The sequence below is a fragment of the Lepisma saccharinum genome, chromosome 25 (genome assembly GCF_977018435.1).
Source record: "Lepisma saccharinum chromosome 25, izLepSacc3.1, whole genome shotgun sequence".
Lineage (NCBI taxonomy): Eukaryota > Metazoa > Arthropoda > Insecta > Zygentoma > Lepismatidae > Lepisma > Lepisma saccharinum.
Window position 1 is genome coordinate 63588238 of NC_139253.1, and position 63085 is coordinate 63651322.

General features: G+C 45.9%; 2 non-coding genes and 1 pseudogene across 2 annotated transcripts; all 3 read right to left on the minus strand.

Moving 5' to 3' along the window:
* Positions 1-30832: 30832 nt before the first annotated feature.
* On the minus strand, positions 30833-40209 carry LOC145979048 (large subunit ribosomal RNA; annotated as a pseudogene).
* Positions 40210-41050: 841 nt separating this feature from the next.
* On the minus strand, positions 41051-41202 carry LOC145979043 (5.8S ribosomal RNA). The gene has a single exon (XR_014440764.1). It is a non-coding gene; the product is annotated as a 5.8S ribosomal RNA (ribosomal RNA).
* A 1313-nt stretch (positions 41203-42515) lies between these two features.
* On the minus strand, positions 42516-44346 carry LOC145979045 (small subunit ribosomal RNA). The gene has a single exon (XR_014440766.1). It is a non-coding gene; the product is annotated as a small subunit ribosomal RNA (ribosomal RNA).
* Between the last annotated feature and the right edge of the window lie 18739 nt (positions 44347-63085).

The following is a 63085-nucleotide window of genomic DNA, read 5'->3' on the forward strand; positions in this document are numbered from 1 at the left end:
GAATAAAGAAAAAGACAATGTCCTTCTCGTCCCCTAAGAAGAGCTTCTCGTCCCCCTAAGCCATTTTTTCGATTTCGAGCAATCGAGTTGAAATTTTACACAGACCTAGATCCAGTCAAGAGAACAAAAAAAGGTAAATGCCATTTCGAGATATTTCCAAAAACGCGGCCTCCATCTTGGAAAATGGCGGATTTCGTCCCCAGCGACCAGCACCTACGCCCCTAAACAAGCTTTGAAACTGGCTCCAGCCGGTGAATCGCGCTAACGCCTAACTCAGGGTGGTAGGTGAAGGAGGCTGGAAGACAACGTGACGGTAAAGTAAGCTGTGGGTGTAGGATTCGAGTGACGGGAAACGTTTGATTCTCCATTTGAAATGCATGAAAAATGCTAAATTTTAACGGTTTTTCAAGTTTCAACGGAAAATCCAGTTTTGGCGCGAAACTCATAATATCGGGTGGGAGGGAAGCTGCATCATTCCCCTACACGAAAACATGCAGGGCTAGCCTAAATCAAAGTCGAAAGTTTGACTTTTCTAATTAAATCCGCGAGCCTGCGTCCTTCTCGTCCCCTAAGATCAGCTTCTCGTCCCCTAAACCGCCATTTCGGGAAAAGGCCGTTAAAGTGTACTTCGGGCTAACCGGGGAAGACAAAGCTTGGGATTCGGGTAATTCAGTACCTCTCCTCACAGATTGTAAAATTTGATGAGGTTCGAACCAAGCAAAGTGTGAAAAAGTGAATAAAGAAAAAGACAATGTCCTTCTCGTCCCCTAAGAAGAGCTTCTCGTCCCCCTAAGCCAGTTTTTCGATTTCGAGCAATCGAGTTGAAATTTTACACAGACCTAGATCCAGTCAAGAGAACAAAAAAAGGTAAATGCCATTTCGAGATATTTCCAAAAACGCGGCCTCCATCTTGGAAAATGGCGGATTTCGTCCCCAGCGACCAGCACCTACGCCCCTAAACAAGCTTTGAAACTGGCTCCAGCCGGTGAATCGCGCTAACGCCTAACTCAGGGTGGTAGGTGAAGGAGGCTGGAAGACAACGTGACGGTAAAGTAAGCTGTGGGTGTAGGATTCGAGTCACGGGAAACGTTTGATTCTCCATTTGAAATGCATGAAAAATGCTAAATTTTAACGGTTTTTCAAGTTTCAACGGAAAATCCAGTTTTGGCGCGAAACTCATAATATCGGGTGGGAGGGAAGCTGCATCATTCCCCTACACGAAAACATGCAGGGCTAGCCTAAAGCAAAGTCGAAAGTTTGACTTTTCTAATTAAATCCGCGAGCCTGCGTCCTTCTCGTCCCCTAAACCGCCATTTCGGGAAAAGGCCGTTAAAGTGTACTTCGGGCTAACCGGGGAAGACAAAGCTTGGGATTCGGGTAATTCAGTACCTCTCCTCACAGATTGTAAAATTTGATGAGGTTCGAACCAAGCAAAGTGTGAAAAAGTGAATAAAGAAAAAGACAATGTCCTTCTCGTCCCCTAAGAAGAGCTTCTCGTCCCCCTAAGCCATTTTTTCGATTTCGAGCAATCGAGTTGAAATTTTACACAGACCTAGATCCAGTCAAGAGAACAAAAAAAGGTAAATGCCATTTCGAGATATTTCCAAAAACGCGGCCTCCATCTTGGAAAATGGCGGATTTCGTCCCCAGCGACCAGCACCTACGCCCCTAAACAAGCGTTGAAACTGGCTCCAGCCGGTGAATCGCGCTAACGCCTAACTCAGGGTGGTAGGTGAAGGAGGCTGGAAGACAACGTGACGGTAAAGTAAGCAGTGGGTGTAGGATTCGAGTCACGGGAAACGTTTGATTCTCCATTTGAAATGCATGAAAAATGCTAAATTTTAACGGTTTTTCAAGTTTCAACGGAAAATCCAGTTTTGGCGCGAAACTCATAATATCGGGTGGAAGGGAAGCTGCATCATTCCCCTACACGAAAACATGCAGGGCTAGCCTAAAGCAAAGTCGAAAGTTTGACTTTTCTAATTAAATCCGCGAGCCTGCGTCCTTCTCGTCCCCTAAACCGCCATTTCGGGAAAAGGCCGTTAAAGTGTACTTCGGGCTAACCGGGGAAGACAAAGCTTGGGATTCGGGTAATTCAGTACCTCTCCTCACAGATTGTAAAATTTGATGAGGTTCGAACCAAGCAAAGTGTGAAAAAGTGAATAAAGAAAAAGACAATGTCCTTCTCGTCCCCTAAGAAGAGCTTCTCGTCCCCCTAAGCCATTTTTTCGATTTCGAGCAATCGAGTTGAAATTTTACACAGACCTAGATCCAGTCAAGAGAACAAAAAAAGGTAAATGCCATTTCGAGATATTTCCAAAAACGCGGCCTCCATCTTGGAAAATGGCGGATTTCGTCCCCAGCGACCAGCACCTACGCCCCTAAACAAGCGTTGAAACTGGCTCCAGCCGGTGAATCGCGCTAACGCCTAACTCAGGGTGGTAGGTGAAGGAGGCTGGAAGACAACGTGACGGTAAAGTAAGCAGTGGGTGTAGGATTCGAGTCACGGGAAACGTTTGATTCTCCATTTGAAATGCATGAAAAATGCTAAATTTTAACGGTTTTTCAAGTTTCAACGGAAAATCCAGTTTTGGCGCGAAACTCATAATATCGGGTGGGAGGGAAGCTGCATCATTCCCCTACACGAAAACATGCAGGGCTAGCCTAAATCAAAGTCGAAAGTTTGACTTTTCTAATTAAATCCGCGAGCCTGCGTCCTTCTCGTCCCCTAAGATCAGCTTCTCGTCCCCTAAACCGCCATTTCGGGGAAAGGCCGTTAAAGTGTACTTCGGGCTAACCGGGGAAGACAAAGCTTGGGATTCGGGTAATTCAGTACCTCTCCTCACAGATTGTAAAATTTGATGAGGTTCGAACCAAGCAAAGTGTGAAAAAGTGAATAAAGAAAAAGACAATGTCCTTCTCGTCCCCTAAGAAGAGCTTCTCGTCCCCCTAAGCCATTTTTTCGATTTCGAGCAATCGAGTTGAAATTTTACACAGACCTAGATCCAGTCAAGAGAACAAAAAAAGGTAAATGCCATTTCGAGATATTTCCAAAAACGCGGCCTCCATCTTGGAAAATGGCGGATTTCGTCCCCAGCGACCAGCACCTACGCCCCTAAACAAGCTTTGAAACTGGCTCCAGCCGGTGAATCGCGCTAACGCCTAACTCAGGGTGGTAGGTGAAGGAGGCTGGAAGACAACGTGACGGTAAAGTAAGCAGTGGGTGTAGGATTCGAGTCACGGGAAACGTTTGATTCTCCATTTGAAATGCATGAAAAATGCTAAATTTTAACGGTTTTTCAAGTTTCAACGGAAAATCCAGTTTTGGCGCGAAACTCATAATATCGGGTGGGAGGGAAGCTGCATCATTCCCCTACACGAAAACATGCAGGGCTAGCCTAAATCAAAGTCGAAAGTTTGACTTTTCTAATTAAATCCGCGAGCCTGCGTCCTTCTCGTCCCCTAAGATCAGCTTCTCGTCCCCTAAACCGCCATTTCGGGAAAAGGCCGTTAAAGTGTACTTCGGGCTAACCGGGGAAGACAAAGCTTGGGATTCGGGTAATTCAGTACCTCTCCTCACAGATTGTAAAATTTGATGAGGTTCGAACCAAGCAAAGTGTGAAAAAGTGAATAAAGAAAAAGACAATGTCCTTCTCGTCCCCTAAGAAGAGCTTCTCGTCCCCCTAAGCCATTTTTTCGATTTCGAGCAATCGAGTTGAAATTTTACACAGACCTAGATCCAGTCAAGAGAACAAAAAAAGGTAAATGCCATTTTGAGATATTTCCAAAAACGCGGCATTTAAACATAAACGAAAATATATAACACAAAAATTTATCCACCTCTGATGAACCCCTACTAAATATACGTACCATTTTCTTCTATTTCATAAGTAAGGATCAACTTTAACCTACACTATATCACAGTACGGATTTACAAACACTGCAATCGGTAACTTCACAACCTTCGTCTCAGACAGCAAACAAGGAAGTGAAAGTTATCAACGTCCCAGGTGTCTCAAATTTCAGTCAGTGGAGTGGGAGGGAAACAAGTTACTTCCCACTCACCTGCATATTTGGTTACAGAATGACAACTTAAACAATATCCAATGAAAATGAAAAAGTGTGAAAAAGTGAATAAAGAAAAAAAAATGTCCTCGTCCCCTAAGAAGAGCTTCTCGTCCCCCTAAGCCATTTTTTCGATTTCGAGCAATCGAGTTGAAATTTTACACAACTGGAGTGACGGGAAATGTTTGCAATTAAACCAACTATGTAGCAATCACCCAATATAGGATTACTTAAAGCCACAAATGTAGCAAGGGGCCATGGGTTTTGCAGCAGAAAGACCAATTTGTATTAGGGATTAGGTTATCTTCTTCGATCGTGGTAACCGAAATTTAAGCTCCGTATGTAACGAAAGTCCATATTTTCTTTCCGAGACTGTTGCACAAATAAGAGGAACGATATACGAGACCAGTTGAGAAAAACAAATCGAAGAAGCCATTTTTTCGATTTCGAGCAATCGAGTTGAAATTTTACACAGACCTAGATCAAGTCAAGAGAACAAAAAAAGGTAAATGCCATTTTGAGATATTTCCAAAAACGCGGCATTTAAACATAAACGAAAATATATAACACAAAAATTTATCCACCTCTGATGAACCCCTACTAAATATACGTACCATTTTCTTCTATTTCATAAGTAAGGATCAACTTTAACCTACACTATATCACAGTACGGATTTACAAACACTGCAATCGGCAACTTCACAACCTTCGTCTCAGACAGCAAACAAGGAAGTGAAAGTTATCAACGTCCCAGGTGTCTCAAATTTCAGTCAGTGGAGTGGGAGGGAAACAAGTTACTTCCCACTCACCTGCATATTTGGTTACAGAATGACAACTTAAACAATATCCAATGAAAAAGTGTGAAAAAGTGAATAAAGAAAAAAAATGTCCTTCTCGTCCCCTAAGAAGAGCTTCTCGCCCCCTAAGCCATTTTTTCGATTTCGAGCAAGATCGAAACAACGCCCTTAAACAAGCGTTGAAACTAGCTCCAGCCGGTGAATCGCGCTAACGCCTAACTCAGGGTGGTAGGTGAAGGAGGCTGGAAGACAACGTGACGGTAAAGTAAGCAGTGGGTGTAGGATTCGAGTCACGGGAAACGTTTGATTCTCCATTTGAAATGCATGAAAAATGCTAAATTTTAACGGTTTTTCAAGTTTCAACGGAAAATCCAGTTTTGGCGCGAAACTCATAATATCGGGTGGGAGGGAAGCTGCATCATTCCCCTACACGAAAACATGCAGGGCTAGCCTAAAGCAAAGCCGAAAGTTTGACTTTTCTAATTAAATCCGCGAGCCTGCGTCCTTCTCGTCCCCTAAGATCAGCTTCTCGTCCCCTAAACCGCCATTTCGGGAAAAGGCCGTTAAAGTGTACTTCGGGCTAACCGGGGAAGACAAAGCTTGGGATTCGGGTAATTCAGTACCTCTCCTCACAGATTGTAAAATTTGATGAGGTTCGAACCAAGCAAAGTGTGAAAAAGTGAATAAAGAAAAAGACAATGTCCTTCTCGTCCCCTAAGAAGAGCTTCTCGTCCCCCTAAGCCAGTTTTTCGATTTCGAGCAATCGAGTTGAAATTTTACACAGACCTAGATCCAGTCAAGAGAACAAAAAAAGGTAAATGCCATTTCGAGATATTTCCAAAAACGCGGCCTCCATCTTGGAAAATGGCGGATTTCGTCCCCAGCGACCAGCACCTACGCCCCTAAACAAGCGTTGAAACTGGCTCCAGCCGGTGAATCGCGCTAACGCCTAACTCAGGGTGGTAGGTGAAGGAGGCTGGAAGACAACGTGACGGTAAAGTAAGCAGTGGGTGTAGGATTCGAGTCACGGGAAACGTTTGATTCTCCATTTGAAATGCATGAAAAATGCTAAATTTTAACGGTTTTTCAAGTTTCAACGGAAAATCCAGTTTTGGCGCGAAACTCATAATATCGGGTGGGAGGGAAGCTGCATCATTCCCCTACACGAAAACATGCAGGGCTAGCCTAAATCAAAGTCGAAAGTTTGACTTTTCTAATTAAATCCGCGAGCCTGCGTCCTTCTCGTCCCCTAAGATCAGCTTCTCGTCCCCTAAACCGCCATTTCGGGAAAAGGCCGTTAAAGTGTACTTCGGGCTAACCGGGGAAGACAAAGCTTGGGATTCGGGTAATTCAGTACCTCTCCTCACAGATTGTAAAATTTGATGAGGTTCGAACCAAGCAAAGTGTGAAAAAGTGAATAAAGAAAAAGACAATGTCCTTCTCGTCCCCTAAGAAGAGCTTCTCGTCCCCCTAAGCCATTTTTTCGATTTCGAGCAATCGAGTTGAAATTTTACACAGACCTAGATCCAGTCAAGAGAACAAAAAAAGGTAAATGCCATTTCGAGATATTTCCAAAAACGCGGCCTCCATCTTGGAAAATGGCGGATTTCGTCCCCAGCGACCAGCACCTACGCCCCTAAACAAGCGTTGAAACTGGCTCCAGCCGGTGAATCGCGCTAACGCCTAACTCAGGGTGGTAGGTGAAGGAGGCTGGAAGACAACGTGACGGTAAAGTAAGCAGTGGGTGTAGGATTCGAGTCACGGGAAACGTTTGATTCTCCATTTGAAATGCATGAAAAATGCTAAATTTTAACGGTTTTTCAAGTTTCAACGGAAAATCCAGTTTTGGCGCGAAACTCATAATATCGGGTGGGAGGGAAGCTGCATCATTCCCCTACACGAAAACATGCAGGGCTAGCCTAAATCAAAGTCGAAAGTTTGACTTTTCTAATTAAATCCGCGAGCCTGCGTCCTTCTCGTCCCCTAAGATCAGCTTCTCGTCCCCTAAACCGCCATTTCGGGAAAAGGCCGTTAAAGTGTACTTCGGGCTAACCGGGGAAGACAAAGCTTGGGATTCGGGTAATTCAGTACCTCTCCTCACAGATTGTAAAATTTGATGAGGTTCGAACCAAGCAAAGTGTGAAAAAGTGAATAAAGAAAAAGACAATGTCCTTCTCGTCCCCTAAGAAGAGCTTCTCGTCCCCCTAAGCCATTTTTTCGATTTCGAGCAATCGAGTTGAAATTTTACACAGACCTAGATCCAGTCAAGAGAACAAAAAAAGGTAAATGCCATTTCGAGATATTTCCAAAAACGCGGCCTCCATCTTGGAAAATGGCGGATTTCGTCCCCAGCGACCAGCACCTACGCCCCTAAACAAGCTTTGAAACTGGCTCCAGCCGGTGAATCGCGCTAACGCCTAACTCAGGGTGGTAGGTGAAGGAGGCTGGAAGACAACGTGACGGTAAAGTAAGCAGTGGGTGTAGGATTCGAGTCACGGGAAACGTTTGATTCTCCATTTGAAATGCATGAAAAATGCTAAATTTTAACGGTTTTTCAAGTTTCAACGGAAAATCCAGTTTTGGCGCGAAACTCATAATATCGGGTGGGAGGGAAGCTGCATCATTCCCCTACACGAAAACATGCAGGGCTAGCCTAAATCAAAGTCGAAAGTTTGACTTTTCTAATTAAATCCGCGAGCCTGCGTCCTTCTCGTCCCCTAAGATCAGCTTCTCGTCCCCTAAACCGCCATTTCGGGAAAAGGCCGTTAAAGTGTACTTCGGGCTAACCGGGGAAGACAAAGCTTGGGATTCGGGTAATTCAGTACCTCTCCTCACAGATTGTAAAATTTGATGAGGTTCGAACCAAGCAAAGTGTGAAAAAGTGAATAAAGAAAAAGACAATGTCCTTCTCGTCCCCTAAGAAGAGCTTCACGTCCCCCTAAGCCATTTTTTCGATTTCGAGCAATCGAGTTGAAATTTTACACAGACCTAGATCCAGTCAAGAGAACAAAAAAAGGTAAATGCCATTTCGAGATATTTCCAAAAACGCGGCCTCCATCTTGGAAAATGGCGGATTTCGTCCCCAGCGACCAGCACCTACGCCCCTAAACAAGCTTTGAAACTGGCTCCAGCCGGTGAATCGCGCTAACGCCTAACTCAGGGTGGTAGGTGAAGGAGGCTGGAAGACAACGTGACGGTAAAGTAAGCAGTGGGTGTAGGATTCGAGTCACGGGAAACGTTTGATTCTCCATTTGAAATGCATGAAAAATGCTAAATTTTAACGGTTTTTCAAGTTTCAACGGAAAATCCAGTTTTGGCGCGAAACTCATAATATCGGGTGGGAGGGAAGCTGCATCATTCCCCTACACGAAAACATGCAGGGCTAGCCTAAATCAAAGTCGAAAGTTTGACTTTTCTAATTAAATCCGCGAGCCTGCGTCCTTCTCGTCCCCTAAGATCAGCTTCTCGTCCCCTAAACCGCCATTTCGGGAAAAAGCCGTTAAAGTGTACTTCGGGCTAACCGGGGAAGACAAAGCTTGGGATTCGGGTAATTCAGTACCTCTCCTCACAGATTGTAAAATTTGATGAGGTTCGAACCAAGCAAAGTGTGAAAAAGTGAATAAAGAAAAAGACAATGTCCTTCTCGTCCCCTAAGAAGAGCTTCTCGTCCCCCTAAGCCATTTTTTCGATTTCGAGCAATCGAGTTGAAATTTTACACAGACCTAGATCCAGTCAAGAGAACAAAAAAAGGTAAATGCCATTTCGAGATATTTCCAAAAACGCGGCCTCCATCTTGGAAAATGGCGGATTTCGTCCCCAGCGACCAGCACCTACGCCCCTAAACAAGCGTTGAAACTGGCTCCAGCCGGTGAATCGCGCTAACGCCTAACTCAGGGTGGTAGGTGAAGGAGGCTGGAAGACAACGTGACGGTAAAGTAAGCAGTGGATGTAGGATTCGAGTCACGGGAAACGTTTGATTCTCCATTTGAAATGCATGAAAAATGCTAAATTTTAACGGTTTTTCAAGTTTCAACGGAAAATCCAGTTTTGGCGCGAAACTCATAATATCGGGTGGGAGGGAAGCTGCATCATTCCCCTACACGAAAACATGCAGGGCTAGCCTAAAGCAAAGCCGAAAGTTTGACTTTTCTAATTAAATCCGCGAGCCTGCGTCCTTCTCGTCCCCTAAGATCAGCTTCTCGTCCCCTAAACCGCCATTTCGGGAAAAGGCCGTTAAAGTGTACTTCGGGCTAACCGGGGAAGACAAAGCTTGGGATTCGGGTAACTCAGTACCTCTCCTCACAGATTGTAAAATTTGATGAGGTTCGAACCAAGCAAAGTGTGAAAAAGTGAATAAAGAAAAAGACAATGTCCTTCTCGTCCCCTAAGAAGAGCTTCTCGTCCCCCTAAGCCATTTTTTCGATTTCGAGCAATCGAGTTGAAATTTTACACAGACCTAGATCCAGTCAAGAGAACAAAAAAAGGTAAATGCCATTTCGAGATATTTCCAAAAACGCGGCCTCCATCTTGGAAAATGGCGGATTTCGTCCCCAGCGACCAGCACCTACGCCCCTAAACAAGCGTTGAAACTGGCTCCAGCCGGTGAATCGCGCTAACGCCTAACTCAGGGTGGTAGGTGAAGGAGGCTGGAAGACAACGTGACGGTAAAGTAAGCAGTGGGTGTAGGATTCGAGTCACGGGAAACGTTTGATTCTCCATTTGAAATGCATGAAAAATGCTAAATTTTAACGGTTTTTCAAGTTTCAACGGAAAATCCAGTTTTGGCGCGAAACTCATAATATCGGGTGGGAGGGAAGCTGCATCATTCCCCTACACGAAAACATGCAGGGCTAGCCTAAAGCAAAGCCGAAAGTTTGACTTTTCTAATTAAATCCGCGAGCCTGCGTCCTTCTCGTCCCCTAAGATCAGCTTCTCGTCCCCTAAACCGCCATTTCGGGAAAAGGCCGTTAAAGTGTACTTCGGGCTAACCGGGGAAGACAAAGCTTGGGATTCGGGTAATTCAGTACCTCTCCTCACAGATTGTAAAATTTGATGAGGTTCGAACCAAGCAAAGTGTGAAAAAGTGAATAAAGAAAAAGACAATGTCCTTCTCGTCCCCTAAGAAGAGCTTCTCGTCCCCCTAAGCCATTTTTTCGATTTCGAGCAATCGAGTTGAAATTTTACACAGACCTAGATCAAGTCAAGAGAACAAAAAAAGGTAAATGCCATTTTGAGATATTTCCAAAAACGCGGCATTTAAACATAAACGAAAATATATAACACAAAAATTTATCCACCTCTGATGAACCCCTACTAAATATACGTACCATTTTCTTCTATTTCATAAGTAAGGATCAACTTTAACCTACACTATATCACAGTACGGATTTACAAACACTGCAATCGGTAACTTCACAACCTTCGTCTCAGACAGCAAACAAGGAAGTGAAAGTTATCAACGTCCCAGGTGTCTCAAATTTCAGTCAGTGGAGTGGGAGGGAAACAAGTTACTTCCCACTCACCTGCATATTTGGTTACAGAATGACAACTTAAACAATATCCAATGAAAATGAAAAAGTGTGAAAAAGTGAATAAAGAAAAAAAAATGTCCTCGTCCCCTAAGAAGAGCTTCTCGTCCCCCTAAGCCATTTTTTCGATTTCGAGCAATCGAGTTGAAATTTTACACAACTGGAGTGACGGGAAATGTTTGCAATTAAACCAACTATGTAGCAATCACCCAATATAGGGTTACTTAAAGCCACAAATGTAGCAAGGGGCCATGGGTTTTGCAGCAGAAAGACCAATTTGTATTAGGGATTAGGTTATCTTCTTCGATCGTGGTAACCGAAATCCAAGCTCCGTATGTAACGAAAGTCCATATTTTCTTTCCGAGACTGTTGCACAAATAAGAGGAACGATATACGAGACCAGTTGAGAAAAACAAATCGAAGAAGCCATTTTTTCGATTTCGAGAAATCGAGTTGAAATTTTACACAGACCTAGATCAAGTCAAGAGAACAAAAAAAGGTAAATGCCATTTTGAGATATTTCCAAAAACGCGGCATTTAAACATAAACGAAAATATATAACACAAAAATTTATCCACCTCTGATGAACCCCTACTAAATATACGTACCATTTTCTTCTATTTCATAAGTAAGGATCAACTTTAACCTACACTATATCACAGTACGGATTTACAAACACTGCAATCGGTAACTTCACAACCTTCGTCTCAGACAGCAAACAAGGAAGTGAAAGTTATCAACGTCCCAGGTGTCTCAAATTTCAGTCAGTGGAGTGGGAGGGAAACAAGTTACTTCCCACTCACCTGCATATTTGGTTACAGAATGACAACTTAAACAATATCCAATGAAAATGAAAAAGTGAATAAAGAAAAAAAAATGTCCTTCTCGTCCCCTAAGAAGAGCTTCTCGCCCCCTAAGCCATTTTTTCGATTTCGAGCAAGATCGAAACAACGCCCTTAAACAAGCGTTGAAACTAGCTCCAGCCGGTGAATCGCGCTAACGCCTAACTCAGGGTGGTAGGTGAAGGAGGCTGGAAGACAACGTGACGGTAAAGTAAGCAGTGGGTGTAGGATTCGAGTCACGGGAAACGTTTGATTCTCCATTTGAAATGCATGAAAAATGCTAAATTTTAACGGTTTTTCAAGTTTCAACGGAAAATCCAGTTTTGGCGCGAAACTCATAATATCGGGTGGGAGGGAAGCTGCATCATTCCCCTACACGAAAACATGCAGGGCTAGCCTAAATCAAAGTCGAAAGTTTGACTTTTCTAATTAAATCCGCGAGCCTGCGTCCTTCTCGTCCCCTAAACCGCCATTTCGGGAAAAGGCCGTTAAAGTGTACTTCGGGCTAACCGGGGAAGACAAAGCTTGGGATTCGGGTAATTCAGTACCTCTCCTCACAGATTGTAAAATTTGATGAGGTTCGAACCAAGCAAAGTGTGAAAAAGTGAATAAAGAAAAAGACAATGTCCTTCTCGTCCCCTAAGAAGAGCTTCTCGTCCCCCTAAGCCATTTTTTCGATTTCGAGCAATCGAGTTGAAATTTTACACAGACCTAGATCCAGTCAAGAGAACAAAAAAAGGTAAATGCCATTTCGAGATATTTCCAAAAACGCGGCCTCCATCTTGGAAAATGGCGGATTTCGTCCCCAGCGACCAGCACCTACGCCCCTAAACAAGCGTTGAAACTAGCTCCAGCCGGTGAATCGCGCTAACGCCTAACTCAGGGTGGTAGGTGAAGGAGGCTGGAAGACAACGTGACGGTAAAGTAAGCAGTGGGTGTAGGATTCGAGTCACGGGAAACGTTTGATTCTCCATTTGAAATGCATGAAAAATGCTAAATTTTAACGGTTTTTCAAGTTTCAACGGAAAATCCAGTTTTGGCGCGAAACTCATAATATCGGGTGGGAGGGAAGCTGCATCATTCCCCTACACGAAAACATGCAGGGCTAGCCTAAATCAAAGTCGAAAGTTTGACTTTTCTAATTAAATCCGCGAGCCTGCGTCCTTCTCGTCCCCTAAGATCAGCTTCTCGTCCCCTAAACCGCCATTTCGGGAAAAGGCCGTTAAAGTGTACTTCGGGCTAACCGGGGAAGACAAAGCTTGGGATTCGGGTAATTCAGTACCTCTCCTCACAGATTGTAAAATTTGATGAGGTTCGAACCAAGCAAAGTGTGAAAAAGTGAATAAAGAAAAAGACAATGTCCTTCTCGTCCCCTAAGAAGAGCTTCTCGCCCCCCTAAGCCATTTTTTCGATTTCGAGCAATCGAGTTGAAATTTTACACAGACCTAGATCCAGTCAAGAGAACAAAAAAAGGTAAATGCCATTTCGAGATATTTCCAAAAACGCGGCCTCCATCTTGGAAAATGGCGGATTTCGTCCCCAGCGACCAGCACCTACGCCCCTAAACAAGCGTTGAAACTAGCTCCAGCCGGTGAATCGCGCTATCGCCTAACTCAGGGTGGTAGGTGAAGGAGGCTGGAAGACAACGTGACGGTAAAGTAAGCAGTGGGTGTAGGATTCGAGTCACGGGAAACGTTTGATTCTCCATTTGAAATGCATGAAAAATGCTAAATTTTAACGGTTTTTCAAGTTTCAACGGAAAATCCAGTTTTGGCGCGAAACTCATAATATCGGGTGGGAGGGAAGCTGCATCATTCCCCTACACGAAAACATGCAGGGCTAGCCTAAATCAAAGTCGAAAGTTTGACTTTTCTAATTAAATCCGCGAGCCTGCGTCCTTCTCGTCCCCTAAGATCAGCTTCTCGTCCCCTAAACCGCCATTTCGGGAAAAGGCCGTTAAAGTGTACTTCGGGCTAACCGGGGAAGACAAAGCTTGGGATTCGGGTAATTCAGTACCTCTCCTCACAGATTGTAAAATTTGATGAGGTTCGAACCAAGCAAAGTGTGAAAAAGTGAATAAAGAAAAAGACAATGTCCTTCTCGTCCCCTAAGAAGAGCTTCTCGTCCCCCTAAGCCATTTTTTCGATTTCGAGCAATCGAGTTGAAATTTTACACAGACCTAGATCCAGTCAAGAGAACAAAAAAAGGTAAATGCCATTTCGAGATATTTCCAAAAACGCGGCCTCCATCTTGGAAAATGGCGGATTTCGTCCCCAGCGACCAGCACCTACGCCCCTAAACAAGCGTTGAAACTGGCTCCAGCCGGTGAATCGCGCTAACGCCTAACTCAGGGTGGTAGGTGAAGGAGGCTGGAAGACAACGTGACGGTAAAGTAAGCAGTGGGTGTAGGATTCGAGTCACGGGAAACGTTTGATTCTCCATTTGAAATGCATGAAAAATGCTAAATTTTAACGGTTTTTCAAGTTTCAACGGAAAATCCAGTTTTGGCGCGAAACTCATAATATCGGGTGGGAGGGAAGCTGCATCATTCCCCTACACGAAAACATGCAGGGCTAGCCTAAATCAAAGTCGAAAGTTTGACTTTTCTAATTAAATCCGCGAGCCTGCGTCCTTCTCGTCCCCCTAAGATCAGCTTTTCGTCCCCTAAACCGCCATTTCGGGAAAAGGCCGTTAAAGTGTACTTCGGGCTAACCGGGGAAGACAAACTTGGGATTCGGGTAATTCAGTACCTCTCCTCACAGATTGTAAAATTTGATGAGGTTCGAACCAAGCAAAGTGTGAAAAAGTGAATAAAGAACCGGAATCGCGAGATTGCCGGATCGTGTACTGTTTTGGTTGCAATTAAACCAGATGCTGATAAAAGACCGGTTGCTAATAAACCAGCTGTGCAGCAAACACCCAATACCCGGTTGCTTAAACCCAAAAATGGAACGAAAGACCATAGGTTTGGCAGCAGAAAGACCAATTTGTGTTAGGTTAGGTTAGGTTAGGTTCTCTCGTGGTAACCAAAATCCAACCTCCGGATGTAGCACATATACGTGGAACTATTTGTGGAACCAGTTGAGAAAGACATTTTTAGAGTGGAATAAAGAAAGTGTTTCTCAATATTTGTTTTAAATTAAATGTTCATATATTATTTCAAATAACATGCAACAGAGTGAAAGTACATATTTCTTTATTAACAATAAGTGAATTATTTAAACTGCACTCCACAATACACAAAATAGAAAACACTTTTCTTTACATTAAATTTGGGAGATACACATTCAAGTTCGTAAAACTTCTGAATATTTGTTTTAAATTAAATGTTCATTTATTATTTCAAATTACATGCAACAGAGTGAAAGTACATTTTTTATTATCAATGAGTGATTTATTTAAACTAACTGCACTCCACAATACACAAAATAGAAAACACTGTTCTTTACATTAAATTTGCAAGATACACATTCAAGTTCGTAAAGTTTCTTCAGTATGCGATTCGTTCGTTTTCAATGTCCAAGAGAAAAAACAATACAAAGTTTCAGCCTCATTAACGTATACTGAAGATTGAAAAAATATTATAATTATCTGATTTTAAAAATACCAACAGCAAATATTTCAGTCAAAATGCATAAGGCCTACAGCCACCAACGAGCTTTCAAAAAGTTTTATATCAAAGTTTTTTATCTTTTCTTGTTCCCCGAAGCACGTAACCATCTTCCAATCTCACGATACTCGGCGAGACAGCGTTCTGCCTCGTCTGATGAAATGGCCTTCCTCCGAAGCTCAAGAAATTTAACAAAACGAGAAATGGAACCTAGATAAGATAGACACGTCCCAGGTCTTCTATCCCGTATTTGATCTCGAAAGAAGAGACCGACTTTGGCAATTGCCGGTTCCTTGGCGATTTCGTCGTGACTTTCCAGACCGGCGGTGTCGATGACCGACTTCGCCTGTGACATGTGCTGTGCTGCAATCCTAGAATCGGTGCTCCCATCCGTCGATCTCAACCACTCCCGGAATTCGGCAAACGAGTCCATTTCGGGGTTGGGGGGACATGCTTGTTCTTTCTCGTAGTTGTGGTTGGCAACCTGCTCCAAGCAGTTCGACGACTCGGCCGTGAACTTTCCGAAAGGCATCGCGTTCTTCTTGTAACCGTGAACAAACTTGCAGTGCTTATCCAACCTTTTCACCTTCGAGGGACAACCAGGAAGAGGACAGTCCTTGCGACGCCCTGCCCTGATACATTCCCTCAATCCTCCCGGCGTGTAGCGATAGCCCGCAGATCTCTCGTGGCTCCAGGAATGCTTCCTGCGGAGATGTCTCGGGACGTTGACTAAACTGGCTTCACATTCGGGACAGACCTTTTTCATCCTCTTCCGCTCCCTGCCGGTAACCTGAAAAGATAAGAAGTTCCAAGTAATTATAATCAAGCTTTCCGATCGCACAATTTTAAAGATGAATCGGAAAAAAAAGTTTAGAACATGCATCATATTGCTATCCTGGCAATGCAGTGGACGTGGGTTCGAATCCCGGCCAACATGACACCGTCGTGATTACCTCAACTGCATAAAATGGACTGGGAGTTTACGTGGAATAGAACACCATTCAAAGGAGTAAGCAACAATGGGAGCAAGTACCTTGTGCAAAACAATCATGCCCAAATGCACGTTGTAATGTGTACTAAATACGTAAGAATGATGTTTTTAATACGTGATAAATGAAATATAAGTAAGCAAGCATACAAACAAATGTAACAAAAAGTTACTATATCAAGATAAATTATTACAATTATAATATAGATTGATTAGAAAGAAAACTTCACACTTGAATACACGCACAGAGAATGAAAGTAAAAAATTACCATGGCCTTTTCCTTGGTCCTTCTGTACGCTCGCAAGAGCCCCATCGTAAAGGCGACATCCTTTGGAACTAGCGAGTTTGACTCCGTTTCCTGCAACTCTGGGAGAGTGGTTAGAGTTTGAACGCTTTCGGTCTCCCCCGGCTTCAGGCCTTCCAACTCGATGCGGCCAACTTCCTCTGCCTGGTGAGGCAGGACTCGCAAGAATCCACCTTCTCCCTCAAATTTGTCGATGGGTGCAACAGCATCGCTGCTCACCGAGGTGCATTGGTCTTTAGGTTCCTCCATGAAGCTCAAAGAACTGTGCGGAAAGTAGCACAAACCCCAAATGCAACAGAGAGAAGATGACACGCTTCCTTTTATAAGCGAAGTTAAGGGATGCCAAAAGCCAAACGGGGAGTCGCAAAGATCAGGGTGTACTCTGGAGACCGTGACTTGTGCTACATAGCAACGCGAACAGCTTTAGGTGATTGCATCACCACTCATCCTCGTCTTCGCGAGTAGCGAAAAGTGTCAGAATAGCGAATTAGAAATAAACCACGGGAATGGAATGAATGGAATTACTTCTAGGACGGTAAGGCTAATCTACAGTACGAACCATCTGTGTATCGAACCCGTGACCCCTTTATTACAAAGCGTCCAGCTACATAAATAAACTACCATAATTAATAATTTGTGTAGTTATGTTGTTGAATACGTAATTCATTACATTGAACCTATCAGATATATATATATATATATATATATATATATATGCTGGTGCCGACCTCCGTGGTGTAGTGGTTAGCACGAAAAATCCCGGTGTATCATCACTTGTCCTTACCTTGGCAATTATCCGTCAATCATTCAACATCCTTGATGCAGACACGTGTAATGTAACTCTTTCCATAAGGAAAGGTCAAGGTTTTCTCACAGAAATATTGATTGATTTGGTGTTTTAAGTCCACTTTGTGCACAGTAAGGCTAATCGGGATGCGACCTACAGTTTAAAGTGGGATCCGAACCACTATGTGCCTCCACCGGGTATCGAACCCGGGACCCCTTGATTACAACTCTACCACTGCGCCATCGGGGAGGCCCTTACACAGAAATATTCAATTGCAGGTAGATTCTTACACATCATTAGAAAAAGAGTAATGTACGTAATTTCCATGTTTTATTGCGTAATCTATACAATACCTCACAAAAATAGCAATTACGTTAAACATTGATATCTAGAGTACACTTACACGATTAAAATAATGAGAGCACGACTTGTCGGAAAACATTTTCCCTCATCTACAGTGATCACAACAAAGATGAGAGATACATTGATTGAAAATACATTTGTTCACACTTGAAGGATTGATCTAACTTATTTCAAATTTTACTAAAGATGAGAGATAATGATTAAAAATACACCAAATGCATTTGTTCATACTTGAACGATCGATCTAGCCTTATTTCAAATTATACTATAGATGAGAGATAATTACACATTTGTTCAAACATGTTTCAAATTACACTGCGGCACAACACAAACTGAAACATACACGTGTCAATTTCACAAAGGCTGAATGTCCTCATTTCTTATTGCATCCGAGTGTGGTGCGCTGGTTGGTTTCCTCAGCATGTTTTGAAGGGTTACCGATGTTAAAGCACTCTGGTAGGGACGCGTGTAAAACTTGTAAGTGTTCTCAGCCGTGGTGAGCGAATGGCTCATCAAACCTGCCAGATCGTTCCTTTCGTTCGGCGCTTGGGAGTGTACAAGAGAAACAGCCGTCTTTCTCATAACCCTGGAGGTAATCTTGGTGTTGCACCCAGCCTGGGCCCATATACTCTGTATGCAGTGTGAAAATTGGGAAACCGACATCCTCTTCCCTCCGTCTGTAACGAAGACAAAGTCGTGATCGGGGAAACAGCCGGGTCTAATGTTTTCAACGTAGGTCTTCAAATGGCCGTACACTTTGTGGGTGACGCAAATGTTAGCAGGTCCACAGTGTGCCGCCGTCTTGTGATCATGAACTCTAATGACATGCACATCACGTTTCCCTTCCTCCACCTGTACCTGCAAGCAGGAAGTCTCCTGGAATTCCTTCAGTGTCATGTTTACAATTGCTGACGGCCTTTGCGCGGTGGAGAGTAGAATCTGCAACAACAAGTAGTTGCGGACAGTGGTGCGATCAGCTCTTGATGGCGTGAAGCTTTCGTCCGAAGTTACCTTCCGCAGAATCTCCTCGAAGCGCCGGGATACCGGCCCATTTTCAAACTTTGACACATTTTCGGGGGTTACGGCATTTTTCTGTTCTATTTCCATTACCTCGGATCGCCTCTTCTTCTCCAGAACTCGGAACGACTTTGCCCATTTCTGGTAGTGACCCAGACAGCATCCAGCTTGCTCGGAAGAAACCAATTTCCGCTGCAGCGCAAATTTCACAAGGTTCGACAGAGAACCGAGGTAGGAGAGGCAAGTTCCCGGTCTTCGGTCGGCCAGGCTGTCTTCGAAAAAAGCTCTAGTCTTGGAGATCCCTCGAGCCGAAGCTAACTCGTTCAGATGTTCCAAGCAAGCAAAGTCAATCGCCGACTTTGCCTGAAATGCATGTTGATCCACTATCCGACGTTCCCTTACGAGCCCGCCATCCAGCGTCCCAAGCCACGACCGAAAATCTGCATACAGTCGTTCCGATATCACAGATCTTGCATCCACCACATCCTCTTCATATTCTCCACCAGCACCATCTTCATCCTCTCGGCACGATCTTGAGTCGACTCTCATTCGCCGCTCCTCTGCAAGCAGACCTCTGTAGTCCTTGGAACTCCTGTCGTATCCGTGAACCACCACCGCATGCTGGTCCAACCTCCTCACCTTAGCAGGGCAGCCGGAAATCGGGCAAACTTTCAAACGTCTCTTTTGAATGCTTTTCCTCAAAGAGCTTGGCAAGTAACGGAATGCAGAAGACTTCTCGCTGCTCCATCCGTGTTTGTTTCGGAGATGCCTCGGGACGTCCATCATTGAAATTCCGCAAGCCGGGCACACCTTCCTGTTGCGTGCACGCTTGCTTTCCTGGAGACAAAAGAAAGCAAAATTTTACTTTACATCTTAATTACCATTTTCATTCACAATGAAACATAAAGAGCACATACAGGTAAGAAGATTACAAGTGTAATCAGATAAAGCTGTCAATCAGAAAACCCCAGGTGGCCGGCCACCTCAGGTAGCCGGGAACCAACCAACCGTGAAACATAAAGAGCACATACAGGTAAGAGGATTACAAGTGTACCCAGATAAAGCTGTCAATCATATCACCCCAGGTGTTGCGGAATGACGAAAGGCAGATGCGAAAGTGCTTTAAAACAATGCAGAAAGTTGATATTTTGAATGAGAACAAATATTCGGATAAAATGCCGTAAACGTGTCTAAACCAATGCAGAATGTCGAATCACTACCTTCACTTAAAACGAAGATTAAACTCACCATCCAGGGGAGGTGCCAGATCAAGTTCCACCGTGACCGCTCACCGTCTTGCTCCAGCTATAGAAGAGAGACCTCTTCAAGAGGTTGCAGAGACGTCAACTGAGGATAAGCACGCTCGAACGTAGGCTTTGTGTTTCCATGTTCACTGTGCTCCCAGAGCACGCTACATGATTTGTGCTTCGATGGAGTCGCAAGGACGCTACAGCATTTGTGCCTCAATGGAAACTGTTCTTATATAGGATCCCACTTTAAACTGTAGGTCCAGTCCTGATTAGCCTTTCTGTGCATAAAGTGGACTTAACAATTAAATATTCATTTTTGCGATTACACAAAATGGTTCGAATTCCACTTTAAACTGTAGGTTCAGTCCTGGTTAGCCTTTCTGTGCATAAAGTGGACATAACAATTAAATATTCATTTTTACAATGATACCAAATTTTTCGAGTCCCACTTTAAACTGTAGGTCCAGTCCTGATTAGCCTTTCTGTGCATAAAGTGGACTTAACAATTAAATATTCATTTTTGCGATTAAACCAAATGGTTCGAGTCCCACTTTAAACTGTAGGTCCAGTCCTGATTAGCCTTTCTGTGCATAAAGTGGACTTAACAATTAAATATTCATTTTTGCGATTAAACCAAATGGTTCGAGTCCCACTTTAAACTGTAGGTCCAGTCCTGATTAGCCTTTCTGTGCATAAAGTGGACGTAACAATTAAATATTCATTTTTACAATTAAACCAAATGGTTCGAGTCCCACTTTAAACTGTAGGTCCAGTCCTGATTAGCCTTTCTGTGCATAAAGTGGACTTAACAATTAAATATTCATTTTTGCGATTAAACCAAATGGTTCGAGTCCCACTTTAAACTGTAGGTCCAGTCCTGATTAGCCTTTCTGTGCATAAAGTGGACTTAACAATTAAATATTCATTTTTGCGATTAAACCAAATGGTTCGAGTCCCACTTTAAACTGTAGGTCCAGTCCTGATTAGCCTTTCTGTGCATAAAGTGGACTTAACGATTAAATATTCATTTTTGCGATTAAACCAAATGGTTCGAATTCCACTTTAAACTGTAGGTCCAGTCGTCATTAGCCTTTCTGTGCATATAGTGGACTTTAAACAATTCAATCATCATCAACCACTGTCGTTGCGATTAACGATTATCATTACTCATTTCTTTAATTTTATCAAAACCAAAATATTCATTACAAAAACAAGAAGCAAAAATGGTTTAAATAAAATTCCTCACGTACAGTTTTTAAAACGTAAATATACTTTTATTTCTTAAATAAAAACAATCAAACACAATTAAAATAAATATGGAAATACCAAATTTTATAAAAATATCAATAGAAGAAAAAACGCATAACATATTTTGAATTAGAGAAATTATTCAAAAAATATTGATCAAAATAATAACAAAAACAAAGAAACCAAGAAATTGAACACATTTATAAAATAATCCGTCGTCTCCTACGATGCCCGAACCCAGCCTCTGGAAAGGGCCATCGTATCCTTATATTCTCTCGTCCCCTTCACCATCCCGTGCTGTTGCACAAGATGCTGCCCCATCTTCACAACAGTCCCCTGGCAGCCCTCCATCCTACACCTGAGGCGGCGGCCAGCATTCCTTATTCTCCTCTTCCCCTCGGAGGAGGCAAAGTACATCTCCATCATCTTCCTCGAGTAAGAGTGCCTCCTCCGCAGGTGTCGCGGAACCGTAGCAGACTCCTCCCCGCACTCTGGGCAGATCTTCTGAAAAACACAAAGAGGGAAGACAAAGGCATGAGTTTAACACTGACACGCATAGATTTATCGATTTACAATTAAATACAGGCAGAGAGGGAACATTTGAATTTCAACGAATTACTCACCTTGCGCCTTATGTTGTTCCTCTTCTCTTTCAGTGCGGGTAGAGGTGGGGGAGCCGGAGCCTCAAGTTGTTGTTGTTGTTCGGACATCACCTCCTCTATATATTGTTGCGGTGGGAACTGATGTGTTTCTTGTCGCTGCAAAGACAAGAATGAAAACAAAATAGCTGTAGAAACGGCAACAACATTTTAAAAGATTGCACACACGAAAATACACGTGAAACATCGTCTCTGTTACCGTACTCAACTTACTATTAACTCCTCTACGATCTTCAAGGATCTTTCCAGTTGCTCCACAGACATATTCTCGGGTTCCGGGATTCGTAACTCCCTCTTGTCAACTTCAAGTTGCACCAATTCGCCGGAAATGGAGTCCAGGAATTTAATATCTTCGTCGGTAAGGCCTCCTTCGACTGGCGTTGCATAATTCGGCAGCATAGGATCGTTACTGTTGGAGAAGAAAGGTATTCGTTTAATGAAAATACATCGTTATGCGCGTGGCACAAAATAACACAACAAATAGCGCATTTTAAAATCCACACACTCACCTGAAATCCATCTTGAGATTTTGGAATCGCTTCCTTTCAGCTCCAAGACAAGCAATGCAATGAAGGGAATAAGAAACGGTTGCCCAAGGAAGATTTCCAGTTCGAATTTAAATTACGAGGTAATTTATTGGTCAGTCAATCGGATTTACGCGACCGACCGGCCGAAGAAGAAGGGAGGGGGTGGGGGAGAAATGTAGCTGGACTCCCAAAGCAGGTATCTGAGAACCGTGCAAGACCGGTTTCTCCCACCATCGAGTGTCGAAAGTCTACTTCCCAGCCATCTGTGCAGCAAACACCCTATAAACGGTTACTTAAACCCATAAATGTAACAAGAGGCCATGGGTTTTGCAGCAGAAAGACCAATTTGTATTAGGGATTAGGTTATCTTCTTCGATCGTGGTAACCGAAATCCAAGCTCCGTATGTAACGAAAGTCCATATTTTCTTTCCGAGACTGTTGCACAAATAAGAGGAACGATATACGAGACCAGCACAAATTAAAAAGCCAATTTGTAAGGTTCAAATGGAAGATAGCGCTAAGCCCTAAGAATTGGTGAAAGGGGAAGGTCGTTGCAAGATAGCGTGACGGTATGGTAACAAGCAAGTTTAGGGTTCGAGTCACGGGAAACGTTTGATTCTCCATTGGAAATGCATGAAAAATGCTAAATTTAACCGTTTTTCAAGTTTGAACGGAAAATCGAGTTTTGGCGCGAAACTCAAATAATTTCTTAGGATGGAAGTTGCATCATTCCTCCACACGAAAACGTTGAAGGAAAGCTGAAAGTGACTTTCAGAGTCAAACTGGGAAGCAAAATTCCCAAGTGTGCAGGATCGTGTGCTGTTTTTTCTGCACAAGGTGGACCTTTTTCAAAATTGAACGGAAAATTCAATTTCCGGGCAAAAGTGACAAAAGTCGGGTGGAGGCAGGCTAGGTCCTTGCCCTAACAGAATCTGCACGAGGGTGGTTGATCGCGAAGGGATGAGTGCGTTTTAGGAAGCAATGATCCCAAGCCTGCAGGATCGTGCTTTGAAATATTTTGACCGTTATTTTCCAACTTCGAGCTAGCGACTTCAATTTTTACACACAGGTAGATCAAGTAAAGAGAACAAAAAACACTCTGTTGTGTGTTTGTCGGCCTACACAAGCATCTATTCTACAGCAAGAGATCTCTGTCGGCACATGTGCAAGTTGCAAGGCGATGCATACGTTTTCTGCCGGCCAAACTTTTCATTCTAAACGACAGAAACAAACATCTTTCCTTCGCAAGAAATTACAGTGATAAAGTTACCCTTCAGCTTAAATATGCTACCTATGCACCTTGGGAAAACGACTGACAGATGTAGTCTAAAACTTACAACATATAAAATAAAAAAAATGTGACAATGAAACACACAAATATCCTCCTCCGTTTTCTTCCCAGCTTTACTTTCTATTCGGGTTTTGCTCCAGAGATTACCGTCAAAGGTAAAAGTTCTGGGTGAATTAAGCTTCCCAGCTTGAATTTCCATTCGGCTTTTGCTCCAGAGATTGCCGTTAAAGGAAAAAATTCTGGGAGAATAAAGCTTCCCAAGAAACTTGTACAAGCAACGCAATGTGGCAGTGACACAATATCATCCTCCTCTGTTTTCTTCCCAGCTTGACTTTCTATTCGGCTTTTGCTCCAGAGATTGCCGTTAAAGGCAAAAATTCTGGGTGAATGAAGCTTCTCGACAAACTTCTAAAAGCACGGTAATGTGGCAAAGGCACACAAACAATTGTCCTCCTCAATTTTCTTCCCAGCTTTACTTTCTATTCGGCTTTTGCTCCAGATATTGCCGTTAAAGGGAAAAATTCTGGGAGAATAAAGCTTCCCAAGAAACTTGTACAAGCAACGCAACGTGGCAGTGACACAATATCATCCTCCTCTGTTTTCTTCCCAGCTTTACTTTCTATTCGGCTTTTGCTCCAGTGATTACAGTCAAAGGTCAGAGTTCTGGGAGAATAAAGCTTCCCAGCTTGACTTTCCATTCGGCTTTTGCTCCAGAGATTGCCGTCAAAGGCAAAAAAAATTCTGGGAGAATAAAGCTTCCCAACAAACTTGTACAAGCAAGGCAATGTGGCATTGACACAATATCATCCTCCTCAGTTTTCTTCCCACCTTTACTTTCTATTCGGCTTTTGCTCCAGAGATTTCCGTTAGAGGCAAAAAACAATCTGGGAGAATAAAGCTTCCCAAGAATCTTGTACAAGCAACGCAATGTGGCATTGACACAATATCATCCTCCTCTGTTTTCTTCCCAGCTTGACTTTCTATTCGGCTTTTGCTCCAGTGATTACAGTCAAAGGTCAGAGTTCTGGGAGAATAAAGCTTCCCAGCTTGACTTTCCATTCGGCTTTTGCTCCAGAGATTACCGTTAAAGTCAAAAAATAATCTGGGAGAATAAAGCTTCCCAAGAATCTTGTACAAGCAACGCAACGTGGCAGTGACACAATATCATCCTCCTCTGTTTTCTTCCCAGCTTGACTTTCTATTCGGCTTTTGCTCCAGTGATTACAGTCAAAGGTCAGAGTTCTGGGAGAATAAAGCTTCCCAGCTTGACTTTCCATTCGGCTTTTGCTCCAGAGATTGCCGTCAAAGGCAAAAAAAATTCTGGGAGAATAAATCTTCCCAACAAACTTGTACAAGCAAGGCAATGTGGCATTGACACAATATCATCCTCCTCTGTTTTCTTCCCAGCATGGCTTTCTGTTCGGCTTTTGTTCCATAGATTACCGTTAAAGGTAAAAGTTCTGGGTGAGTGAAGCTTCTCGACAAACTTCTAAAAGCACGGTAATGTGGCAAAGGCACACACACCCGCACAAATCTCCTCCTCAGTTTTCTTCCCAGCTTTACTTTCCATTCGGCTTTTGCTCCAGTGATTACAGTCAAAGGTAAAAGTTCTGGGAGAATACAGCTTCCCAGCTTCACTTTCTATTCGGCTTTTGCTCCAGAGATTGCCGTTGAAGGCAAAAATTCTGGGAGAATAAGGCTCCCCAAGAAACTTGTACAAGCAACGCAATGTGGCAGTGACACAATATCATCCTCCTCTGTTTTCTTCCCAGCTTGACTTTCTATTCGGCTTTTGCTCCAGAGATTACCGTTAAAGGCAAAAAACAATCTGGGAGAATAAAGCTTCCCAAGAAACTTGTACAAGCAACATAATGTGGCAGTGACACAATATCATCCTCCTCTGTTTTCTTCCCAGCTTGGCTTTCTGTTCGGCTTTTGCTCCATAGATTACCGTTAAAGGTAAAAGTTCTGGGTGAATGAAGCTTCTCGACAAACTTCTAAAAGCACGGTAATGTGGCAAAGGCACACAAACAATTGTCCTCCTCAATTTTCTTCCCAGCTTTACTTTCTATTCGGCTTTTGCTCCAGATATTGCCGTTAAAGGGAAAAATTCTGGGAGAATAAAGCTTCCCAAGAAACTTGTACAAGCAACGCAACGTGGCAGTGACACAATATCATCCTCCTCTGTTTTCTTCCCAGCATGGCTTTCTGTTCGGCTTTTGTTCCATAGATTACCGTTAAAGGTAAAAGTTCTGGGTGAGTGAAGCTTCGCGACAAACTTCTAAAAGCACGGTAATGTGGCAAAGGCACACACACCCGCACAAATCTCCTCCTCAGTTTTCTTCCCAGCTTTACTTTCCATTCGGCTTTTGCTCCAGTGATTACAGTCAAAGGTAAAAGTTCTGGGAGAATACAGCTTCCCAGCTTCACTTTCTATTCGGCTTTTGCTCCAGAGATTGCCGTTGAAGGCAAAAATTCTGGGAGAATAAGGCTCCCCAAGAAACTTGTACAAGCAACATAATGTGGCAGTGACACAATATCATCCTCCTCTGTTTTCTTCCCAGCTTGGCTTTCTGTTCGGCTTTTGCTCCATAGATTACCGTTAAAGGTAAAAGTTCTGGGTGAATGAAGCTTCTCGACAAACTTCTAAAAGCACGGTAATGTGGCAAAGGCACACAAACAATTGTCCTCCTCAATTTTCTTCCCAGCTTTACTTTCTATTCGGCTTTTGCTCCAGATATTGCCGTTAAAGGGAAAAATTCTGGGAGAATAAAGCTTCCCAAGAAACTTGTACAAGCAACGCAACGTGGCAGTGACACAATATCATCCTCCTCTGTTTTCTTCCCAGCTTTACTTTCCATTCGGCTTTTGCTCCAGTGATTACAGTCAAAGGTCAGAGTTCTGGGAGAATAAAGCTTCCCAGCTTGACTTTCCATTCGGCTTTTGCTCCAGAGATTGCCGTCAAAGGCAAAAAAAATTCTGGGAGAATAAAGCTTCCCAACAAACTTGTACAAGCAAGGCAATGTGGCATTGACACAATATCATCCTCCTCAGTTTTCTTCCCACCTTTACTTTCTATTCGGCTTTTGCTCCAGAGATTTCCGTCAAAGGCAAAAAAATAACCTGGGAGAATAAAGCTTCCCAAGAAACCTGTACAAGCAACATCAGGTGGCAGTGACAGAATACCATCCTCCTCTGTTTTCTTCCCAGCTTGGCTTTCTGTTCGGCTTTTGCTCCAGTGATTACAGTCAAAGGTCAGAGTTCTGGGAGAATAAAGCTTCCCAGCTTGACTTTCCATTCGGCTTTTGCTCCAGAGATTACCGTTAAAGGCAAAAAACAATCTGGGAGAATAAAGCTTCCCAAGAAACTTGTACAAGCAACATAATGTGGCAGTGACACAATATCATCCTCCTCTGTTTTCTTCCCAGCTTGGCTTTCTGTTCGGCTTTTGCTCCATAGATTACCGTTAAAGGTAAAAGTTCTGGGTGAATGAAGCTTCTCGACAAACTTCTAAAAGCACGGTAATGTGGCAAAGGCACACAAACAATTGTCCTCCTCAATTTTCTTCCCAGCTTTACTTTCTATTCGGCTTTTGCTCCAGATATTGCCGTTAAAGGGAAAAATTCTGGGAGAATAAAGCTTCCCAAGAAACTTGTACAAGCAACGCAACGTGGCAGTGACACAATATCATCCTCCTCTGTTTTCTTCCCAGCATGGCTTTCTGTTCGGCTTTTGTTCCATAGATTACCGTTAAAGGTAAAAGTTCTGGGTGAGTGAAGCTTCGCGACAAACTTCTAAAAGCACGGTAATGTGGCAAAGGCACACACACCCGCACAAATCTCCTCCTCAGTTTTCTTCCCAGCTTTACTTTCCATTCGGCTTTTGCTCCAGTGATTACAGTCAAAGGTAAAAGTTCTGGGAGAATACAGCTTCCCAGCTTCACTTTCTATTCGGCTTTTGCTCCAGAGATTGCCGTTGAAGGCAAAAATTCTGGGAGAATAAGGCTCCCCAAGAAACTTGTACAAGCAACATAATGTGGCAGTGACACAATATCATCCTCCTCTGTTTTCTTCCCAGCTTGGCTTTCTGTTCGGCTTTTGCTCCATAGATTACCGTTAAAGGTAAAAGTTCTGGGTGAATGAAGCTTCTCGACAAACTTCTAAAAGCACGGTAATGTGGCAAAGGCACACAAACAATTGTCCTCCTCAATTTTCTTCCCAGCTTTACTTTCTATTCGGCTTTTGCTCCAGATATTGCCGTTAAAGGGAAAAATTCTGGGAGAATAAAGCTTCCCAAGAAACTTGTACAAGCAACGCAACGTGGCAGTGACACAATATCATCCTCCTCTGTTTTCTTCCCAGCTTTACTTTCCATTCGGCTTTTGCTCCAGTGATTACAGTCAAAGGTCAGAGTTCTGGGAGAATAAAGCTTCCCAGCTTGACTTTCCATTCGGCTTTTGCTCCAGAGATTGCCGTCAAAGGCAAAAAAAATTCTGGGAGAATAAAGCTTCCCAACAAACTTGTACAAGCAAGGCAATGTGGCATTGACACAATATCATCCTCCTCAGTTTTCTTCCCACCTTTACTTTCTATTCGGCTTTTGCTCCAGAGATTTCCGTCAAAGGCAAAAAAATAACCTGGGAGAATAAAGCTTCCCAAGAAACCTGTACAAGCAACATCATGTGGCAGTGACAGAATACCATCCTCCTCTGTTTTCTTCCCAGCTTGGCTTTCTGTTCGGCTTTTGCTCCATAGATTACCGTTAAAGGTAAAAGTTCTGGGTGAATGAAGCTTCTCGACAAACTTCTAAAAGCACGGTAATGTGGCAAAGGCACACAAACAATTGTCCTCCTCGATTTTCTTCCCAGCTTTACTTTCTATTCGGCTTTTGCTCCAGATATTGCCGTTAAAGGGAAACATTCTGGGAGAATAAAGCTTCCCAAGAAACTTGTACAAGCAACATCATTTGGCAGTGACAGAATACCATCCTCCTCTGTTTTCTTCCCAGCTTGGCTTTCTGTTCGGCTTTTGCTCCATAGATTACCGTTAAAGGTAAAAGTTCTGGGTGAATGAAGCTTCTCGACAAACTTCTAAAAGCACGGTAATGTGGCAAAGGCACACAAACAATTGTCCTCCTCGATTTTCTTCCCAGCTTTACTTTCTATTCGGCTTTTGCTCCAGATATTGCCGTTAAAGGGAAAAATTCTGGGAGAATAAATCTTCCCAACAAACTTGTCCAAGCAACGCAATGGAGCAGTGACACACTATCATCCTCCTTTGTTTCATTCCCAGCTTGAATTTCCATTCGGGTTTTGCTCCAGAGATTACCGTCAAAGGCAAAAATTCTGGGAGAATGGATCTTCCCAACAAACATCTACAAGCACCGCAATGTGGCAAAGGCACACAAATCTGCTTCTCTGTTTTCTTCCCAGCTTCACTTTCTATGCGGTATTTGCTCCACAGATTACCGTTAAAGGCAAAAATTCTGGGAGAATAAATCTTCCCAACAAACTTGTACAAGCAACGCGGCAGTGACACAATATCATCCTGCTCTGTTTTCTTCCCAGCTTGACTTTCCATTCGGCTTTTGCTCCAGAGATTGCCGTCAAAGGCAAAAAAATAACCTGGGAGAATAAAGCTTCCCAAGAAACCTGTACAAGCAACATCATGTGGCAGTGACAGAATACCATCCTCTTCTGTTTTCTTCCCAGCTTGACTTTCTATGCGGTATTTGCTTGAGTTTCTATTCGGCTTTTGCTCCAGAGATTGCCGTTAAAGGCAAAAATTCTGGGAGAATAAATCTTCCCAACAAACTTGTCCAAGCAACGCAATGGAGCAGTGACACACTATCATCCCCCTTTGTTTCATTCCCAGCTTGACTTTCCATTCGGGTTTTGCTCCAGAGATTACCGTCAAAGGCAAAAATTCTGGGAGAATGGATCTTCCCAACAAAAATCTACAAGCACCGCAATGTGGCAAAGGCACACAAATCTGCTTCTCTGTTTTCTTCCCAGCTTGACTTTCTATGCGGTATTTGCTTGAGTTTCTATTCGGCTTTTGCTCCAGAGATTGCCGTTAAAGGCAAAAATTCTGGGAGAATAAATCTTCCCAACAAACTTGTCCAAGCAACGCAATGGAGCAGTGACACACTATCATCCTCCTTTGTTTCATTCCCAGCTTGAATTTCCATTCGGGTTTTGCTCCAGAGATTACCGTCAAAGGCAAAAATTCTGGGAGAATGGATCTTCCCAACAAACATCTACAAGCACCGCAATGTGGCAAAGGCACACAAATCTGCTTCTCTGTTTTCTTCCCAGCTTGACTTTCTATGCGGTATTTGCTTGAGTTTCTATTCGGCTTTTGCTCCAGAGATTCCCGTTAAAGGCAAAAATTCTGGGAGAATAAATCTTCCCAACAAACTTCTAAAAGCACGGTAATGTGGCAAAGGCACACACACACAACCAATTCTCCTCCTCAGTTTTCTTCCCAGCTTTACTTTCTATTCGGCTTTTGCTCCAGAGTTTACCGTTAAAGGCAACAATTCTGGGAGAATAAATCTTCCCAACAAACTTGTCCAAGCAACGCAATGTGGCAGTGACACACTATCATCCTCCTTTGTTTCATTCCCAGCTTGACTTTCCATTCGGGTTTTGCTCCAGAGATTACCGTCAAAGGCAAAAATTCTGGGAGAATGGATCTTCCCAACAAACATCTACAAGCACCGCAATGTGGCAAAGGCACACAAATCTGCTTCTCTGTTTTCTTCCCAGCTTCACTTTCTATGCGGTATTTGCTCCACAGATTACCGTTAAAGGCAAAAATTCTGGGAGAATAAATCTTCCCAACAAACTTGTACAAGCAACGCGGCAGTGACACAATATCATCCTGCTCTGTTTTCTTCCCAGCTTGACTTTCCATTCGGCTTTTGCTCCAGAGATTACCGTTAAAGGCAAAAAAAATTCTGGGAGAATAAAGCTTCCCAACAAACATCTACAAGCACCGCAATGTGGCAAAGGCACACAAATCTGCTTCTCTGTTTTCTTCCCAGCTTCACTCTCTATGCGGTATTTGCTCCACAGATTACCGTTAAAGGTAAAAATTCTGGGAGAGTAAACTTGCTCCTTCACAAACTTCTCGGCCATGCACCATCAACAGCACTTTGCATTAAGTGACAACATATACTCCCAGCTTGGCTTCGAATGTGGACATGCTTTTTATTCTTCACTTACTTTATAGTTAAGTTCAACCTAAAAGGCAAATCTTTCTGCTTTCGTTCTCTACAGTTAGTTTCTAACTGCAAAAGAAACAACATTTTTCATTGCCTCCCAGGCTAACCTGGGAGGTGTTTCTCGTTTGGTCGGCTGGGTCGAAACCCCCAAGTCCGGCGATCCGCCACCTGCCGGAAGCCCCGGTCGCCAGCACCCGGTGAAGGTGTCTGCTTCCGGTTTGGGAGTCCTCCCCCGGTCGAAACCGGGGTCTGGACTCCCGACGGAGGTCCCGGAGGGACCTCCTAACATAATGGGAGTTGTTTAATCAGGTGCCGTGAAGCCGACATCACGAACCTGCAAGCGAGGGCTGCCTTTCAACGGGTCGCCACCGTACGGAGGCTTCACCGCTCACGACGCCCCGCCAGATACTCAAGTCGTCTACGAGTGGTTCAAGGGTCCCTACTTCCAAGTGCTTGATTACCCCGTGAATCCCCATCTAGAATCCCAAAGACCTCGGTCAGTGGGGCAAGTGGGCGGAGTCTCGATGGCACTACTCGCGGGGAGCCTTGGGTGAGTTTCCCCACCCGTTTGGTGGCTCCCCGCCTTACCGGTCCCCCGTGAGGGGGTCCAGCGTTGGTGGTTCTGCCTTTGAGAGTGCAGGGACCCACGGTCACGCAGCTCCGGGCACGGCTTCGGCCTTAGAGGCGTTCAGGCTTCAGCCGTCGGACGTAGCTTCGCACCAAGGTTCGATCGAACCGGCGCGGTACCATTGGTCCGAACCTGGGGTTCCTCTCGTACTAACCAGGATTACCTTGGCCGCGTTCTAAACGCCAGGAGGATAAAACTAACCTGTTTCACAACGGTCTAAACCCAGCTCACGTTCCTTGTTGGTTGGTGAACAATCATACGCTCGGGGAGCGCTGCGTCCCCACGGTAAGAAGAGCCGACATCGAAGGATCAAAAAGCCGCGTCGCTATGAACGCTTGGCGGCCACGAGCCAGTTATCCCTGTGGTAACTTTTCTGTCACCTCCCGCCGAAGATCCTTCGGACGGGGAGGATCGATAGGCCCCGGTTTCCCGGGTCCCACCCGTACTGAGGGTGCGGATCAGGGCGGCTTTTGCCCTTTCGCTCTACCCGAGGTTTCTGGCCTCGGTGAGCCGCCCTTAGGACACCTGCGTTATCCTTTGACAGATGTTCCGCCCCAGACGAACTCCCCGCCTGCCGTTGTCCCCGGATCGGGTCGGCCCCCTGTCCGGCACGGACCAGGACCGGAGTCCGGTCCGGCCGGCCAGTAGCAGGGGCCTTGGTTCATGAACGGCGTGCGACGAGGCCGGAGCCCCGACGCCCGCGTCCCGCCCAACCGGGTGAGTCGGGAAACCGTGAGAGTAGTGGTATTTCACCGGCGGGCACCCGAAGGAGCCCTCCCACTTATGCTACACCTCGTCACGTCTCCCGACAGCGGCAGACTAGAGTCAAGCTCAACAGGGTCTTCTTTCCCCGCTGACATTCTCCAAGCCCGTTCCCTTGGCTGTGGTTTCGCTAGACAGTAGGTAGGGACAATAATGGGGGAACCCCCGAATGTGTCCTAACCTCCACCCGCACACAATCGAGGGTATGCGCATGTCCCAGTGCCTCTGTAATAAACTGGGACGGCAGTTGCTCGTATTACGGTTCGCCCATTATTGTTCCACGTTACCTTTATTGATTTGCCCAAATACAAAATTACAAATAGAAACATATACAAAATAAAAATAATAGAACATAGGTTTACAATAATAAACAGAAATCAAATACTTTTATAACAATATATATAAACACTTATGAGTATATATTTTCAGTGACCATTGATTAATACATAATTTTACATTATTAACTAGTTTGTGTTATTTTTATGGTTAGTTATGTTGATTAAACCAGTACTTGAATTCCGGATCCCGGAATTCCGGAATCTGTGATTGTACGTGCCATGACGTAGGACAAGCAGCCAGGGACAGATCGCAATAGGTTGAAGACCTTTTCTTTTTTTTTTAGGAATTTTCGTCTGATTTGGGAGGTTGCTCACCCCAGAGGCTAGGTGTTCTTGTCCCTGTCTACATATCCCACTCACTGAGTTAACATTATCAATACATTCACCACAGTAGTTACCTTATATTTGTGATCAAAAGAAAATTAAAATATAAAATAAAATAGGATAAAGTACTAATTTAGGTTTTTATCAAATGATTAGATTATATAAAAGTAAGGGAGATTGATTAGAATTAATTTATGTGTAGATCAAAATGAATTCACTCTAATCATTACATATATGTATTAATACAATTATAATTTGAAAAGGTTGTGTAAATAGAATATTTAGGTTCCTTTAATTTTATTAAAGTTTTAGGGTTATTTAAAGTTATTTGTAAATATAATTTGAAAGAGTTTATTTTATAAAAAGTTTAGGTTAATTTCAAGGTAATTGAGCAGTGATTTATAAAAAATTAGTTGACATCGGAGTGCCAGATGTCATTAGTGCTGGACTACCAGCTCATATTTTATTGTTTACTGTTTTGTGCCCTGGCGGCCACCACTCTTGCCAAGTAATCCTTATGCCTTTCCCCCGGCACCCTTATAGGACGAATTCTTCTTCTTTCCGCGGCCTCCCGTCTCCCAGTCGAGACCACGAAGTATCTCCTTCTTGAAGCTGTTGGTGGTGCCTCTTGTTCTTCGTTTTCTTCTCTATGCTCGGGGCTTGGGTTCCTCCTGTCCACTCTTCCTCTCAGAATCCTTGTTGGTGCCTCCTGATGCTGTTGGTTTTCCAGAAGGGGTCTGTTATGATGCTGTTGATGATGGAATTTTCTTTTCTCTTCTTCAGAGACCTCGTCCGCCAGGGTTTTCATATTCTTTATTTGTTGTTCGCACAGCAGAGTTTTGATATTGAATGTGGGTAGTTTCCTGCGTAAGGTTTTGATTTTATCTGTTGCTCCTGGGCAGTAGAAGACCTTGTGTTCAGGAGAATCCCCCCCAGCTCCACAGGAAGAGCATCCCGGTTCCAGTACGCTGCCAATGCGGTGAAGGTAATCTCCATAGGGCCCGTGGCCCGTGAGAAAATGGATGAGACCCCGGGTGTAATACTTCCTCAACTGTTTGTTTTGTCTAATGTTTGGGATGATGTTATACGTCCTTCTTCCGTTTTCTGCGTTTGCCCATTCATTTTGCCAATTATCTAATAGTGTTTCTTTCATCTCATGTGTTGTTGGTGTGAATTTTCCAATGCATTTGACCATTTGATTTTCTTCGCCCTTTTTGAAGAAGTACCTTCCCGCTCTCCATTTGGTTTCCAAATCCATCGGCAGGTGTCCCGTCAAAGCCAAGAGTGCCTCCGTTGATGTCGTACCGAAAGCACCTGTCACTCTTAGCAGGATTCTCCTCTGTGATGCTCTCAGAAGTCTTACATTCTTTGTATATGTTAAGCCCTCGACCCAGGTAGAGGCCGCGTATGTTACTATTGAATAATATATTGCCCTGATGTACGTTTCTATGATTCTTGGCTCCAGGCCAAACTGCTTCGACGCCACCCTAGCAAGTTTGCCCATTGCCAGTTCCGCTTTAGTTGTTATTTTTTGTACGTGCCTCCCATATCTCATGCCCTCCTCTAGCGTTATGCCAAGATATTCGAAGTTTGTTGCTCGTTGTATTGTTTTGCCCATTAGTTTAATTGTTGGATTTCTACTTCCACTGATGTTTCCTTTAGCAATTAAATATTTTGTTTTTTCTGCCGATAATTTTAGTTTGGCGTCATTACACCAGTTACCTAGGGCCACTATTGCATTGTTAGCTTTTTGTTCCACTTTTGCCCGCGAATCATCTGCACAGACGAGAACAAGGTCGTCGGCGTATGCTACAACTTTTGTTATATCCTGTATTCCATCCAGGTGACTGAGGCATGGTTCCAGGTTGATGTTCCACAAGTGTGGACCCAGCACCGAGCCCTGTGGGCAACCTTTAGTTGTTATTTTAGATAATACTTCATCGCCAATTTTCAGAGATACTTTGCGATTTCTGAAATAATCCTGCAGGATCCGGAACAGAGTTGCTGGGCAATTTAAGATTTTTAGTGTTTGGAAAAGATTTGGCCACCATAGATTGTCAAATGCGCCGCTTATGTCAGCAAATATTGCTATTACTATTTTCTTGTCTGAGGTGGCAATTTCTGTTTTTAAAGCATTAATTGCGTCCTCTGTTGATTTGCCCTTTGTAAAGCCATATTGATTCCCGGTGTTGCCGCACATGGTGAGAAATTCCTGTAATCTTTTATTTAGCAGTTTTTCAAAAAGCTTCCCCATTGTATTTATTAGGCAGATTGGTCTATAGGATTTGATACTTGTCTCATCCTTTTTATGTTCTTTTTTGATCGCTATAATCTTTCCCTCTTTCCATGATGTGGGAAATTCCCTTCGGACCAGGCATAGGTTAAATAAGGCCGTTATATAGCTGATTGTTTTAGGTATTGATAATTTAATGATTTCTACTGGGATCCCATCTGGGCCCGGTGCCTTACCATTCTTCATTGTTGTTAACTCTCTCAATATTTCCCCAGGCTCGAAAGGCATGATGGGAGTGTTATTCAGGCATTGTTTGCTATTTTCTCTGGTCTCCTTATGCTTCTCCGTATCTGTATTCATCTCGTCATCCGGGAGCAACCCATCAAGTAATATTTTCCCCGTCTCTCTCATGTTTTTAGTGTAGGTACCATCAGGTTTCCGTATCGTGGTAATACCTTGTTTATGTTTTATTTTGTTTGTCATGATCTTGTAGGGTAGTCCCCACTTATCACGTTCTAAGTTTTTATTCACAAATGTACACCAGTTTTTATATTTGAAGTCTTTTAATTCCGCAGCATATTTTTCTTTTGCTATACGGTAGGCTTGTAGGTATTCCTCTCTGTTATATATATTTATCTTCTGGTATTGTTTCCTAAGATGTCTCATGTTGGCTTTTAGATTGTATAATTTTGTAGTCCAGGGTTTACTTCGATTGTTAATTATTCTTCTGGGTGTAGAGGCCGCTATTGCTATCTGAAGGTAATTTTTTAGGATTTCTGCCCATTCATTAGTCGTTTTCCCCGGTCCGGGATCTTCTGTTATGTTGATGTTTCCTAGGAAAATGTCCTTGTCTATTTTTTTCCAATTATATTGAGGGGTTTGTTGTATAGCTTCCGTCTGTGTAGTTTGTAATCTAATGCTGAAGGTGATCACGTTATGGTCACTGGTGGTGGTCATATCGTGGACCATCCAATTTTGAATTAAACTTGTCATTTTGTTATTTGTTAAGGTTAAATCTATATTACTGCTAGCGTTGGCCCGTCCCCTATATGTAGGCGGGTTACCTTCCATGTTTTCAACTATTAGGTTATGTTCCGCTATTAGATTCATAATCTTCTCCCCATTTTTGTTTAATTCTTTTCCAAACCACATGGGAGAGGAAGCGTTACTATCCATTACTGTAAGTATTTTTTCGTGCGGGTATGTGCGGTAAATATTTCTGAGTTTTGTTATGAATGTTTCAATGTCATGGCTATATTGACAATAGCAGTTAATTATTATGAATTTAAGTTTCTGGTAATTAATTTCCGTGCATATTATATGAGTGTCTGACAAGTTTGTAATTTTCATTGCGGTTATTTCTTTATTTAGTAAAACTATTGCCGACTTGGTGTTGGGGTCCTGATGATATATTATATTTGCTCCAATTGGGGCATGGATCATTTTTCCATTTAGTAGATAGGGCTCCTGGAACAAAAGAATATCTATTTTCTCTTCTCTTGCGTATGCAAATATTTCCTCCGTCGCCAGTTCTGCACCATTTAGGTTTATTTGTAAAACCGTAAGATCGTTTTCCTCCATGCTCAATGGCGTACTACCTGGGTCCATGAGGGCCATGGGTTCGCCGTGTTTTGCACTATTCTGCCATGGCTCCTGGCAAAATCCCTATATATTTCTTCTAAGTTCAGCTCCAGGTCCCTCCTCTCAAATGCCATTTTAAGAAGATCATACAGCTGGTCCTCATCTACTGGAATGTTGTTGCATCGCAACATCATCTTATCGACAATCTCCGGGTGCGGAAAAGCAATGCTCCTTCCACCATCCGTTTTCAGTCTGATAAGCAAGCGGAGTGCCGTTATTAGATTCTCCTTTTCCTCCAGCCTACTAAGCCTTAGGGTTAATTCGAAATTTTGATATATGCCCTTGGGATCCACGGGGGGGAAGGGGGAGTTTGTAATTCTGTGTGTCTGTGGCGTCTGAGGTATTTGTGGTTTCATTAGTATGGGTTTTGTAAAATTTGGGTATTTGGTTTTCTCTTCAGGATTGTCTTTTTCAGTTAAGTGAGGGTGAGGGTTAGGAGTTTCCTCTATCTGGGAGTACGAAGGGTTTGGTTTAATTGCAGTGTTATTTTCTGTTTTAGGTATGAATGATGTTGCCTCTGGATTCAAGGGGTAATTTTCGTTTCGGTCCTCTATTTTATAGGTAACAGGGTTGGAAACATGGGAGGAAGTAGCGTGGTCATGTTTAGGCAAAAGTATAGGACTTTCCAAAGGCATATCTGATGAAGAAATTGTTGGGGAGGGAGGGGGTGTAAGGAGTGACAGCTCCAGGGGTATGTGGAGAGGGTTCAGGCATACAGTAGGTGGTATAATGTATGCACATGGTCTTAATCCAGGAATTGTTTTGCTGATTGTAGGTTGAAAATATTGTTGATGGGATTTGAGTTGTGTAGGTTTAGTGTGATAAGTAAAATTACTATGTAGGGGGTGAGGGTAGAGGTGATCATCATTTATTATTTTCACAGTGGTTAATTGTAAGGGGATAGAGGTTTCATTGGATAATTCAAGAATGATCCCAAGTTCTTTCTTTATACGTTCTTCGTATATCGCCGCTCTTGCCGCAGGTAGGGACAGAGGGAATCTCGTTAATCCATTCATGCGCGTCACTAATTAGATGACGAGGCATTTGGCTACCTTAAGAGAGTCATAGTTACTCCCGCCGTTTACCCGCGCTTCCCTGAATTTCTTCAGCGCGACATTCAGAGCACTGGGCAGAAATCACATCCCGTAAACACCCTTCCAGGCTTTCGGGATGCTTTGTTTTAATTAAACAGTCGGATTCCCCTGGTCCGTGCCGGTTCTGAGTCGACCGTTCGTCGGCGGCCGACTCGAGGGGAGGCACTTTCCCCCCAAAGCCCAGAAAAGGGCAAGGGGTTAGGTGCGTTCACCTCAGAGAGCCCAGGGACGCTCGCGGAAGTCCGACGCGCGGTCCAAGCTTGGAACAACCCCGGAAGGATGTCCCTCGCGAAGACCCACGCCGGACCGAACCCGCGGTGGCCCCCCGGGCCCCGACCGGCCCCGGTCCCCAGAGCCAATCCTTGTTCCGAAGGTACGGATCCAGATTGCCGACTTCCCTTACCCACATTAGTCTATCGTCAAGAGGCTCTTTACCTCGGAGGCCAGATGCGGATTCGGGTACGGCCAGGCCTCGGGACTCTGCTGCGCTGTTCCCACCAAGATTTTCAAGGTCCGACGGGCACCCGGGGAAACCGCACCCAACTACGGTTCTCTTAGCTTTCCCCAGTGTCCCCTTCTCCTTCTGGAGAGATTCCGGGGAGCGTAGGGGATCGCTCTGACAGAACAGACAACTCTGCCCCCGGGACCCGACAGATTCTCCTGGTGCCACCAGTTACCTGGACTTACGGACTTCGAGGGAACCCGCGACGCACTCCCGGTCCCGAGACGCGGCGGAGGGCTGGATACCCCACTTCCCTTTCGACCGCGGCCGAGACGCCGGCGCCTCGCGCTAACCACTACACCTCTCCCGGTGGCAGCGCGAAACTGACCCGACGCATCGGTGGGAGTTTTCCGCGGTCTAAGGACCGGCTCACCCGCCTGCAACTGCTGTTGAGGCGGAACCCTTCTCCACGTCTGACCTCAGCGAGGTCTCATCAGATTATTTGCTACTACCACCAAGATCTGCAACGACGGCGGCTCCAGGCAGGCTCGCGCCCAGACCCTTCCACGCTCACCGCCGCGCCCTCCTACTCACCGCCGCATCATTCTTGCATTGATGCCAATGCATTAGCATTGCGGCGGCGGCCGGGTATAGGCACGACGCTCGATTGCCATCCATTTTCAGGGCCGGTTGCTTCGGCAGGTGAGTCGTTACACACTCCTTAGCGGATGCCGACTTCCATGGCCACCGCCCTGCTGTCTTGAGCAACCGACGCCTTTCATGGTTTGAGCAGCGTCGATTCAGGCGCCTTAACCCGGCGTTTGGTTCATCCCACAGCGCCAGTCCTGCTTACCAGGAGCGGCCCACTGAGCACTCGGGTCCAAGAAGGCCCCGCTTCGCCCTAGGGGCAAGCGGGACCTCCATCCCGTTCAGAGTTTGAGAGTGGGTCGAGGCCGTTTCGGCCCCGAGGCCCCCGGTCATTCGCTTTACCGGGATGGACCCCCCTTGCGAGCGCCAGCTGTCCTGAGGGACACTTCGGAGGGAACCAGCTACTAGACGGTTCGATTGGCCTTTCGCCACTATGCTTAGCTCAGACGGTCGATTTGCACGTCAGAGGCGGTTCGGACTTCCACCAGGGTTTCCCCTGGATTCGTCCTGGCCGAGCATAGTTCACCATCTTTCGGGTCCCAGCGAGTGGGCTCTTAGGTACGATCCCCGCACCCGGAGGTGGGAGATCGCCCCGGGACTGCGCGAGGGCCCTTCGTTGAGCGACTCCGGGTCACCTCGATCGTCCCAGTCGCTTTGACTGCGCCTTCGGGTTTAGTGATTCCCTTAGACTCGCCCACGCGCTAGACTCCTTGGTCCGTGTTTCAAGACGGGTCGGATGGGCCACTCGTTGAACACCGCACGGGCCCGGGGCTCACAGTACGCCCCCCGCGAACCCCCGGACGAGCGGGGGACGGGGGGGACACTGCCAGGCACGCCACATTGCTGCGACCTCTACGCCTTCCGCCTAAAAACGGCGGCGGATCCCCAGGCCTGCCCATGAGCCGTCGGGTTCCGTCCGGGTCACCGGGGGTTCTCCGGACGAGCCGGAGAGCTCCACCCCAGGCCCTTAGGACGGATCCCAACGAGCCGCGGTGCCCTACCGGGCGCGGAATGAAGGGGGACCGTCCCGGACGCACCCTCGCAGACGGGAGGTCCCTAAGGAAGGGGACAACCCCGCTCGGGGGCCGGAGACTTGGTCCTTAACCCTTGAATCACCTTCCCCCATCGAACTCTCGAGCTCCATCCGTTTGACCCCCAGGCGGTTTCACGTACTGTTGAACTCTCTCTTCAAAGTTCTTTTCAACTTTCCCTCGCGGTACTTGTTCGCTATCGGTCTCGTGGTGATATTTAGCCTTAGGAGGAATCTACCTCCCACTTAGGGATGCATTCCAGAGCATCCCGAATCCTTGGGAAAGCGCCCAGCCCGACTCGGCAAGGCGGAGGTTCGCACGGGCCTAGCACCCTCTGTGGGATGTTGGTCCTTTCAAGTTACACTTAGAACCTCCCGCCGAGCGGGATTTACGGACGTTCCCTTCCACCAAATCGCCCGCCGGCTCGGATAACCGTGCCGGAGGCTTGGGTGACGGGCTTCTCCCTTTTCGCTCGCGGCTACCGAGGGAATCATTGTTATTTTCTTTTCCTCCGCATATTGATATGCTTAAATCGTGCGGGTGGTCAACCCTGAGTCGAGGTCGGGTGCTAACTTTAAATTTCGGTTTCCTAGGAGGTCCGAGGGATCTTCCTCGTCGCCCAACGCAGGTCCTCCCGTCTGGACGGTAGGGCGGCTCTCGAGCTTCGGCGGAAACCTCTAAAGTTAACCGAAGCTCTCCTTCCGCGCGAACCGAACGGACGGGCTCTTCCACGACTGTTGGAAACTTTCCATGCGTTCAACGCGAGGCACCCGCCCGGACGAAACTGAGTCGTCCGGCCGGCTCTCCCACTCCACGTAATTCCAAACTTTGGAAATTTAACCTTCCGAGCATCAGAGTGGTCCAGCCACAATGTCCGAAGAAGCCTACATCCCGATCACCGGCGAGCAACTATAGTATATAACCTTTTTCATTCTCCACGTGCTTTCTTTACGGTGCTCTACAGCTAGGTCTAAACCTAACTGCAAAAGACAACCATCTCTGCTTGGACTTCTGCAAGTGCCGGTCAATTATAGTCTCCACGTGCTTTCTTTAAGTTGCTCTACAGCTAGGTTCAACCTAACTGCACAAGACAACCATCTCTGCAAGTTGCTCGCCCCTGAATGCTCGGAAAGCTGCTTCCGGGATACGGATCCGGACTGCTCCGGGATGACCCCGCTCCTTCGAGGCCCCTTCCACGCACGCGCGGATCCGTAGACCGGTCTTTCCACTTCTTGTACTAGAATGGAGTCCTCCGAGAAGACGACCTCAAGGCCGACTCCTTATGATCCTGTTTCGGATTCGACCTCGCGACCGCTCTTACCTCGCTGAGAGAGGCGGTCGCGAGACTTTCGTGGCGTGCTGTTACACGCGCTGTGCTCGCAAGAGCACGTCATTTAGAAACTTCCGACACTCAACCAGGACCGACCCAGGTAAAGACCCGGGCCGCAATGTGCATTCGAAACCGTCGATGCTCTCTGTTTTGCAGATCGCAAATTGACTCGCAGCTAGCTGCGTTCTTCATCGACCCACGAGCCAAGTGATCCCCCGCCTGGGGTTGTTGTTTGTGGTTTGCCGAAGTGCGACAGGTCGCACTTCGGCGGAATGATGTGTCTGTTCATCGGGAAGCGCCCTCGCGAGCCTCCCCGGATGATACCTACCCCCCCGTCTCCAAGGCCTCGAGACGGGGTTCGGGTGCATGTTTTAGCGGGGCGATACCTTTAAAGGTCGAGTCTCACCTACCCCTGTTAACGTGCAACTTTGAAAGTGCCGGGCAATTATAGTCTGGCCGACGCAAGCGCCGGCCGGACGGACATGCATTGCATGTCTGCCGGCAACTTTTTCATTCTCAACGTGCTTTCTTTAAGTTGCTCTACAGCTAGGTTACACCTAACTGCAAAAGACAAGCATCTCTGCCCGCACTTGTGCGAGTGTAGGTCAATTACAGTCTGGCCGACGCAAGCGCCGGCCGGACGGACATGCATTGCATGTCTGCCGGCAACTTTTTCATTCTCAACGTGCTTTCTTTAAGTTGCTCTACAGCTAGGTTACACCTAACTGCAAAAGACAAGCATCTCTGCCCGCACTTGTGCGAGTGTAGGTCAATTACAGTCTGGCCGACGCAAGCGCCGGCCGGACGGACATGCATTGCATGTCTGCCGGCAACTTTTTCATTCTCAACGTGCTTTCTTTAAGTTGCTCTACAGCTAGGTTACACCTAACTGCAAAAGACAAGCATCTCTGCCCGCACTTGTGCGAGTGTAGGTCAATTACAGTCTGGCCGACGCAAGCGCCGGCCGGACGGACATGCATTGCATGTCTGCCGGCAACTTTTTCATTCTCAACGTGCTTTCTTTAAGTTGCTCTACAGCTAGGTTACACCTAACTGCAAAAGACAAGCATCTCCGCCCGCACTTGTGCGAGTGCCGGTCAATTATAGTCTGGCCGGCACGAATGCCGGTCATGTACATTGCTCCAAGTGGTCGGCTGGGTGATGGGGTACCGACATTGGGGTACCCACAAAACCCCAAGTCCAGCGATCCGCCACCTGCCGGAAGCCCCGGCTGGCCACGCATGCCGGTTAGGGAGTTCTCCCCCGGTCGAAACCGGGGTCTGAACTTCCGGCGAAGGGCTCCGGAGGAGCCCTCCTTAGAAAAAACAGCGTAGTGGAGCGAAGGGGGAATCGCCTTACTCCGCACACCCGCTCAGCCAGGCATTCCCTGCGAGGGGGAATGCCCCCGTTGGGGGCCGAGGACCGATTCTTGACCCTTCAACAACCAACTACGTACCATCCGCCGGCTCCGGGGTTTTTGGTCCCCCTTCAACGCACTCGCGGATGGACGACAAGGTGAAGAAGCGGATATACCGTACGGTAATGATCCTTGGGCAGGTTCTCCTACCCAAACCTTGTTACGACTTTTGCTTCCTCTAAGTGACCAGGTTCGGCCGTCTTCCCGACGGTTCCTGCGGAAGGTGGAACCCCCGCAGGGCGCCGGTCCAAAGGCCTCACCGTATCACTCGATCGGATGCATCGACGGGCGGTGTGCACAAAGGGCAGGGACTCGATCAACGCGAGCTGATGACTCGCGCTTACTGGGCATTCCTCGTTCGCGGGGAATAATTGCAATCCCCGGTCCCTATCACGAAGGAGGTTCAGCGGTTACCCGTACCTCTCGGCAGGGGAAGACGCGTTGTCTCCTTCAGTGTGACGCGCGTGCGGCCCAGGGCATCGAAGGGCATCACTGACCTGATTTAGCTCCCACTCTTGCTGCTTGCGACAACCGGTCCCTCTAAGAAGAGGTTTGATGCGCCGGGGGAACACATACCCCGACGCCTAGTTAATAGGCAGGAGTCTCGTTCGTTATCGCAATCAAGCAGACAAATCGCTCCACCAACTAAAATCGGCCATGCACCACCATCCACCGAATCACGAGAGAGCTCTCAATCTGTCAATCCTTGCGGTGTCCGGGCCTGGTAAGTTTGCCGTGTTGAGTCAAGTTGAGCCGCACGTCCCACGCCTTGTGGTGCCCTTCCGTCAATTCCTTTAAGTTTCAGCTTTGCAACCATACTCCCCCCGGAACCCGAAATCTCTGGTTTCCCGGAGGCTGCGCGCACGGTGTTCTTGAACCTTGCGCATCGCTGGATGGCATCGTTTATGGTTAGAACTAGGGCGGTATCTAATCGCCTTCGAACCTCTAACTTTCGTTCTTGATTAATGAAAACATTCTTGGCAAATGCTTTCGCTGTAGGTAGTCTTGCGAGGATCCTAGAATTTCACCTCTCCCCTCGCAATACTAATGCCCCCGTCAATCCCTTTTAATCATTACCTCTGGTTCGAAAACCAACAGAGAGAACCGAGGTCCTGTTCCATTATTCCATGCAAGGAGCATCCAGGCGAATAGCCTGCTTTGAGCACTTTAATTTGTTCAAAGTAAACGTCCCGGAATCCCCCGGTCCACTCGGTGAAGAGCAGACCGGGGAAACCGAGAAGACGTCCGGTACGGCCAGTTGAACGCCTGACGGCGAACCGACCGCCCGAGACCCAGATCCAACTACGAGCTTTTTAACCGCAGCAACTTTAGTATACGCTATCGGAGCTGGACTTACCGCGTCTGCTGGCACCAGACTTGCACTCCGATAGGTTCACCCAACTGTTTAGGGTGGATCCATTCCGATTACGGGGCCTCGGATGAGTCCCGCATCGTTATTTTTCGTCACTACCTCCCCGTGCCGGGAGTGGGTAATTTGCGTGCCTGCTGCCTTCCATAGATGTGGTAGCCGTTTCTCAGGCTCCCTCTCCGGAATCGAACCCTGATTCCCCGTTACCCGTAATCACCATGGTGGGCCAATAACCCACCATCCACAGTGTGATGAGGCAGACATTTGATAGATGCGTCGCCGGTGCTTGACCGTGCGATCTGCCTAGAGGTTACTTAGAGTCACCAAATGAGTCGGCCCGCAGAAGCGGACCGTTTGGTCTTTTGAATGGTAACGGCACCCCGTCCGGTTGCCCGGCCGGAGACACCGTGAGCATGTATTAGCTCTGGAATTGCCACAGGTATCCAAGTAGGATGCGTACGATCTAAGGAACCATAACTGATGTAATGAGCCATTCGCGGTTTCACTTTGGTAAAGTCTGTACTGAGACATGCATGGCTTAGGCTTTGAGACGAGCATATGACTACTGGCAGGATCAACCAGGGTACGGTGCATACGGTGCGTATGCAGCACTCGCGCGAGGCAGAGTGCCATGTTTTAAGCGAGGAAAGCGGCTCGCCACTAACTTAGGCAACGCAACACTGACGCTTGAAGAACGACAGGTTACACCGCTTTCCAGAAAACATACTACTACTTCGGATATAGGTCTACGTAGTTCCACTTTTAAAGCTGGATACTTCGAGACGTTCGTTTGCGCGCGGGAACGGCGAACCGACTTCTTCGATTGGCACCGTGCCCGCGTTCTGGTTCTGTTCCTTGCCTGGGAGGCTGGGAGCTCCCAGCGAACAGCCGTGCCTGTACGGCAACAGGCAGCCACTCAAGACGGCGCTCCGGAGAACGCACGCTTCGACGGACACCCGTACCAAGTTCTCGGGAACCTTCGGGTTTAGGTTGTCTCGCCACGGAGGCTGGCACGTCCGCTGCTTTCCTTCGGTGCAGGCTTCGACTTAGAGTCGTTCGGTCGAGCCGGAGTTCCCGAAGTGGGCAGAACGGACGGGTCAACTTCAGAAACGATGCAACGCAAACCGGAGAAGGCATCGCCGTCACCGGGAGAGAAAAGAGAGAGCTAGCTTGCTTTCCCTTGGTGCAGGTTTCATCCTAGAGTCGTTCGGATGAACCGGAGTTCCCAAGGTAGGCAAGCGAACACCGGTCGGGTACCTTGTGTCACTTCCCGCTGACCGAAATGTGAAAAAGTAGCTCACTGTCCCATCCCCCTCTACCTAGAGTCGTTTGGAAGAGAGAAGGTGGGCGAGTTACCGTCAAAACGTCGGCGTTGCTTTCCACGGTGCAGGCTTCAACCTACATTCGTTCGGATGAGCCGGAATTCCCGAGGTAGGCAATCGCCGGCGATTGACGTCTCGTCACTTTTCGGCAGCGAGGGCTGACAAAATGAATTGCTTTAACTCGGTGCAGGCTTCATCCTACATTCGTTCGGATGAGCCGGAGTTCCCGAGGTGGGCAAGTGCTCCCGCAGGACCGGTTCTCTTAACTCGCTCGGCTTCCGACGGTTGACGTTTTACCTTGCTTTCCCTCGGAGTGCTCAGCCTATAGACGTTCGGAAGAACGGAGGTAGGCAAGTTATCCGCTTGAGAGGCACCTTGATTTGACATGCTAAGCTTAACCTCGGTGCAGGCTTCAACCTAGAGTCGTTCGGATGAGCCTGAGTTCCCGAAGTAAGCTAAGCTTCCCCACTAGGGTGGGTAAGTCAATTCAAGGTGTCTGATGCTCAACCTACATGCGTTCGGAAGAGCACAAACGGTTACGTCACGTGTCGGAGGCGAACCACCGTGTACGAGGGCTGACAAGTTAGTAGCAACAAACTTGGTTCATGTTAAAACAGTCTTCCAAGCAAGGCTACCTTCCCGCTTGCGCGGCTCTGTCACTTACTCGTACACGGTGCAGAAACAAAGATGGGCGCCGTGAATTTTCCGAAAACTATGAATACAGCAATGCTTTTCGGAAAACAATTCGAACCCCAACATCCCACGTGAGTGGGGTTGCCTTTGAACGCATAGCTAACGTTCGCTTCGGGTCTCATCCGGAAGGATGATCCCTACTCCATCCACGAAATTGCAACCGGCGGTTGACCGACAGTGAAGGCATTGATACCGATTGGTATACCTACCTCCCCGGTTGCTTGCGTGGCGGGTGACAAGTTGGGTTCGAATTAGACTAGATGCCTGAACCGAGGTCCATGCACCTCTGAGGTGGTTGCTTCACCTCAACGTGACTCGCAAGTGGGACAAGCTTGCTATATAGCCCTGTGCTCGCCACGTAATGCACAGGGCATCGCTCAAGAGCATGTCAAGCACGCCCAAGAGCCTCCATTCCCACCATATATCAAAATGAATTGATTTACTCTTTTTCAACCATGCAAACTTGCACCTCCATTGTTACTTTAAGCAACAGATGCAAGATCAACTAATGTCAAAGAGTAGTAGCTTGGGAAAAGCTTTCTCTTTGCGACTAGAGTCTCATGCTCATTGGTTGACGGTCTAGGTACCGATATACGGTAAGAGACTGGGAAACACACAACTCCTTAAGTTTGCCCAGACAGACAAATCTATCTGAAACTCCAAGCGTGGTTCAAGCCAAACTCCATCGCCCTCGGAGGTGGTAGTATTTCCTGCTCTTCGTGACTCGCAGCCTGTTCAAAAGGTGCTGTATCGCCCTGTGTTCGCCACATATACACAGGGCATCGCTCAAGAGCATGCTAAGCAAGCACAAGAGCCACCATTCCCACCAAATGTCAATATGAATTGATTTGCTCTTTTTTAACTATGCAAACTTGCACCTCCATCGTTACTTTAAGCAACGGATGCAAGCTCAACTAAAGTCAAAGAGTAGTAGCTTGGGAAAAGCTTTCTCTTTGCGACTAGAGTCTTATGCTCATTGGTTGACGGTCTAGGTACCGATATACGGTAAGAGACTGGGAAAGCGGCTCGCCACTAACTTAGGCAACGCAACACTGACGCTTGAAGAACGACAGGTTACACCGCTTTCCAGAAAACATCATTATACTACTCCCACTACTTCGGTTACAGGTCTACGTAGTTCCACTTTCTTTAAAGCTGGAAACTTCGAGACGTTCGTTTGCGCGCGGGGACGGCGAACCGACTTCTTCGATTGGCAACGTGCCCGCGTTCTGGTTCTGTTCCTTGCCTGGGAGCTCCCAGCGAACAGCCGTGCCTGTACGGCAACAGGCAGCCACTCAAGACGGCGCTCCGGAGAACGCACGCTTCGACGGACACCCGTACCAAGTTCTCGGGAACCTTCGGGTTTAGGTTGTCTCGCCACGGAGGCTGGCACGTCCGCTGCTTTCCTTCGGTGCAGGCTTCGACTTAGAGTCGTTCGGTCGAGCCGGAGTTCCCCAAGTAGGCAGAGCGGACGGGTCAACTTCAGAAACGATGCAACGCAAACCGGAGAAGGCATCGCCGTGACCGGGAGAGAAAAGAGAGAGCTAGCTTGCTTTCCCTTGGTGCAGGTTTCATCCTAGAGTCGTTCGGATGAACCGGAGTTCCCAAGGTAGGCAAGCGAACACCGGTCGGGTACCTTGTGTCACTTCCCGCTAACCGAAATGTGATAAAGTAGCTCACTATCCCACCCCCCTCTACCTAGAGTCGTTTGGAAGAGAGGAGGTGGGCGAGTTACCGTCAAAACGTCGGCGTTGCTTTCCACGGTGCAGGCTTCAACCTACATTCGTTCGGATGAGCCGGAGTTCCCGAGGTAGGCAATCGCCGGCGATTGACGTCTCGTCACATCTCGGCAGCGAGGGCTGACAAAATGAATTGCTTTAACTCGGTGCAGGCTTCATCCTACATTCGTTCGGATGAGCCGGAGTTCCCGAGGTGGGCAAGTGCTCCCGCAGGACCGGTTCTCTTAACTCGCTCGGCTTCCGACGGTTGACGTTTTACCTTGCTTTCCCTCAGAGTGCTCAGCCTAAAGACGTTCGGAAGAACAGAGGTAGGCAAGTTATCCGCTTGAGAGGCACCTTGATTTGACATGCTAAGCTTAACGTCGGTGCAGGTTTCAACCTAGAGTCGTTCGGATGAGCCTGAGTTCCCGAAGTAAGCTAAGCTTCCCCACTAGGGTGGGTAAGTCAATTCAAGGTGTCTGATGCTCGACCTACATGCGTTCGGAAGAGCACAAACGGTTACGTCACGTGTCGGAGGCGAACCACCGTGTACGAGGGCTGACAAGTTAGTAGCAACAAACTTGGTTAAGGTTAAACCAGTCTTCCAAGGAAGGCTACCTTCCCGCTTGCGCGGCTCTGTCACTTACTCGTACACGGTGCAGAAACAAAGATGGGCGCCGTGAATTTTCCGAAAACTATGAATACAGCAATGCTTTTCGGAAAACAATTCGAACCCCAACATCCCACGTGAGTGGGGTTGCCTTTGAACGCATAGCTAACGTTCGCTTCGGGTCTCATCCGGAAGGATGATCCCTACTCCATCCACGAAATTGCAAACGGCGGTTGACCGACAGTGAAGGCATTGATACCGATTGGTATACCTACCTCCCCGGTTGCTTGCGTGGCGGGTGAACAGTTGGGTTCGAATTAGACTAGATGCCTGAACCGAGGTCCATGCACCTCTGAGGTGGTTGCTTCACCTCAACGTGACTCGCAAGTGGGACAAGCTTGCTATATAGCCCTGTGCTCGCCACGTAATGCACAGGGCATCGCTCAAGAGCATGTCAAGCACGCCCAAGAGCCTCCATTCCCACCATATATCAAAATGAATTGATTTACTCTTTTTCAACCATGCAAACTTGCACCTCCATTGTTACTTTAAGCAACAGATGCAAGATCAACTAATGTCAAAGAGTAGTAGCTTGGGAAAAGCTTTCTCTTTGCGACTAGAGTCTCATGCTCATTGGTTGACGGTCTAGGTACCGATATACGGTAAGAGACTGGGAAACACACAACTCCTTAAGTTTGCCCAGACAGACAAATCTATCTGAAACTCCAAGCGTGGTTCAAGCCAAACTCCATCGCCCTCGGAGGTGGTAGTATTTCCTGCTCTTCGTGACTCGCAGCCTGTTCAAAAGGTGCTGTATCGCCCTGTGTTCGCCACATATACACAGGGCATCGCTCAAGAGCATGCTAAGCAAGCACAAGAGCCACCATTCCCACCAAATATCAATATGAATTGATTTGCTCTTTTTTAACTATGCAAACTTGCACCTCCATCGTTACTTTAAGCAACGGATGCAAGCTCAACTAAAGTCAAAGAGTAATAGCTTGGGAAAAGCTTTCTCTTTGCTTGTATGCGACTTTAGTCGCAAGCTCAACGTTTGACGGTCTAAATACCGATATACGGTAACAGCCTGGGAAACTTCTCTTCCTCACACACTTTTCCCAAACTCAATACACATGCGGTTCCTTCTGCAGGTATTGCCCTTTTGTGCAAACACACTGGGAAAACTCAATCATTATTCACTTTTCCCAGACAGAGCAATATATCACGAACTGCAAGCGTGGTTCAAGCCAAGCTCCATCAACCTCGGAGGTGGTTGCTTCACCTCAACGTGACTCGCAACCTGTGCAAAGGTGCTGTATCGCCCTGTGTTCGCCACATATACACAGGGCATCGCTCAAGAGCATGTTAAGCACGCCCAAGAGCCACCATTCCCACCATATATCAAAATGAATTGATTTACTCTTTTTCAACCATGCAAACTTGCACCTCCATCGTTACGTTAAGCAACAGATGCAAGATCAACTAATGTCAAAGAGTAGTAGCTTGGGAAAAGCTTTCTCTTTGCGACTAGAGTCTTATGCTCATTGGTTGACGGTCTAGGTACCGATATACGGTAAGAGACTGGGAAACACACAACTCCTTAACTTTGCCCACGCAGACGAATCTATCTGAAACTCCAAGCGTGGTTCAAGCCAAGCTCCATCAACCTCGGAGGTGGTTGCTTCACCTCAACGTGACTCGCAACCTGTGCAAAGGTGCTGTATCGCCCTGTGTTCGCCACATATACACAGGGCATCGCTCAAGAGCATGTTAAGCACGCCCAAGAGCCACCATTCCCACCATATATCAAAATGAATTGATTTACTCTTTTTCAACCATGCAAACTTGCACCTCCATCGTTACGTTAAGCAACAGATGCAAGATCAACTAATGTCAAAGAGTAATAGCTTGGGAAAAGCTTTCTCTTTGCGACTAGAGTCGCATGCTCCTTGGTTGACGGTCTAGGTACCGATATACGGTAAGAGGCTGGGAAACTTGCAACTCCTTAACTTTGCCCACGCAGACGAATCTATCTGAAACTCCAAGCGTGGTTCAAGCCAAGCTCCATCAACCTCGGAGGTGGTTGCTTCACCTCAACGTGACTCGCAACCTGTGCAAAGGTGCTGTATCGCCCTGTGTTCGCCACATATACACAGGGCATCGCTCAAGAGCATGTCAAGCACGCCCAAGAGCCTCCATTCCCACCATATATCAATATGAATTGATTTACTCTTTTTCAACTATGCAAACTTGCACCTCCATCGTTACTTTAAGCAACGGATGCAAGCTCAACTAAGGTCAAACAGTAATAGCTTGGGAAAAGCTTTCTCTTTGCGACTAGAGTCTCATGCTCCTTGGTTGACGGTCTAGGTACCGATATACGGTAAGAGGCTGGGAAACTTCCAACTCCTTAACTTTGCCCACGCAGACGAATCTATCTGAAACTCCAAGCGTGGTTCAAGCCAAGCTCCATCAACCTCGGAGGTGGTTGCTTCACCTCAACGTGACTCGCAACCTGTGCAAAGGTGCTGTATCGCCCTGTGTTCGCCACATATACACAGGGCATCGCTCAAGAGCATGTTAAGCACGCCCAAGAGCCACCATTCCCACCATATATCAAAATGAATTGATTTACTCTTTTTTAGCCATGCAAACTTGCACCTCCATCGTTACGTTAAGCAACAGATGCAAGCTCAACTAAGGTCAAAGAGTAATAGCTTGGGAAAAGCTTTCTCTTTGCGACTAGTCTTATGCTCCTTGGTTGACGGTCTAGGTACCGATATACGGTAAGAGGCTGGGAAACTTCCAACTCCTTAACTTTGCCCACGCAGACAAATCTATCTGAAACTCCAAGCGTGGTTCAAGCCAAGCTCCATCAACCTCGGAGGTGGTTGCTTCACCTCAACGTGACTCGCAAGTGGAACAAGCTTGCTATATAGCCCTGTGCTCGCCACGTAATGCACAGGGCATCGCTCAAGAGCATGTCAAGCACGCCCAAGAGCCTCCATTCCCACCATATATCAATATGAATTGATTTACTCTTTTTCAACTATGCAAACTTGCACCTCCATCGTTACTTTAAGCAACGGATGCAAGCTCAACTAAAGTCAAAGAGTAGTAGCTTGGGAAAAGCTTTCTCTTTGCGACTAGAGTCTTATGCTCATTGGTTGACGGTCTAGGTACCGATATACGGTAAGAGACTTGGAAACACACAACTCCTTAACTTTGCCCACGCAGACGAATCTATCTGAAACTCCAAGCGTGGTTAAAGCCAAGCTCCATCAACCTCGGAGGTGGTTGCTTCACCTCAACGTGACTCGCAACCTGTGCAAAGGTGCTGTATCGCCCTGTGTTCGCCACATATACACAGGGCATCGCTCAAGAGCATGTTAAGCACGCCCAAGAGCCACCATTCCCACCATATATCAAAATGAATTGATTTACTCTTTTTCAACCATGCAAACTTGCACCTCCATCGTTACGTTAAGCAACAGATGCAAGATCAACTAAGGTCAAAGAGTAATAGCTTGGGAAAAGCTTTCTCTTTGCGACTAGAGTCGCATGCTCCTTGGTTGACGGTCTAGGTACCGATATACGGTAAGAGGCTGGGAAACTTGCAACTCCTTAACTTTGCCCACGCAGACGAATCTATCTGAAACTCCAAGCGTGGTTCAAGCCAAGCTCCATCAACCTCGGAGGTGGTTGCTTCACCTCAACGTGACTCGCAACCTGTGCAAAGGTGCTGTATCGCCCTGTGTTCGCCACATATACACGGGGCATCGCTCAAGAGCATGTTAAGCACGCCCAAGAGCCACCATTCCCACCATATATCAAAATGAATTGATTTACTCTTTTTCAACCATGCAAACTTGCACCTCCATCGTTACGTTAAGCAACAGATGCAAGATCAACTAAGGTCAAAGAGTAATAGCTTGGGAAAAGCTTTCTCTTTGCGACTAGAGTCTCATGCTCCTTGGTTGACGGTCTAGGTACCGATATACGGTAAGAGGCTGGGAAACTTGCAACTCCTTAACTTTGCCCACGCAGACGAATCTATCTGAAACTCCAAGCGTGGTTCAAGCCAAGCTCCATCAACCTCGGAGGTGGTTGCTTCACCTCAACGTGACTCGCAAGTGGGACAAGCTTGCTATATAGCCCTGTGCTCGCCACGTAATGCACAGGGCATCGCTCAAGAGCATGTCAAGCACGCCCAAGAGCCTCCATTCCCACCATATATCAATATGAATTGATTTACTCTTTTTCAACTATGCAAACTTGCACCTCCATCGTTACTTTAAGCAACGGATGCAAGCTCAACTAAAGTCAAAGAGTAGTAGCTTGGGAAAAGCTTTCTCTTTGCGACTAGAGTCTTATGCTCATTGGTTGAGACGGTCTAGGTACCGATATACGGTAAGAGACTGGGAAACACACAACTCCTTAACTTTGCCCACGCAGACGAATCTATCTGAAACTCCAAGCGTGGTTCAAGCCAAGCTCCATCAACCTCGGAGGTGGTTGCTTCACCTCAACGTGACTCGCAACCTGTGCAAAGGTGCTGTATCGCCCTGTGTTCGCCACATATACACAGGGCATCGCTCAAGAGCATGTTAAGCACGCCCAAGAGCCACCATTCCCACCATATATCAAAATGAATTGATTTACTCTTTTTCAACCATGCAAACTTGCACCTCCATCGTTACGTTAAGCAACAGATGCAAGATCAACTAAGGTCAAAGAGTAATAGCTTGGGAAAAGCTTTCTCTTTGCGACTAGAGTCTTATGCTCCTTGGTTGACGGTCTAGGTACCGATATACGGTAAGAGGCTGGGAAACTTGCAACTCCTTAACTTTGCCCACGCAGACGAATCTATCTGAAACTCCAAGCGTGGTTCAAGCCAAGCTCCATCAACCTCGGAGGTGGTTGCTTCACCTCAACGTGACTCGCAACCTGTGCAAAGGTGCTGTATCGCCCTGTGTTCGCCACATATACACAGGGCATCGCTCAAGAGCATGTTAAGCACGCCCAAGAGCCACCATTCCCACCGTATATCAAAATGAATTGATTTACTCTTTTTCAACCATGCAAACTTGCACCTCCATCGTTACGTTAAGCAACAGATGCAAGCTCAACTAAGGTCAAAGAGTAATAGCTTGGGAAAAGCTTTCTCTTTGCGACTAGAGTCTTATGCTCCTTGGTTGACGGTCTAGGTACCGATATACGGTAAGAGACTGGGAAACTTGCAACTCCTTAACTTTGCCCACGCAGACAAATCTATCTGAAACTCCAAGCGTGGTTCAAGCCAAGCTCCATCAACCTCGGAGGTGGTTGCTTCACCTCAACGTGACTCGCAACCTGTGCAAAGGTGCTGTATCGCCCTGTGTTCGCCACACATACACAGGGCATCGCTCAAGAGCATGTTAAGCACGCCCAAGAGCCACAATTCCCACCATATATCAAAATGAATTGATTTACTCTTTTTCAACCATGCAAACTTGCACCTCCATCGTTACGTTAAGCAACAGATGCAAGCTCAACTAAGGTCAAAGAGTAATAGCTTGGGAAAAGCTTTCTCTTTGCGACTAGAGTCTCATGCTCCTTGGTTGACGGTCTAGGTACCGATATACGGTAAGAGGCTGGGAAACTTCCAACTCCTTAACTTTGCCCACGCAGACGAATCTATCTGAAACTCCAAGCGTGGTTCAAGCCAAGCTCCATCAACCTCGGAGGTGGTTGCTTCACCTCAACGTGACTCGCAACCTGTGCAAAGTTGCTGTATCGCCCTGTGTTCGCCACATATACACAGGGCATCGCTCAAGAGCATGTTAAGCACTCCCAAGAGCCACCATTCCCACCGTATATCAAAATGAATTGATTTACTCTTTTTTAGCCATGCAAACTTGCACCTCCATCGTTACGTTAAGCAACAGATGCAAGATCAACTAAGGTCAAAGAGTAATAGCTTGGGAAAAGCTTTCTCTTTGCGACTAGAGTCTTGTGCTCCTTGGTTGACGGTCTAGGTACCGATATACGGTAAGAGACTGGGAAACTTTCAAATCCTTAACTTTGCCCACACAGACAAATCTATCACGAACTGCAAGCGTGGTTCCAGCCAAGTTCCATCGCCCTCGCAGGTCGTTGCTCCATCTCTCCGTGACTCGCAAGCGGACCCAACTTGCTCTTTCGCCCTGTGGTCGCCACCTACTCACAGGGCACCTACTCCCCCAAGTATCAATAAGAATTGATTTGCTCTGTATAAACCATGGAGCTTTCCACCTCTCCTCCTCAAGTCACGCAAGCTCCAAGCTTGTCTAAAGTCAAAGAGTAAAGCTTTGGGAAAACCTTATTTCTCTTTGCTTCTATGCGACTTTAGTCGCAAGCTCAACGTTTGACGGTCTAAATACCGATATACGGTAACAGCCTGGGAAACCTCTTTCTCACACACTTCTCCCAGACTCAATACACATGCGGTTCCTTCTGCAGGTATTGCCCTTTTGTGCAAGCACGCTGGGAAAACTCAATCATTATTCACTTTTCCCAGACAGAGCAATCTATCACGAACTGCAAGCGTGGTTCCAGCCAAGTTCCATCGCCCTCGCAGGTGGTTGCTCCATCTCTCCGTGACTCGCAAGCGGACCCAACTTGCTCTTTCGCCCTGTGGTCGCCACCTACTCACAGGGCACCTACTCCCCCAAGTATCAATAAGAATTGATTTGCTCTGTATAAACCATGGAGCTTTCCACCTCTCCTCTTTAATTCGCACCAGCACTCTGCGGCCCATTGCCGTTATTATACCCAAACTGGGAAAGACTTGTGTCAAGTCACCCAGATACCTCCAACCCCCCAAGTATCTTTGGTGCCAATTCCGTGTTTCGACACATGTGATACGTTTTCCCAGCCTAACATCTTTCTCGGCCACCCTTACGTCCATTGCCGTTATTATACCCAAACTGGGAAAGACTTGAGTCAAGTCACCCAGATACCTCCCACCCCCCAAAGAGAAAACGGCTAAAAAACGGCCACTCTTCACCCTAAAATCATGAAACCTCATTTTTTTTTTATCTTTTTATATGAATCGTATATGCATGTAGATAACGAAAAAAAAACTCCCGAACCTCAAAATCGCTGTTTTCTATATGTTTTTGGACTTAGAAAATTTTTTTCAAGAATTTTCAAGTTCGAGCTAGGGAAACAAAATTCGGCACGAAGGTAGCCCAGGTGAAAGGAATAAATGTTTCGAATGCGATTTTAAGATTTCTCCAAAACCGCGGCGGCCATCTTGGAAAATGGCGGATTTCGTCCCCAGCGACCAGCACCTACGCCCCTAAACAAGCGTTGAAACTGGCTCCAGCCGGTGAATCGCGCTAACGCCTAACTCAGGGTGGTAGGTGAAGGAGGCTGGAAGACAACGTGACGGTAAAGTAAGCTGTGGGTGTAGGATTCGAGTCACGGGAAACGTTTGATTCTCCATTTGAAATGCATGAAAAATGCTAAATTTTAACGGTTTTTCAAGTTTCAACGGAAAATCCAGTTTTGGCGCGAAACTCATAATATCGGGTGGGAGGGAAGCTGCATCATTCCCCTACACGAAAACATGCAGGGCTAGCCTAAAGCAAAGTCGAAAGTTTGACTTTTCTAATTAAATCCGCGAGCCTGCGTCCTTCTCGTCCCCTAAACCGCCATTTCGGGAAAAGGCCGTTAAAGTGTACTTCGGGCTAACCGGGGAAGACAAAGCTTGGGATTCGGGTAATTCAGTACCTCTCCTCACAGATTGTAAAATTTGATGAGGTTCGAACCAAGCAAAGTGTGAAAAAGTGAATAAAGAAAAAGACAATGTCCTTCTCGTCCCCTAAGAAGAGCTTCTCGTCCCCCTAAGCCATTTTTTCGATTTCGAGCAATCGAGTTGAAATTTTACACAGACCTAGATCCAGTCAAGAGAACAAAAAAAGGTAAATGCCATTTCGAGATATTTCCAAAAACGCGGCCTCCATCTTGGAAAATGGCGGATTTCGTCCCCAGCGACCAGCACCTACGCCCCTAAACAAGGTTTGAAACTGGCTCCAGCCGGTGAATCGCGCTAACGCCTAACTCAGGGTGGTAGGTGAAGGAGGCTGGAAGACAACGTGACGGTAAAGTAAGCAGTGGGTGTAGGATTCGAGTCACGGGAAACGTTTGATTCTCCATTTGAAATGCATGAAAAATGCTAAATTTTAACGGTTTTTCAAGTTTCAACGGAAAATCCAGTTTTGGCGCGAAACTCATAATATCGGGTGGGAGGGAAGCTGCATCATTCCCCTACACGAAAACATGCAGGGCTAGCCTAAATCAAAGTCGAAAGTTTGACTTTTCTAATTAAATCCGCGAGCCTGCGTCCTTCTCGTCCCCTAAGATCAGCTTCTCGTCCCCTAAACCGCCATTTCGGGAAAAGGCCGTTAAAGTGTACTTCGGGCTAACCGGGGAAGACAAAGCTTGGGATTCGGGTAATTCAGTACCTCTCCTCACAGATTGTAAAATTTGATGAGGTTCGAACCAAGCAAAGTGTGAAAAAGTGAATAAAGAAAAAGACAATGTCCTTCTCGTCCCCTAAGAAGAGCTTCTCGTCCCCCTAAGCCATTTTTTCGATTTCGAGCAATCGAGTTGAAATTTTACACAGACCTAGATCCAGTCAAGAGAACAAAAAAAGGTAAATGCCATTTCGAGATATTTCCAAAAACGCGGCCTCCATCTTGGAAAATGGCGGATTTCGTCCCCAGCGACCAGCACCTACGCCCCTAAACAAGCTTTGAAACTGGCTCCAGCCGGTGAATCGCGCTAACGCCTAACTCAGGGTGGTAGGTGAAGGAGGCTGGAAGACAACGTGACGGTAAAGTAAGCTGTGGGTGTAAGATTCGAGTCACGGGAAACGTTTGATTCTCCATTTGAAATGCATGAAAAATGCTAAATTTTAACGGTTTTTCAAGTTTCAACGGAAAATCCAGTTTTAGCGCGAAACTCATAATATCGGGTGGGAGGGAAGCTGCATCATTCCCCTACACGAAAACATGCAGGGCTAGCCTAAAGCAAAGTCGAAAGTTTGACTTTTCTAATTAAATCCGCGAGCCTGCGTCCTTCTCGTCCCCTAAACCGCCATTTCGGGAAAAGGCCGTTAAAGTGTACTTCGGGCTAACCGGGGAAGACAAAGCTTGGGATTCGGGTAATTCAGTACCTCTCCTCACAAATTGTAAAATTTGATGAGGTTCGAACCAAGCAAAGTGTGAAAAAGTGAATAAAGAAAAAGACAATGTCCTTCTCGTCCCCTAAGAAGAGCTTCTCGTCCCCCTAAGCCATTTTTTCGATTTCGAGCAATCGAGTTGAAATTTTACACAGACCTAGATCCAGTCAAGAGAACAAAAAAAGGTAAATGCCATTTCGAGATATTTCCAAAAACGCGGCCTCCATCTTGGAAAATGGCGGATTTCGTCCCCAGCGACCAGCACCTACGCCCCTAAACAAGCTTTGAAACTGGCTCCAGCCGGTGAATCGCGCTAACGCCTAACTCAGGGTGGTAGGTGAAGGAGGCTGGAAGACAACGTGACGGTAAAGTAAGCAGTGGGTGTAGGATTCGAGTCACGGGAAACGTTTGATTCTCCATTTGAAATGCATGAAAAATGCTAAATTTTAACGGTTTTTCAAGTTTCAACGGAAAATCCAGTTTTGGCGCGAAACTCATAATATCGGGTGGGAGGGAAGCTGCATCATTCCCCTACACGAAAACATGCAGGGCTAGCCTAAATTAAAGTCGAAAGTTTGACTTTTCTAATTAAATCCGCGAGCCTGCGTCCTTCTCGTCCCCTAAGATCAGCTTCTCGTCCCCTAAACCGCCATTTCGGGAAAAGGCCGTTAAAGTGTACTTCGGGCTAACCGGGGAAGACAAAGCTTGGGATTCGGGTAATTCAGTACCTCTCCTCACAGATTGTAAAATTTGATGAGGTTCGAACCAAGCAAAGTGTGAAAAAGTGAATAAAGAAAAAGACAATGTCCTTCTCGTCCCCTAAGAAGAGCTTCTCGTCCCCCTAAGCCATTTTTTCGATTTCGAGCAATCGAGTTGAAATTTTACACAGACCTAGATCCAGTCAAGAGAACAAAAAAAGGTAAATGCCATTTCGAGATATTTCCAAAAACGCGGCCTCCATCTTGGAAAATGGCGGATTTCGTCCCCAGCGACCAGCACCTACGCCCCTAAACAAGCGTTGAAACTGGCTCCAGCCGGTGAATCGCGCTAACGCCTAACTCAGGGTGGTAGGTGAAGGAGGCTGGAAGACAACGTGACGGTAAAGTAAGCAGTGGGTGTAGGATTCGAGTCACGGGAAACGTTTGATTCTCCATTTGAAATGCATGAAAAATGCTAAATTTTAACGGTTTTTCAAGTTTCAACGGAAAATCCAGTTTTGGCGCGAAACTCATAATATCGGGTGGGAGGGAAGCTGCATCATTCCCCTACACGAAAACATGCAGGGCTAGCCTAAAGCAAAGTCGAAAGTTTGACTTTTCTAATTAAATCCGCGAGCCTGCGTCCTTCTCGTCCCCTAAACCGCCATTTCGGGAAAAGGCCGTTAAAGTGTACTTCGGGCTAACCGGGGAAGACAAAGCTTGGGATTCGGGTAATTCAGTACCTCTCCTCACAGATTGTAAAATTTGATGAGGTTCGAACCAAGCAAAGTGTGAAAAAGTGAATAAAGAAAAAGACAATGTCCTTCTCGTCCCCTAAGAAGAGCTTCTCGTCCCCCTAAGCCATTTTTTCGATTTCGAGCAATCGAGTTGAAATTTTACACAGACCTAGATCCAGTCAAGAGAACAAAAAAAGGTAAATGCCATTTCGAGATATTTCCAAAAACGCGGCCTCCATCTTGGAAAATGGCGGATTTCGTCCCCAGCGACCAGCACCTACGCCCCTAAACAAGCTTTGAAACTGGCTCCAGCCTGTGAATCGCGCTAACGCCTAACTCAGGGTGGTAGGTGAAGGAGGCTGGAAGACAACGTGACGGTAAAGTAAGCAGTGGGTGTAGGATTCGAGTCACGGGAAACGTTTGATTCTCCATTTGAAATGCATGAAAAATGCTAAATTTTAACGGTTTTTCAAGTTTCAACGGAAAATCCAGTTTTGGCGCGAAACTCATAATATCGGGTGGGAGGGAAGCTGCATCATTCCCCTACACGAAAACATGCAGGGCTAGCCTAAATCAAAGTCGAAAGTTTGACTTTTCTAATTAAATCCGCGAGCCTGCGTCCTTCTCGTCCCCTAAACCGCCATTTCGGGAAAAGGCCGTTAAAGTGTACTTCGGGCTAACCGGGGAAGACAAAGCTTGGGATTCGGGTAATTGAGTACCTCTCCTCACAGATTGTAAAATTTGATGAGGTTCGAACCAAGCAAAGTGTGAAAAAGTGAATAAAGAAAAAGACAATGTCCTTCTCGTCCCCTAAGAAGAGCTTCTCGTCCCCCTAAGCCATTTTTTCGATTTCGAGCAATCGAGTTGAAATTTTACACAGACCTAGATCCAGTCAAGAGAACAAAAAAAGGTAAATGCCATTTCGAGATATTTCCAAAAACGCGGCCTCCATCTTGGAAAATGGCGGATTTCGTCCCCAGCGACCAGCACCTACGCCCCTAAACAAGCTTTGAAACTGGCTCCAGCCGGTGAATCGCGCTAACGCCTAACTCAGGGTGGTAGGTGAAGGAGGCTGGAAGACAACGTGACGGTAAAGTAAGCTGTGGGTGTAGGATTCGAGTCACGGGAAACGTTTGATTCTCCATTTGAAATGCATGAAAAATGCTAAATTTTAACGGTTTTTCAAGTTTCAACGGTTAGGTTAGGTTAGGTTAGGTTAGGTTAGGTTAGGTTAGGTTAGGTTAGGTTAGGTTAGGTTAGGTTAGGTTAGGTTAGGTTAGGTTAGGTTAGGTTAGGTTAGGTTAGGTTAGGTTAGGTTAGGTTAGGTTAGGTTAGGTTAGGTTAGGTTAGGTTAGGTTAGGTTAGGTTAGGTTAGGTTAGGTTAGGTTAGGTTAGGTTAGGTTAGGTTAGGTTAGGTTAGGTTAGGTTAGGTTAGGTTAGGTTAGGTTAGGTTAGGTTAGGTTAGGTTAGGTTAGGTTAGGTTAGGTTAGGTTAGGTTAGGTTAGGTTAGGTTAGGTTAGGTTAGGTTAGGTTAGGTTAGGTTAGGTTAGGTTAGGTTAGGTTAGGTTAGGTTAGGTTAGGTTAGGTTAGGTTAGGTTAGGTTAGGTTAGGTTAGGTTAGGTTAGGTTAGGTTAGGTTAGGTTAGGTTAGGTTAGGTTAGGTTAGGTTAGGTTAGGTTAGGTTAGGTTAGGTTAGGTTAGGTTAGGTTAGGTTAGGTTAGGTTAGGTTAGGTTAGGTTAGGTTAGGTTAGGTTAGGTTAGGTTAGGTTAGGTTAGGTTAGGTTAGGTTAGGTTAGGTTAGGTTAGGTTAGGTTAGGTTAGGTTAGGTTAGGTTAGGTTAGGTTAGGTTAGGTTAGGTTAGGTTAGGTTAGGTTAGGTTAGGTTAGGTTAGGTTAGGTTAGGTTAGGTTAGGTTAGGTTAGGTTAGGTTAGGTTAGGTTAGGTTAGGTTAGGTTAGGTTAGGTTAGGTTAGGTTAGGTTAGGTTAGGTTAGGTTAGGTTAGGTTAGGTTAGGTTAGGTTAGGTTAGGTTAGGTTAGGTTAGGTTAGGTTAGGTTAGGTTAGGTTAGGTTAGGTTAGGTTAGGTTAGGTTAGGTTAGGTTAGGTTAGGTTAGGTTAGGTTAGGTTAGGTTAGGTTAGGTTAGGTTAGGTTAGGTTAGGTTAGGTTAGGTTAGGTTAGGTTAGGTTAGGTTAGGTTAGGTTAGGTTAGGTTAGGTTAGGTTAGGTTAGGTTAGGTTAGGTTAGGTTAGGTTAGGTTAGGTTAGGTTAGTTAGGTTAGGTTAGGTTAGGTTAGGTTAGGTTAGGTTAGGTTAGGTTAGGTTAGGTTAGGTTAGGTTAGGTTAGGTTAGGTTAGGTTAGGTTAGGTTAGGTTAGGTTAGGTTAGGTTAGGTTAGGTTAGGTTAGGTTAGGTTAGGTTAGGTTAGGTTAGGTTAGGTTAGGTTAGGTTAGGTTAGGTTAGGTTAGGTTAGGTTAGGTTAGGTTAGGTTAGGTTAGGTTAGGTTAGGTTAGGTTAGGTTAGGTTAGGTTAGGTTAGGTTAGGTTAGGTTAGGTTAGGTTAGGTTAGGTTAGGTTAGGTTAGGTTAGGTTAGGTTAGGTTAGGTTAGGTTAGGTTAGGTTAGGTTAGGTTAGGTTAGGTTAGGTTAGGTTAGGTTAGGTTAGGTTAGGTTAGGTTAGGTTAGGTTAGGTTAGGTTAGGTTAGGTTAGGTTAGGTTAGGTTAGGTTAGGTTAGGTTAGGTTAGGTTAGGTTAGGTTAGGTTAGGTTAGGTTAGGTTAGGTTAGGTTAGGTTAGGTTAGGTTAGGTTAGGTTAGGTTAGGTTAGGTTAGGTTAGGTTAGGTTAGGTTAGGTTAGGTTAGGTTAGGTTAGGTTAGGTTAGGTTAGGTTAGGTTAGGTTAGGTTAGGTTAGGTTAGGTTAGGTTAGGTTAGGTTAGGTTAGGTTAGGTTAGGTTAGGTTAGGTTAGGTTAGGTTAGGTTAGGTTAGGTTAGGTTAGGTTAGGTTAGGTTAGGTTAGGTTAGGTTAGGTTAGGTTAGGTTAGGTTAGGTTAGGTTAGGTTAGGTTAGGTTAGGTTAGGTTAGGTTAGGTTAGGTTAGGTTAGGTTAGGTTAGGTTAGGTTAGGTTAGGTTAGGTTAGGTTAGGTTAGGTTAGGTTAGGTTAGGTTAGGTTAGGTTAGGTTAGGTTAGGTTAGGTTAGGTTAGGTTAGGTTAGGTTAGGTTAGGTTAGGTTAGGTTAGGTTAGGTTAGGTTAGGTTAGGTTAGGTTAGGTTAGGTTAGGTTAGGTTGGTTAGGTTAGGTTAGGTTAGGTTAGGTTAGGTTAGGTTAGGTTAGGTTAGGTTAGGTTAGGTTAGGTTAGGTTAGGTTAGGTTAGGTTAGGTTAGGTTAGGTTAGGTTAGGTTAGGTTAGGTTAGGTTAGGTTAGGTTAGGTTAGGTTAGGTTAGGTTAGGTTAGGTTAGGTTAGGTTAGGTTAGGTTAGGTTAGGTTAGGTTAGGTTAGGTTAGGTTAGGTTAGGTTAGGTTAGGTTAGGTTAGGTTAGGTTAGGTTAGGTTAGGTTAGGTTAGGTTAGGTTAGGTTAGGTTAGGTTAGGTTAGGTTAGGTTAGGTTAGGTTAGGTTAGGTTAGGTTAGGTTAGGTTAGGTTAGGTTAGGTTAGGTTAGGTTAGGTTAGGTTAGGTTAGGTTAGGTTAGGTTAGGTTAGGTTAGGTTAGGTTAGGTTAGGTTAGGTTAGGTTAGGTTAGGTTAGGTTAGGTTAGGTTAGGTTAGGTTAGGTTAGGTTAGGTTAGGTTAGGTTAGGTTAGGTTAGGTTAGGTTAGGTTAGGTTAGGTTAGGTTAGGTTAGGTTAGGTTAGGTTAGGTTAGGTTAGGTTAGGTTAGGTTAGGTTAGGTTAGGTTAGGTTAGGTTAGGTTAGGTTAGGTTAGGTTAGGTATGGTTAGGTTAGGTTAGGTTAGGTTAGGTTAGGTTAGGTTAGGTTAGGTTAGGTTAGGTTAGGTTAGGTTAGGTTAGGTTAGGTTAGGTTAGGTTAGGTTAGGTTAGGTTAGGTTAGGTTAGGTTAGGTTAGGTTAGGTTAGGTTAGGTTAGGTAGGTTAGGTTAGGTTAGGTTAGGTTGGTTAGGTTAGGTTAGGTTAGTTAGGTTAGGTTAGGTTAGGTTAGGTTAGGTTAGGTTAGGTTAGGTTAGGTTAGGTTAGGTTAGGTTAGGTTAGGTTAGGTTAGGTTAGGTTAGGTTAGGTTAGGTTAGGTTAGGTTAGGTTAGGTTAGGTTAGGTTAGGTTAGGTTAGGTTAGTTAGGTTAGGTTAGGTTAGGTTAGGTTAGGTTAGGTTAGGTTAGGTTAGGTTAGGTTAGGTTAGGTTAGGTTA